Below are 72089 nucleotides of genomic sequence, written 5' to 3'. Positions count from 1 at the left end.
TCTGAGAAATAATAAAAAGACAAAAAAAGGTTTTAAGCCCACCTAAAACAAAGGTATGTGAGCTATTTTTGTGCTAATAATATGTATTACCTTAATAGTAGCTGACAAAATGAAATTGTCCCATTTGTTTTATTTAGAGTGTGATATTTATCAAAAAAGGTGATAAAGGCAAGGTTATAAAACTTGAATGGGAGTCCATGTTTTATGCTAAGTGTTACTGAGTCTCAAAGAAGTAATGATATCTTTATTTATTGTGATGTCTGGGAGAGGATGAAAGATTTTACAATTATTTTGACCATCATACTTAATTGAAATGAGAATGTGTAAATTTTCTGTAAGAGTAAAACAGATGGAGGTACTATAATATAGTTGCAATTTTGCCTGTGTTAATTCCTCTTTATAAGCCTGAATCTCCACTTCATTACCTAACAATAATGAATTCATGCCACACAAGGTTCAGCTAAGGGAAACAATAAAGAAATAAATGCACAAACTAAAGCTGGGATGAAATTATCATCTGAATAAAAAAATTTACGTGATTCACCATGTCAGTAAAGGTACAGGAATAATTGGTTATATGGATCACTGCTCTTGCTGTGATGTATCAGAAATCACTGGATCAATCTCATACACACACATCCCTGGTGCAAGCGTGACTAGGAGAACAATTGCTTTCCTGCAAAAAAACAACAACCCTAAGAACATTTGTCTCCATCCACTGGCAGTTTCATAAATAATGTCATGTCTTCAAAACATGTGGATTAAAATCTTTCATTTTAGACCGTGTTCAGCTATCTCTGTTGCTGTATCATATCTGCAATTCTGGTAACACTAGCAATGGTGCCTATAGTTATGGTGGATATTAACAAATGAATATATTGTAAATACAAAAAGAGAGTGAGAAACATTTTAAGTCAGTAGGACTGACATTGGAGATGACTGTCTTGTAATTTAATTGACGGCAGTAACTTCCTGTTTTAGGCAACAGGCTACACGCTGAAGTTGGGAGGATAAATCCGGGCTTGGTCTTCTTAACTTAGATGGTAAATGCAAAAGCTGTAAATATGAACTGACATCCCAAACCTGCTGGAATGCATCTGAGTTTGCATGTGGGAATATGCTGCTTTAGCTCCTAAACAGAACTGGAGCTGAGAGTGACACTTCAAGTGTTGTTCATCATCAGTGGACAATATAGACAAATATTCCTGCTCTTACCAGAACCATTAGCTTTTACCTTACAGGGCACACATAAAACCTTGGGGCTGATGGAGGCCTCTTTGGTCTTCTAAAGTTACAAGATTTGCATTGGTAATGCTTAACTGTAATTTGCTCTTACAAATCTCAGGTCTGTTAGAAACTGGAGTTGAAAAGACGGTTCCACGTGCCTGCAAATAGAAAAAAGAAATAGCTCAGAACAAGCAGAAGGGGTTAGTTTTCACTAAAATTCATGGCAAAGGTGCTGATTCCATTTCACAACTCTCCCATGACCTGGAAGAAGCAGGTTTTGCTTATAAGTAATATGAGAAAGGAGGCTGAGTGCTTTTTTGCAACAGCCATTTAGTCAAAGCATCAGAAGGTAGTAAAAACATTAATACTCATGATTTTTTGAAAGACCAGTGACTTGACTCATTAGCAAGTTATGTGGCACCTGTGTGAGTTTGTTTTAGGCTTTACTTACTAGAAGTGTAGAATAGCATTACAGATATTAGCTGTGACTGTGATTTACACCTCCATTACGCTCCTCTCCTGTCCCAATGGAAACCCCATTCTAGTGAGTGTGTAATGTAAAAATATCAATCAGCTAAACACAATTTAATTTTAACAGTTTTCCCTCCAGACTCTGTAAATATCTATATATTCACATGGTCATGGAAGGATTGTTTAAGATGTAAACTACACATTGATAGGCTATTTAAACGGATTTTAGAAAATTGATGTAATAAGCTTGTGATAAGGGCTACAGAGAAGCCTAAAGGATTTTTGGGTCTTTGCACTTTGTTTTATTTTTTGCAAAAGACTGTAATGCCAACATTGTATCCCATCTCATGATAGTGAAGACTGGCACTAAAAGCCACTGCAGTATGTAAAACCTGGAAATTAGTTCAACAAGTGATTCTTGTTTTGTTTTTAACAAGCTCATGATAAACAAGGGAGCAATGACAGAGGATCATGAGATAGAAGGTGGGAGCTAAAATGAATGAACAGTCAAGTCTATTAAAACTTTATGTAGTATGTTTCTTTTTTGCTGCTGTTAGTTGTGTTCCAGTTCAGAAATAAAGGGGATTTCTTGCTCTCTCCTTTCAAAGCTAGAGCGGAACATATAGATTGTTACATTGCCCTGTGTTTAATGGTTACACAGAAAATCCAAGACTTGATTTTTATATCATTAATTTTAATGTAGAAAGTGTCTTTATCTCTCTAACAGTAAAGTCACATCTTTTTTGCTCCATTCACTTGGGTCTGGGTCAGTTGTTTCGTATGAAGATCAGGATGCATTTTAAATTCATTGCTATCATGCACAGATACCTGAGGTACTACAGTAGTCCCATGATCATCCAGGATGTGCACACCAGCATGTGGCACACCAGAGGAGTGGCTGCCTTTTAGTTCCACAGTCTTATCTTTTTTACTGTTTTACATTCAGCTCTTGTACACACTTTCTGCAGAAGCCCTACATAATTTAGTGTAGGGCAGCAAACACCAGGCTAGTCCTACCTAAGGTAAAAGGCTGGTTGGTGTGTGCTGTTTTTCTGCTGCCGGGAAGAGGCTAGGGAGGCACAGAGGGTGAGACAGAAGCATGATTATGTCGTAGGGAAGCAAACACCAGGCTAGTCCTACCTAAGGTAAAAGGCTGGTTGGTGTGTGCTGTTTTTCTGCTGCCGGGAAGAGGCTAGGGAGGCACAGAGGGTGAGACAGAAGCATGATTATGTCTTGCCATTTGATTTTTTCTCATCGTGCATAGGTTCTTTCCTTATGAGCCCTGCAGAATGGCATTACTGTTAGATGGTAAGTGAACAGACCTCTCTAAAAATGTAACACCTTAACAAATTGTTTAGCAATGACTGCATGCAGCCATCGGGCAAAAACACTGACAAGGGTGACAGAATTTCAATACAGAATGTGAAAGTATTAAAATAATCTGAAGATTGACTGGAAAAGAAAAGCCTGATTAAATTTTCTTGATAGCTTCTGAGGCAGAAAAGAAACCAGATGTCTCTGTGTCTATATTTGTTACTGGAACCACTGTTCGTTCTTTCTGGCTACTGTAATAGAGGGGGAATATTGTCTTCTCTTGGGAGCTGAGCGGCTCAGCCTGAAAGATATTGTCACTGTTCTGCTATTGAGTCTGAATTTCTGTTTGTAAGAGAGAATGGGAAAAGTGTTCTCAACCTTTGCCCAAAACTAAAAATAAACCTGCTAACTATTTCCCCTCTCTTTGCAGGGATTAGAAGCACTGAAATACCATAAAAGAGGCAGTTTTTAACATTCTGAAGTTCAGGCCGAATGGTATTAAGGGAGATCAAGGGGTGTCTAAACCTGCTTCCTAGAAGAAAAAGAAGTGGAAGCATCCATGTTATCTCTTTTTTTTTTCTTTTTTTTTAATTAGACCAAGATTTTTAAGGTTCACTCTATGCTAATTCCCATTAGAAAAAACCAAGAAACCAACAAAATAGTTTAACAGCCATCTCAGAGTTTCTCTGCTAATATCTGATTTTTTTTCCTTTAATTTTTATGGTTTCACCAAACCTTTGACACTAGCCAAAACAGGATGAATAACAGATGGATGGCAGATAAAATCTTATGTTTCAGCTTTAAAAAACTTATATTGAAGGTGATGGTGAAGGAAATGTGAAAACCGGTAAAATATCTGGATAACTGCTAAAGTATCTGCTGAATGGAGACAGAATTTTCTTTGGGGAAAAAGAAAAGGAAGAAGTATTATTTTCTATTTAATAGAATTTAAATTGGATACATTGTATTATACATTCTGTTATATTTAGGCATGTATAGTGTGGATGACTAATTTGAGGCTGATGCTCTCCTTTTGCCACATATGAGATGTCTACTTTATGCATAATTTTTACTAGTCTTATAGTATAAGGCTTTACTAGTTTTAAGTGTAAGACTGTTACTAGACTCCAAGTGCAAATGTGGTCTGTACAAGATAAAAAAGATCTTGTTGTGACTAGCTGAGACATAGGAGAAACCCCACTGTAAAGATGAGATCTATCTATCTTGTGACACCTACTTGCCATGGACCTGTTGCAAACAAACTTTACATCTTTCAGGACTCTGTAAGCAGCTGAAACAGGAGACATTTTATTATCACTACAGTGGAGACTAAAACCACCTCTATGTTAGCATTTTTCTCCTTATAACTGTGCCAGTTAGGGGTTATGATGTTTAGTGACATTTTTGTACTGACAAAACCAACAATATAAGCAACTATATCCACAACTTCAAATTTTATGTATGTAGTCAGCATAAAATGCGTAGTCAAATGTTACTTTTGCTGGTGGAAGATGTATCTCTGCTAGATGGAATTTTCAACTCATTGACAGGCCCCTTATAATGGAAACAAGAGTTAAGAGAGGAAGATGATAGTGCTTTCTTTGAACTGTAGTTTGTCATGATTGTTTTGCCCTGGAGATGACCACCTTAAAATATTCTGTCTAATGTTGTTTGATTTGTCTTTGCTGAAGGAAAACAGAACAAAACAAGGGATATCAACACGTCTGAAAAGTAGTGTGAATGAAACACATGGGGAAGAATATCCTTCTTGAAAAGTTTTGCAGAAAAGCATTCAATTTATGTAACTGCTTCTTAGAAGAGTAGAGAAAAACTGTAATAGCCCTATGCTTCTGGAAAAAAAAATCAGAAAACTTTCCAATTTTCTTTCCTAACTCTGATCTAGTCTCACGTTTTCAAATGTTGCTGTAATTTAATTGTGGTAGGAGTGAATTTATAAGTTGGCAAGATTTTCACAATTTTAAAATGTAGAAATTCATCATATCCTGAATAAAGTGAACGGAGTCATCCTAATATTTTCACCTATTTTTTGGTATTACCATAAGAAGATGCTAAATGTCCTGGGACTGTTCTCTAACACTGAGGCCAGTTGCACAGAGCAGTTGCATGTCCACACCTTTAAACTCTCTTACTTTACAAAACAAAAGGCTTCACAAAAAGTGCCAATCAGATGTGGTCTCCACCACCAGATTTGTGCCTTTGGCCGTGTATACAGCACCTGCTGACTTGAGCCAACCCCATGTCAGTCAATATGTTTAAGCAGCATAACCATTTGGGTCTTGGTATCCAGCATGGAACTCATTACTTTTTACCTAACACTTTTCCAATATATAAATATGTATTACTACCATGAGAAGTGATGTTTCTGGACTTTGAGGTCTTGCAATTTAACTCTTTCATACCTGTATGGACAGTAACACTGTAACAGCTATGGACAGCCATTTTCCTAAATGGACAATATACATGTCATCTTCCTTGTTGTCACACGCATGCAGAATTTCAGGGTATTTTTTCTTCAAAACACTGGTTATGAGAGAAGCCAAGGATATCAACCCCAGTGTATAGTCTGAAATCTCACAGAAGTGTGACATGGGAAGAAAGTTAACTAAACAAAAGTGTAAAAGCACTTTCAGGTGAATAGTATATGATCTATGCTCTTGCAGCGGGGTTGGACTAGATGATCTTTCGAGGTCCCTTCCAACCCCTAAGATTCTATGATTCTATGATTCTATGATCTGCCTTCCAGCACTTTGCCAGTACACTTTTTGGGCACAATGCCATGGAGTTTTTAGCAGTTGAAATAATCAGAATTTTCAGTTTAATGTCTCACAAACAAACTGCACCAAATAACCTTCATGCATATGAAACCATAATTATATTTTCATATCAACATAAATGGAGGAATTCAACATCACGTCTTCTTGTCTTTCTTCTTGCAACATCCTCGCATTTCCTCTGGAAATCTGAATTCTTTTTTCTCTGTATAATTTTTTAATTCTGGTTGATGTTATTAGAGGATTATTTTGTTTTGGCAATATATTCTGTTGAATAAAGAGTCCAGTACTTCTGAAATAGTTTGTGTATAAGCTCCTTCTACTTTAATGACAGTGTTGGATTGCAGGTCATATGGGTTTGTTTAGGTGGAAACACCTTATGGCAGTGGATTAAAAACAGCTTCTGAAAATCGGAGATAGTTCTCAACTTCTCTGTGGATAGCTGGCATTTGAGCACTGAAAAAACATGTAGGGGCAGAAGAACAGGAAAGATATTGGCATATAAACTGTAGAGTCTCATCAAGGCACAGAGAAATGGAAGTAGTAATGAACAAGCAAGTTTCATACCAGAAAATGAGGAAGAAGAGGAGAGGATGAGCTGCTTAACATGATCCTCCAAGGTCAAAATGGAAGACCTGAGATGGAAGGAACTGATTGTTCAAATGACAAGCCATAATTTTGAGGTGGAAGATCACCAACAACCTTGGAGAATGTGCAAGAGTGCTGGGAAAGGAGAAGGCTGAGAAGCCAAAGTCAGGGATAGTACGAATATACACATTTCTTATACTACTAAACAGGGATTGACAAAGCTTCAGACTACACTGTGTGTGTCACGCCTGTCAAATGTGCATGAAAATACTAAACTGCAGACAGGACAATTAATTTCTTCACTTGTGTTTGAGAGAGTAGGTACAAGCTTTTTGGGGATACGGGAATGGAAATGAATAGTGCTATATTCAACTCCTACACACACCAAAGCCCAAGGTAGTGCTTAAAATCTTCCCTTCCCTGAGAAATCAAGGGCAGGTGTGAGTCTGCAATTGACTCCCCTCACAGCAGGATCTATCAGGGAGAGGTCAATGACATGTGTAACTACCTGCTGGCCACTTATTCCTCCATCCAACAAGGCTCTGCTTTTCCTATAAACTCACAGCTCGGAGGGGTACAGTTGATTGGCTTTCCTTCTGTTCTGTTCCTCTTCTTTGAGCTACAGCAGTCTCCCCCATCCTTTTCATAGGTCTTTTCCTGACTTCACTGATAAGGAATTTCTCTCTGTCCAATTAGTAAGGCTAGTGTAACAGGCTGCAACTTGATAATTAACAGAATTAAAAGAGCCTGAGTGACCTTGGTTCACAAAACTCCATGGGCAATTTATAAAACTTTAAAGATTTCAAGAAAATGTATTAATATTCTCTTTTCATCTCTTGTTAATCAGAAACAAGGCTATTGTTCTTATATAACTTCAAGACCTCTTTAAAATAAAGAAAAAGTGAATTTATCTTTTTTAAACTGTCCTTTTGATAATTATACATTTATAGGATAACAATGAGTTTTTCAAGTTTCCAGATGAGGGATTGGCTTTATTGTATTTTATTTTAAAACATATTATTTGTTTTGAGGGAACAGGAGGTATTATGTCTTGCCTTTTAGCCAAAAATCTATAAGTGGCTCCATTCTTATGGTAAATCCGGTGTGATGGAAACCACAAAAAGCAGGAAATCCCATGCTCCATTTTATCTTGCCTGCTTTCACAGATTTCCTTTAAAAGGAGCAAGAGAGAGATGTGGTACCTGGAGTAAAAGAAATCTTGTGGTACAGCACATATTTGACTCTTTCTTTTAGGTCATTTAAATATTGAGGTATTTGTGCCTTTAGCAAAGAACAAGGGTCTGATTATACAAGGTGCCAACATGTAATGGGGGAGGTGTAACTTTAGACTGGAAATTCCTCTGGCCTTGTTGTAACCACCTTAAAGAGTGAGGTGCAGTTAAGTTATTTAAGCTTCAGTGACAGTCTGAAGCAAGAGATAGGCAAAGCTATCCAGAGCTATCTCACCTGAGGGCTTATAGCAGAAAGAGATCTCTGGGAAAGACTCTCTAGACTTGTCCTTCTCTCTGCCTGGCTGCTTCTTTCATTTTATTATAAATCTAGCTCAGATGATTAGCTTAAACTAGATGCTTAATTTTTATTTAGTTGTCTAAGGTTAGGGAAGATAAAATCCACTAGAAAACTAGGCTGGTATACCACTGTGTTTGCAAACAAGTTTAAAGAGATATTTTGATTAATGGAGTGTTGGTAAATTGTCTTATAGCACTGAGTTTGAGTTTTTGTAACTATTTTTTTTTTTTTAAATAAGCATAATGTAATAAGTAATCTCCTGTTATTAGACATGTTAAGTCAACTGGTATCAAAGAAGGAAGGAAAATACTCATTACTGAAGACACATCCTTGGCTTTTAGATGCCTTGAATTTCTAGTAGTATTGGATTATTTAGTCTCTGCTTCTGTGTCCATTTGTTTCCATGTACCATGTTTGCTCTATTTGCTGGGCTAATTTATTTTTCTTTCCTCTGTGTATGTGTCCGTCCTCTGGGTGTGTGAATTTTCATATGTGTATGTTCACGGAATGAAGTCTGCTCAAAAAAACATGTCTAGCTGTTTTGGACTGAAAATGGGTATCTGTAAACTTAAAAATTTTTCTTTCTAAAAACAGCCAAAAGACCAGTCTCTGGGTGTTCACTCAGGAACTGTCCATTTTGTGAAAGTGTTTGCCTTTCAGCTGCAGAAGAACGGAAACCACTTCCAGATAAAGCCCTTTACTCTTAACATGTCCTCTTAATTCCTTACAAAGGCCCCTGAAAATAGATAAGGTGCTAAAATGTGATTTCAAAAATAAGCATTAAAATATTCCTGTCTCTAATCATAGATTAATACTAGACAATAATCTAATAATTAGCTTATTATTAGAACTAGGAAAAATAATCTAACATCTAATAGATTCCTTCCTAACATCTTCCTAACATCTAAAAGGTCCCTTCCAACCCCTAAGATTCTGTGATTCTGTAATAATAATCTAATACGTAATCTGTAATAATAATCTAATAATAAGAGGCCAAAAGATTTTTCAAAAAACTTTTCTCTAAATATTTCAATAAAAAACCCCATCATCATTGGAATGGTGAGTTTCACTGCCCAGAAATAAGAAGCATTTTCAGTCACGTGTCTCACCTCTGGAGTTTTGTTTTCTACGTGTCTGATGTGCTTTTTCACATTTGCTGCCAAGACATATTGCAAAGCCTGAGCAGAGGGGTTTTGTTCTGGTGTGCAGGCACAATGTGCATCTCAGATTTTAGCACCAGGCATTACTCTGCTACTAGACAAAAATAACAGCTGATTTCTTACAAACAATGAAGTATCAACATTTTACTGGTAGGCACTGTTTAAGGCTCCACTTAAAGCATAATGGCAGACATAAAAGTGTGCCCTTAAAATCACTGCTGTTCCTAAATCTTCCCCACGGCTTTCAAATTTCCTTCCCTGTAGGTTAGCACTTTTTCCTTTACTGTTGCACACTCTCTGTGCAGTTTTAGCTGGTTTTGAAAGAAACCTTCCAATTTCCAATATGTCTATTATTGGCACTCAATTATTAAGCCCCCTCACAACTGAGCATCTTGAGAAGGTATTAGCTAGGAGTTAACTCTTTATGTACACATTAGCTATCTATGCTACAGTCCCCAGAGATTTTCTTCATGCATCTTGGTATTCCATAATGCTAATTAGTGCCAGTGGAAGATACTTAAATGCCAAGGTATTTTGAATTGATCTACAGCTATTTCACTAATGAACTTGTACCATAAGCAGAATAAAGCTAGAACTCCAGCAGAACTGTATGCATTTGGATTTCTCACAAATGCTTCTGTTGAATTGGCAAAAGGCTATACTTACTCATAAAATACATGAACAAATTTCAGCTGGCCAATCAACATCTGTTACAGAGATAAATGTGAGCCAAATTTCTTGTTCTAACACTCAGTGTCTGGCCCAGAAAGGATGATTATTTAAACTTTTCATGGCTGGGTCCCAAATACAGTCTTAGAGCCAGCTAACCCAGCTACCAGAAAGGCAGGCCATGTTCCATGTCCTGCTGGAAGGATACTTGTTAAAGGGTTGGTTTCCTTTTAGTTCTGTATTTCAATTCTTTGACATTTTTTTAAAAACCTGAATTCTCATTTGCAGTATGGTAGCACTTTGAAGAGTCAATAAATGGAACTGTGACTGTTATAAATTCTGGTAACTGAATATGCAAGTAGTCAGAGTCTTTGCTGACATTTGGGTGTAGGTCTTCAAGAAACTATGCATATGAAAAGTTTGATAATAAAAAATTCTGACAAAAAGCAGAGTTTGAATTAATAAAAAAATTTAAGATGCTGATTTCAACATTCATATTCAAAACATTAACATTTCAGAAGGAAATCTCAAAGCTGATAAAATGTCTTTTTTGGTCCTTATGTGACAATTAAAAAACTTTCCAATTTCATGACAAAGGCCTATATAGAAATCTTGGCATTTTCTGAGGATACAGATTTAATGTTCTGAGCCTCTCCTCTATAAACTTTTTCATTTCCTGAGCCTCTCATATTGGAACAATAGGCTAGATGCTGAGCTGCTTTTTCCTGAACAAACCAAGAAAGGAAAACATTTCCTTTGGGAGACACAACACTGCCTGCAGTATTCTGTCCTGCAGACTGCATTAAATTTTCTTTGAAGGTTATCAGTTATATTCTGCTGAATATCAAGAGATGTCACTGTTGAGAAGTAAAAGACTTGCCCTTTGCTGAGTGAGCTGCCCTTATGACGTTTAATTTTAGTCTTTTTTCTCACAGCTGTAGAAAATGGTCTCCAACCCAACTGCCTATTAAAGCTGGAACAACTTCCCTTACTGCTGGAAGCATCCATAGAACACAATAGGCAAATTATCCTTGTTACAGTGGTCAAGGGGTAAGAAATATCTGAAATATTACTTTATTATAACTTCAACATTAATGTCATTTTGAAAAGGGTCAATGTGTAGCTTGTACACAGAAGTAGGGACAGAGATATTCTTATTGAGCCAAATATATACATTTGACCTTCTGAGAACTCTGAAATTGTCTGTGTTGGGAAAAGAAGAGTTTGAAGGAGGATGCAATGGAAGTGGGGATTGAAATCCAACCTTAGGGGTTCTAGAAGCCCTGGCTAGGCTGATCCTGAAAATCCTGAAATTTTGGTGTAACTTTGCCACCACTGACCTTTACGGATTTCTTCTCTATCCTTGGAATCTTAGCTAAAGCTACCCAGGCATAATTTATTTTAGAAGTCACTTCTCATTTTTAAGGATGAGGAAACTTCTCCCATACTTATCTTTGTACCAACCCTTAGGTCCCACAAGATCTGTTGGGGTATTTTGCTTTTTTTTTTGTTGAGTTTTTTTTTTTTTTGTGAGGTTTTTTTTTTTTGTGTGGTTTGGTTTTGGTTGTTTTTTTGTTGTTGTTTTTGTTTTGTTTTGTTTTTCTCTTGTTGTAATCTTAAATTTTCTACACAGAAGCAGCTAATGGGAGAAAGTAGAATTTGACTACCCAAATGTATTCTTTCCTCATTTCCTGACTTGAGAGAAATCTCTGCTCTTAGGTTTCCCGTAGGAGAAACTCACCAGGACAGGATCACTGGGATCTCAGAGCAAAAACAATTTTCAAATACTGATGAATAGTCAGCATTACAGTCCTGAATCAGTTTGAATAGATGTTTCTTTGAATACTCTCATCTTGGTGCAAATTCCAATGTAGCTGCTGAACACTTGCTTTTACTTTTCTTTGTTTACTTTGGGCTTAATGTTTTTTCAAGTTTCCATGTTACAGATAACATCTCTTTTATCTGCAAGGGTGTAAATATAAAGTTTCTTATTGTTAAATTCAAATCCATGTTCCTTTTTGAAGTGTTTCATTGAAGAATTTTTAGCCTGAGGTTATTCTATACCAAGCTGCACATGTAGGAGCTTAAGCAGGATAGAATCATTATTATTAATTTATTAAAATCAACCTCTGACTGTTCCATCCTTATTCCCTTTAGACTGACATGGAAACAAAATTAAGTATGTTTATGTGAAAGTATATTGAACTATTGATGTAAGAAAATTTTATCTTGATGGAGTATCTTCAAAAGAAAGAAAATCTTCCTCATGGGAAAAAAAAGTAAAAGTTTTTTGCCTTTTAATATCATTATGAAGAAGGACAGAGGTCAATTTTTTTTTCTGATGTGTATGTGCTTATGGAGCCACAAGTCTCCCACTAAAATTGAAGCTTAGAGTAGAAAGTCTGTGATAAAAGTACAGAGTTTGCTTTCAAAGGTTTGTCATCTTTTTGACATGGTACTTTGTGTCCAACTGCAGAGCTAAATAAGCCTAGAAATACTCAAAAGACATTGAGCCATAGTTGAAGGCATACATCTCTCCCTGTGAGGAAAAGCTTTGTCCTATTGATCTAGCAAGGTCTGGTGAAACTATAAGACAAATACTCTTAGAGCTAAAGGGTAACTCTGTGGGAGGAAGCATTTTGACCCCTCTGTGGCTTTGTGGCCCCTGGTATGGCAGGGGATTTCATGGCACACTGACCCTGGAACCTGGAAAGATGCTGGCAGAGGGAGCAGGGGAGCAAACAGCCAGTGTTTCAAGGCACTGCTGCCCAGTTTTATGAAGTGGGGATAAAGTCAGACTATTTCCATGAAAATGTTTCAGTTCTGGTTTAGTTCTAACAAATCTCTGGACTTTTTGTAAATGTAAGAGGCAAACGGCAGGGGATTTTCAGGACGTTTTCTCCCCTCCATGCCAATTACATATTAAAAATTTCTCTCTCTCTTCACTGGTGAGAAATGCATTATGAACTCAACCCCAGCAGTGTGAGGGACCTCCCTGGACACCCCTATACCAGTTTTATGCTAGAACTTTACAGTGAGTTAATTGGGTAACACAGGACTTGTACAAGCTCTCCATCTGTGTGGATTTGGTTCCTCAGTGGTCTTCAGGGAGATAAAACTTTCAGACAACTTCCATGGCAATTTGTTTTTGAGTATGTATGTGGATTTGGCCAGCCTGCTTCTCAACGTGGGCAGCCTCAACTCTGCCCTGCAAGCCCAGGGAAGCTGATGGCTTTAACCAACTCCTCTGAGCTGACTCTTTGAGGTTGGGGCCAGCTGGAGTTTCCCTGCAGCCAAGGAAGAGAAGTTTCTCAGAGTTTGTCTAGGTTTTCTTGAGAAGCAGAGACCTTCTCACACTGCAATAATTGTTAAGTTCAGTAGGGGGAGAAAAAGCTTGGGTACAAGCTTATTAGAAACACTAATTAGATCCCAGGACCATTTCCTATCTCCTTACATGTATCTCTGGTTAGCCTTGAGTTTTTGTGTCATCCAGAACCCCTGGAAACTTAAAGGGCCACATCACTGAAGATTTTCTGTCTCTGGTCCATTTTTTTTCAATATAATAGGCTTGATGCACTGATCCTGCTTCTCCTAGTGGAGTCTGCATTAATAATAAATCAAACATCATTAACATATGTTCAAGAATTTCTGGGAGTATATAAGTTTCATTTTACATGAAATGACAGCTCCTGTGAAATCAGTACTGTAAAAGAGACTGTTGTACCATGCAGGAGTTCTGAAGGGGAGACTCTGAAAAATAAACAGTCTTATAAGTCAAGGTGTTCATAAGTACATATTAAATATGGAATTCCTGAACACAGGCATCATACTGAAAAGGTCTTAGTTAAAACCAGACTAAACTAGCAGGTATAGATGTAGGCATCTATTTTGAGGATCCCATTTCTAAAAAGTCTTTTCATGTGCCTTCTTAATATTATGACAAAAAAGGCCTTAGGAGACCTTGCATGTGAAAACAGGTGAAGCAGAAATTAAAACAACTGGCTGCATTTCAGTGTATGGATTAATGTCTGTATTTCATTGTGTTCTGGTCTTCAGCTCTTCTATGTGAATTTGAAAACTGAAGAGTGTAAAGGGGAAAAAAAAATAAAGAAACGGTTATTGGGAATAAATGATCCACAAGGAAAGGCCTGAAGACTTCAATCATTTTAACTCTAAAAAGATGTCAGAGAGGCAATGTGCTTACTATGTTTATTGGTGACTTTTAGAGAAAAATGAAAAAAAAAAATAAAATCCAAGGAAAAGACCAAAACCTGAGATTAAAAGTGTGTACTATAGGAAAAGACCTAATCAATATATGACAGCTGAAGCCAAATACACAAAGAAAACAGATACTTAAAAATATTCATAATGTTGATATTGATTAAATGCTGCAACATGTTGCTGAAGGAAATATTAGATTCTCTGTGGGCACATGTCAAGGATGGATGTCTTCCCAGAAACTGTGTTTCAGTCAAGCATAACTCAGGCAAAAGCAAGGGTAGCTGGGTGAAATTTAATGACCTATGATCTATGAGACATCCAGTTGTTTTTTAGCTTTTATATAAAAACAAATCTATAATAAATGGTGAAGTACAGATTTCAGAGACATTCCATTGATTTCAATAGGCCTTCATGAATGAGGTCTATCAAATAAACTTTATATTCTAATAACAGAACTTTGCTTTATGGTTATCTATGGTGCTATGAAAAAATGTCAAAGATATTTATAAGTCCTTAGGAAAGACTGTATCCTATAGTTAATTAAAATAGGATGTGAGACAGGCCCTGAATTTACAACTGTCTTAAGGAAGACTCCTGCTCTCTCAAAAGTGTGCCACCGTAGAATAATAGAATCATAGAATGGTATGGGTTGGAAGGGACCTTAAAAGTCTTCTAGATCCAGCCCCCTGCATGGTCAGGGACACCTCTCACTAGATCAGTTTTCTCAGAGCCCCATCTAACATGGCCTTGAATACTCCCAGTGAGGGGGCTGCCACAACTTCCCTCGGAAACCTGTTCCAGTGTCTCACCACCCTCACAGTGAAGAATTTCCATCTAATGTCTACTCTAAATCTCATCTTTTCTAGTTTTAACCCATTACTCCTCATCCTCTCACTACAAGCCCTTGTAAAAAGTCCCTCCCCAGCTTTCCTATAGGCCCCCTTCAGATACTGGATGGCGTCTATGAGGTTCCCCTGAATGCTTCTCCCAGCTGAACAGCCCCAACTCTCTCAGCCTGTCCCCACAGCAGAGGTGTTCCAGACCTCTGATCATCTTTGTGGCCCTTCTCTGGACTGTTTCTACGAACTCCATGTCCTTCTTATGTTGAGGGCTCCAGAACTGGACACAGTACTCCAGATGGAGTCTCACAAGAGTGAAATGAAGGGGAAGAATCATCTCCCTTGACCTTCTTTTGATGCAGCCTAGGACATGGTGGGCTTTCTGGGCAGCAAACACACATTGCCAGCTAATCTTGAGCTTCTTGTCCACCATCAACCTCTAAAAGGTTTGTAGATGTAAACTAGGGATATGGGGGATATATTTATCATAAGTCTTGAGATCTAGTGCCTTTTCCTGACTCCATGAGCCATAAGCCGAGAACTTCATACTACTGAAAGCAAAATACGCACACTGAGTAACTTGGAAAGCCAAGGAATTCAGCAGCTCCACTACAGCTTGAAAGCAGGGGATTCAGTGGTTCCCAGGGGACTCTCATTGCTCCTCTGCAGGAGAAGCAGGATGGCTCTGGATGCACAGCCACATTCAAAGTGACCCAGAGATGCTGAAGGTGCAGGGTACTGGCACCTTTTCTTCTGCTTCCTGGTACAGGATTGATTTGTTCTCTGCTTACAAATACCATGAAGGTCAGAGACCAGCATTTGATGAGCTCTGTTCTAATTGGTCCCTAATTGTCTCAGATAATCAAAAGAACAAAGAATACAAGGAATTATTTCGGAAAGTATAAATGTACTTTTAAATACTGAAAGTTAATCTGGGATGCAGAGGTATCATAGGAAGTATCAAGACACTAGAAACTTGGCTGTTGTGTTTACAATAGGTTGTAATTGGGGGATATACCTTAGATATCCTTACAAGTTATTCTCTTTCATCAAAATAACATACAAACGTCAGTCAAGCACATAAGTAAGAAAGCTCTTTATCTAAGACTGAAGGAGAAATGACTGCTTGAACATATAACAGACATATAAAAGAAAACTTCCCTGAGTGAAGAAAAAATGGACTTTTCTCATTTCTGAGAATATCTACTGTATATATCCCTTCACTGTGATTCCTTTTTAAAAGTTCTGTAGAAAGTTTCAATGTGCTTTTTAATCTTATTTTTTTCCAGTCCAGTAATTTTTTTTCATTTGTTTTTCTTCTAATTAAGAGAGAGATTCTTCTCCCTTCTGCTATGTCTTTGAAAGAACTAAGAAAAGGCCTGTTTATTTCTGTTGTTCTAATCCCTTTTTCATATGGTTGTGCACAATGCCTAAAATGATGAGAGTATCTGCATATGGTCTCTGAATATATTTACTTTGACAAGCTCTTAAGAGGCAAAACATGGAAATTACCATATTCTACTTTTCTGCCTGTGATGTGGTTCCAATTCTAACCTTCGTCTGCATCCAGCATCAGGTCTTCATTTCTAATGGTAAAACTTCAATCAGTTCTATTTATCTATCTTTTAATGAACAAAAAGTTCTGCTCTTGCTTCTCTAGGGCTCACGTTTATAGGAAGGGTACAATCACACCACTGTAGTCTGGAAAGGGTCCCAAGGATGCCTTGTGGGAAGAGCTGAGAAGCTCTTCCTGTCTGTCTGTATTACTTTAGACACAGAACTATGAATTAAATGCAGTTTTAGCTGAAAGTGAGTTGCCCTGCGTTTAGTTCAGTGGGAAGAAAGAAGACAAGAAAATGGATTGTTTCAAAGGATATTCTTGGAGGAAAAAAAAAAAATCCAAGCATGAAAGCAAAAGTCTCTGGTGGGTTGTATCTTTTTGTACCGTGGACAGAAGCTTACTCATGTTCAGTTGCTTTGACAGAATTTATCAAGCTGTAACATGTAAATCTGTCAGTCACCACAATCCTCAAATGCCAAGAGGATCTACTTAATGTGCTCCCAAATGACTTAAAGAACTAGTGTGGAAAACTAGCTAGAGTAACCTTCAAGATTATTCCCTCCTTGAAGTCCAGCTACATGTTTTGAAATGTGTAATGTAAAAACTTCATAAGAAAACTGTCCAGTTTGAGGGAGAAATATCACTGAATAGGTTGAACTCTGAGCCACACAATGTGGCTCTGTACTCCACTCCTGCTTTTCAAGTCCATTTCAGTCATCCAGTATAAGTAGGCAAATAAGGGGCCATAGGGTTACCTTTTTTTGTCTTCTCCTTTCTTCAGACATTGTTTGTCTGAGCTCTTTCATGGATGACAGAGGTTTTTGGTTGCCTCCACAGGGTATGATATTGCTGTCTCAAAACAGATTTTCTATCTGTCAACTCTTACCTTCTGCCAGAGATTCCATCCATGTCATAGAAACAATAAAGAATGGCAGGAACACCCAAGTTTCAGCTACTTTAAATCTCAGTGGCTAGGACAATGGTATGTCCTCTATGATCCACTTTGCCATAACAGAAACAGCTAAGTTCTCTGCCTACCTAACTTTCTCTTCTGTGGGAGGAAGAATTCAATTAAACTTCTACAGATGAATTGTAGATGTGCTTGATTCTTACAAAGGATGTTATATGAGCAAGGTGGAAGAATACAACCAAATGCATGCATCCTCATCTATGTCACATTGTTAGGACAGGGAATAGGGTCAGGTCTTCAAAGAGTCACATCCATGAAGGCAGGTAAGTTTCTGTGCTTGTGAGAGCTCATGTGTCTAAATAATACTTTTCTCTATCTTGTTTTTCTTGCCTATGAAGTGTTTTATCATAAAATTCTATTTTCTGTAAGTATAATCCTGATGTGATTCCGGTGAAATAAATGGACACATACTATTCTTACTGAGATCAAATTCTGAATTCTGAAACTCTCTTGTTCTTTGACACCCAGTGACTCTGACTGATTGCACAAAGTGGATGATTCCCCTTTCCCATGACATCCTTTCTAAGGCTGCATTTCATCCCTGTGAATGAAACATTGAACAGGAAACAGGAATGCATCCAGAAAAAGCAACACTGAAGTAGCACATCTGCAGCCAAATGTTTTGTGTCCTTAACACTTCCTTATCGTGTGCAAACACATCAAGAAAACACTTTAAAAATACACCCAGTTGAGTAGAAATAGCAACAGTTGATATTAACACAGAATATTGCCTAGGAGTTCTTGGAGTCATTTATCAAGAATGAGAATATTGTCCTTCTGCTATAGAGAACAACCCAAACTGTTGAAAGAACAAATGATCTGTCCTGGAGCACATGTAAGGCAATACTGAGACAAAAATGCTATTAAAAAATGTTTGCTGGGATATGCTGATGCTCTCTGCTCCCTCTTCTCAATTGTCAAAGAACTTTGTGGCTTATTTTGTGGGAAAAGAAAATATAGAATGTAACTTCACTTGAGATAATTGCAAAAATGTGTTTACCTTTTTTGAAAGCCTAAATTTGGCATTGACACAGGAGGAAACTGCTTAGAAAACACATACTTGGAGTCTGACCCCTCAAATTACTACAAGACCTGTTTCTTCCTCTGTTGATGGGATGAACCAGATGTAAAGAAGGTTGTGAATACACAGAAGAGAATCAGAAGTAGAGAAGAGTAAAATTCAACAGAATTGTGTTGACCTAGAAGAACAGTCGCTGGGATATGGGACAGTATTTATAGAGTAAGTAGCTGTAAAGAATAACAAATATTCTCTGGATTCCAGGCTTGTCTGAACTGGAACCATAAATTGGTAGAGGGATCATCAGACTGTTTTAAGCAGAATCACTTACACTTTGTGTATCACGTTTTTATTGTGAAAGTGCTTCCATTCAGAAATATTTTCATTTTATATGATAGTTTTGAAAAAACCCAACATCACTTGTGGAAGCTAATACATGATGAACAGTTAGAGTACCTACAGTGTCCTTTTTTCTTCTTTGCTTGAAAAATGTTATCCCTGGGTATCTGCCTTAGTGTCACCCATTCCTGTGCTACAAGCAGTGTGTGCTTCATAGATCCCTGTGGCTCTTCAGTGCAGTCAAATGTAAAAAAGGAACAGATACTGCTCACAAAGAGTTGTTGAATTTCAAGGTGTATCACCAGCAGCACAGCCATTGCATTTTCTTTTCTTTTTGCAAATTGGGCATAAAGTGCTAAGTTCCTTTATGTTGTGGGGTGGTAAAATGTCACCTTTGAAAAGTAAAATGTATGAGTGGTTTTGCTATAGAAAATGGTAAGAAAAAGAAAGAAACAAAAAAACCCCATGCCTACAGAAGTAATTTTTTTACCTGCTCTATGTTTTCTGGGGAAAAAAATCCTCTGAGCTGAAAACTTGTAGGCTGTTTCAGCATCAGGTGAATTGGTTCAGCTGCTCAGAAGGTACAGGAGCTCCAGAATGGATGTGTAGTGTCAACGTTGGTAGATCCCTGACTTCAGCAGTGCACAGACACATTTCTAAAGGAAGAAAAAAGATATTTGAAAGATTTTTGGGGAAGTAGGTTTTGCTCTTTTGAAAGTGAAGTAAAAGTGGAGCCTTTATTTCATTCCAGCTTGCCCTGATGGCTCACATGTAAGTAGGTAATTGATTAACTCTACCTGGTTGCTAATTTAACAGTTGGAGAAATGGCTTTGAAAGAGAAGTTGGTTCAAAAAGGTACAAGGAAAACATAATAGGTCAGTTGTAAAGTATCAGCGAAAAGCTGGGTAGTTAAGACACAGTCTTCTTGTATGTGTCTCATTATGAGCAGGTGTTTTGTGACCTACAAGCACAGTTGTACTCATTACAGTGATTACAAAATACAGAAATACTAAGCCATTAGTACAGCAGACAGTAACATTAACTTCTATTAAATATAAATATTTTAAATTAGCAATATTTGGTATTATTGTGGCTTTTGTGACAATGTGGATGTGATTTATAGTGTCACAGGATCCACACGTCAGATCCAATTAAGTGGCAGTTAGTCTATAGTCTCAAAAACAGTGAAATAGCCAATAGTATCAAATAATTCTAGAGGTTTCCTCAATCTTGAACTATTTTTTTTTAGTCATTAACTATTTGTTGCTTACTGTTGTTTGATACTTCTTGTGACTTGATCCTGAGCACTTAATGCTTGCCTTATGGTAGACAGATTTGCTCTGCTAGGTAGGATCTGGGGTGTTGCTTTTGCTTGTGCAGTAGTGTGGTCTCCAACTTTCCTTAGCAGACATAGTTTAAATTCTTGAATTTCCTTTACCTGCCAGAACTTTTAGGAGATCTAATAAGGAACAAAAGATTGTTGGGGGATTTGGGATGGTTCACTTGCTGCATACGTGTCTGTTCAGTCTTGATTATTTTTCTTTAGCTAAATGAGGCTTTAATAAATTGTTAACTTTAACAGTGGCATTTCTTTGAGCAGAAGGTTGGAATATAAATTCCACAGAGATCTGAACCAATCCAGCTTTTTCTGTGATTCTGCTTTACTTGTACAAGTAGCGTTTTTTGAGAGCTTACATGTCAGTAGCGTATTTTTTGTAAAGGAAATTTTATTATGTTGGGCCTTTTCTCTAGTCTTGTCTGGTTTGAACTCATAGCCTAGTGAATGAAGATGGTAGGTGTATTTTTTCTGGGCTTTTAGTGAGGCTTTTGATACAGTCCCTCACAGTATCCTTCTGGACAAGTTGTCCAGTTGTGGGAAGAGTGGGTTCATGGTGCACTGGGTGAAAAACCGAAGGGCAAGGCTCAGAGTGTTGTAGTGAATGGGTGTCCATCTGGCTGGTGACCAGTCACCAGGGGTGTGATGCCCTGAGCCTGTAATTGTTTAAAAGGCATTTGAATAATGCCCCTAACAACAAGCTTTAACTTTTGATCAGCTGTGTATTGGTCTGGCAGTGGGACTAGCTGATCATTTTAGGTCTCTTCCAACGGAAATATTCTGTTCTAGTCTATTCTAATCTAGTCTAGTCTGTCCAAACTTTCTTCTTATCTGTAATGTATATCACAAAGTCTTTTCTCTTAGTGGAAGGAGACAGTAGTAGGCCATAGGCTGCTTGGTGAATATGAGAGAAATGAATGTATGTGTAAACCTTCTGGTTTCAGGAATATTTTCTGTACAGGAGTTTGTGGAGCCACTTGTAGACAAAAACCTCAGACCTTCTAACCCCATTCTAATTTTTACAATCTGTTGTTTTAAGCAAGATTGAGGGAAATTTAAATACAATTTTTACTAGGTTTCCTCAGTTTTGAATCTCTCTTGTTTCAATGGCTTAAACTGAAGATTATGTACTTCTCTAGATTCATATCAAATATCTGTAAGGGTTGCAAAACAGATATCATGCATTTTAAGCAAGCTTAGCTATGAAACATATGTGAAAATGTCTTCATGCATGAATTACAATATTATTAAGAGGAGTCTTGTTACAGTCATATAATACAGAGTGCTACTTTGGCTACTAGTCAGGAATTCCTGGAGAATGCAGTTACAGCTTTCTCCCAGTGCTTCTAGTTATCAGCAAAAAACAGCTGGGGAGTTATTTTCTTGAGCCTTTTTTTCTGAGCTGAGAAAGGTTTTATATGATGTTTAACTAGAAAGAAGATCAGATGATTTTAAATGAACCAGACTTGTGATGCCTTTCATTGCTCCTTCAAAACTCCTCTGTATTGCTCTGCTGATTCTGAAACTAAATGTCTTGGCACTTTAGTTTCGGTGATGACTGCCACATAGCTTGCTGTGGTCATAGTCACTGTTATGCTCAGATACCTAGGCTGAGACTGTTAAGGATTGTTTAAAAAATGTTCCAGTAGGTGTTGCAACACCTGGTTGACTTTCTGTCAAAGACTCAGCATTGCCAGCATAAGTATCTTGTGTTAGAATATGCTTACATGTAGTCCCATACAGCTGAAGAGACACAAGAAAGAGGAGGCTGTATCAATACAGCCTCAAAATTTAAAACAAACACAAATAATTACAAGCTATTGTGCCAGTGTATTGTCTTTTACCATCCATGAATGCTTTAACCATTATGCTACAAAGTTCATCTTTGAATCATCATCATTTGGCCAGATCCTCGCTGACAACATATCCATGGTGTAATGTGCTGATACCCTTTTCTTGGTAAAATACTTTTAATTTTAAAACCAACAACAACAACACCCTAGAAGTTACTAGAACTTTTAGTATAAATGATTTTTTAATGAGACTTGTGTTTTTTAAAGGTAAGTAAAGATCTCTTAAAGATCTCAGCCTTGTACCTGAAGTGCAGTTCAGATTTGAAATGTTATTTCAGGAGAGACATTCATCTAGGGAATTTGGCTTAGCACCTTGGCTAAGATACTAAAAAGTGCACTTGCCTGAATGTTGAAGATGGACACAGAGAAAAAATGCTCTAGGAAAACTCTGTCTACTCAGGCTCTTGCAAAACCACAGGCAGTGGCAGTGAAGGTTTTGCTGGGAAGTTAGCTTACATGATGGAAGTCCTATCCCTGTGCATATTGAGATGTACTGCTGCTTAACTAAGCAGTACATTTGGGTTCACATCTCTGGATAGTGCATCTTAGAATAGGAGAGTTTTGGTTCTCCCTTTGCAGTTATCTGCTGGGCAGTCTGAACACAGGCTGACAGGATTCAGTTCTGCCTAAAACTCGTAGGCTGGTGGTGATGCTGTTGACTGGCTTTTCTGGGGCATCTATGCAGCTGGAGCATTCACCTAGGAAGCAGGAGATCCAATATTACTGTTGACCTCAGCTTGAGATGACTCTCTCAAAAAGGAGCCTTGGCTTCCTGGTCAGTCTGTTGTCACAGGCTCAGCACAGCCATGACTATATTTCATTAAAATGTCTGAGCCATAGTTCATGAAACTCAGAAGTGAAAACAGATGATCACGAGGCTGGGGAAAAAAGGCTAGGTCTCATTGATCTGAGAAATGAAAAGATGGTACAAGTTATGATATATTCTCTGATATTAGCTATTTGTGATTACACTTCCATCTGCAGCCATAGAGGAGCTTTGACCTCCCTACTCTCTCAGGGTCTGGTCACACTCACAATCATTCTAACTGCCACAACCCCCAAATTTGTTTGGAAAGCATGAACTTTTCTGATGCTGCTGCTCTCTGGCAGCTGCTTGTCTTTACTGGCAGTAGCTGTAGTTCTGGGAGTTAATGTGCGTTTACCTCCATTTGACATCTCTGTCATGCTTTCTATAGCTCTGCTCCTACTGGTACTTTGTACTCCAGAGAATTTACCTGCTACCTTCACATGCATCTAGTTACCATTTCACTTCTATATATAAACTCCAATACTGTGTTTTCAACCCCTCCAAACAGTTAAACTTAGCAAAAAAAAAAAAAAAAGCAGTGGGAAATTTAAGCTTTTATTATATCAATAAAACAATAAAAGGAATGTAAGGATCACCATACTGAATTACACTCAGGCAATATCTCATTTGGGAAAAATACAAGAGTTTTCAGAGAAAAGCACCAGAAGTGTTGTGGATAAGTATGGAATAACCCATGAATACAGAAGCTTTTATTGTAAGATCAGGACATACAACATCCCTTTATCTAAAATATAACCTCATTTTATTCATGTCCCACATAGACCTCTCTCTCACAGCTGGGTAATTATTTTTACCATTTCCCTTCTCTCCCCATCCTTTTTTGGGGGGAAGTTGAGGGGGGAACATTTTGCAGATTGAGTCAAATTCCTCACCAGAATCAATCAATGATGAGAGGGACAGCTTTAGCTCCCCCCTTAAAAAGACAAGCCAAAAAGCATATCCCAGATTATCCTGAATACGATTTTAGAAGTGTAGAGTGAGAAGTGTGAATAAAATCAACTGCACCATTACCAAAGGAAAATAGCTAATTAAAATTATGCAATAGAATAAAATAAAATAAAAAAAGTACATAGGAAGTATATATAGGAAAATATATTTGGCAGTAGGGTAGATATTGTCCCACTGTTTGTGACTGATATAAGAAGAATCCTGGCAAATGTCTCCTCATTCCAGCTACTGGACTAAACACAGTCACAGCTTTTAATCACTGGTAGCTCAGATGGATTCAAATTAAGGGAATAACAGTGAAAAGGTCTGGATTTGTTATCAATATTTTGTCCATTCTCACAAAGAATTAATGTGCAATATGAAATGCACTTTTTCATTAAATCTTTTGGCTTTATATATATTTTATTTCTATGGTTTTTTTTTCTTCTTTAAAGCAGCATAGAGATCTCTCATCTCTTATCTCAAGGAAGCAGAAAACAACTTCAAAAATGCAGACCATACCCTGGCATCTCATCAGTGTTTCACAGTTTCATTGAAATCCTCATTAAGAGAGCAAATGCCATTTTAAGTTGATCTTTGTGATATTGTGCCATTACTGTAAGAAATCTAGAGAGTGAAGCGCCTCTTCTAGTTGGTGAAAGCATCTTCAAAGCTCTGAGTTATGAAGGAAAAACCAACACCTCATTATTCTTGAAATCCTTTCTCAAGTCACCTTCCCATCAAGTGCTGAAGTCTCCACCATGTAGTAGCTTAACAGGAGAGATGCAAATGCTGCAGCTGACCAGCCATTGCATTTCTTTATTTGCTATTCCCTTCCTCCCTGCTTTGTTCATCTTGTTTTATTGCAATATATTTGCTTTCTAGGGAGTATGCTTCTTTTTTCGACATCAGCTTTTATTAACAGAACTGTGCAGGTTCAGAAAACAGGGTCCTGATACTGTTTCTCTAAACTGCACAGGAATTCCTTGAGGGTGTCCTAAGTAATGACTTGGCTAGTTCCTGCTTAGCTAATGAATTCTTTCCAGATTACAGCCCAGCACATCTATCTTGTTGTTTCCTTATTAGTTTAGGGCTGTGCATGAGAAGTCATCAAGCATACTAAGAGGGCTGCAGGGGATGGCAGGTTCCAAGTTGTTCTGCTGGAGATCTAGTTTCAAAGTGCATGGAGAGTCTGAATGCCTCTCTCTCTGACACTCACAATACTGGAGCGGGGAGGGAGCTTCTTGTACCCTTGATGTGCACATTAGACCGGAATCTGCCTCCTCTTTGTTGTAAGCCGCACTTGGAGATGCTTGGAGAGACCACACTGATACATTCAGTGTTTTAACTACTAGTGCCCATTTGTTCTCTTACAAATTATTTCCCCTTTCCTTCAAAGGCATTGTAATAAGGTAGGCAGAACATTAGAATGCAGTTAGAGTGAAGGATGATGTTAAACCCTTTCTTTCAACAGAAGCATTTCCATTGGCTCTAATTATTAGTTCAAACACTAATGCACAGGGGTGTGTGGAGGGGACTGATGAAAAGCAAAGCTATTTACAGATTTCACTTTAATATGCCATAGATTTCCATGGATTTTACTACTCTCTATAGATTTTTTTTTTCCACTTTGAAAACTTCCACAGGCTTCACTTCAAATATATTTATGGTGGCCCCTCTGCTGACCTCAAGCAGGTTTATCTGGTGATGCATATTATATAATGTGATTACAGAAGGTAAAACCAGGCTAATAAGGTGCAGTGTGTGGAGTTCCTTAGTGGCTTTGATGTGTATCTTTCAATTTTCAGTCTTGCCTGTAAAAAGCAATAAAACCCCTTCAATTCCAGCAGTGCTTGTACTCCCTGCTTCACATTGCTGTGTTATTCTAGGCTGACATGCACTGGTACCTGTCATGTTTCTCACAGGCATGTCCCTTTGGTCTTTTCAAAGTTATGAATACTTGAGACACTCCTACAAATTACTGTGCTGATTAAAAATCCTTGATCATATCATCTCCTAGCTTTTAAATGTGCTGTCAAACAACAGAATCAGAAATGTGGGGCTACTGCAGTTATTTCATATTAATGCTTCAAGTTCAAACAAAGTGTCAAGATGACTAAGTACAAGGGATTTTCAGAATGCTTTAATGTTGCCTCATTTCAAATCACTTCATAAGCAGCTTGGTAATGAGCTCAATAAATTCTACTGGAAAAAAAAAATATGCTCACTACCAAACAAAAAAAGTAGGTTGCTATTTTATAATTAGCCTTCTGGGCTTGTGGGAAGGAGTCTTATTTCCTGTTTGAAATCCACTTTGTTAGTGCTATGATGTGGAGGTGGCTAAATGAGTATGAAATATTGTAATTAAGCACATCACAAGCTGTTTATCTTATCAGCAATGTTTTTCTTTAAAGGCTGGCTTGTTGACCACTGGTGTATTATCACAATTTTGCTCTGCTCTGCCAACTTAATAGACAGAGGTTTACCAAACACTACAGAGGTGAAGGATGACAGAAGAATAGCAAACAAACAAAACTGAAGCCTAGCAGCTCTTTTTGTGTTTGCTTGTTGGTTTTGTTGTTTTTTTTTACGGAGCAGGTATATTTCTATTTTCTCCAAAATGTTTATTCTCCAGATGGAGTTTCTGAAACCTCCTCAAGATCTGGTGAAAGAGTGGTCCATGGAGGCTTTGGCTCTGTGAGGTGGGTCTTTGCATGCCCTGCTGAATAGCCAGGCTTTGTTCATGACAGAGGCAGAAAACCAGTCTGACCACTGGGCTTCCCCTTGCTTTCTACTGTTATTCTAAAGGCTTCTTTTATGATAGTCTTCCGACCTCCTACATCTCTTACATGAACTCAGTGAGGTAGGGTAGATGTAGCTCATAACACACTTCTCTATAGCCTTCTATATATCCTTTACAAGGATCTCTTGTAAAGTTTGCCAGGGTGGCACATCCTGCCACTGAAATTGAGTGAAGTGGTTAAGATTTCTTGTGTGATCTGCATGGACTTTACATAGCTCAGTACTTCTAAGTATGGGCACCAGTTTACCTGTGCATAGGTCCCCAAACAAGAGGTCTTCCTGGGATTTTGCTGTTTTTCTTCAAAGTTGTCCTGATTCCATAGATACCTTGTTTATAATGGGCAATAAAATACAGTGCTGAGCACCTCAAGCTTTTGTTGAATAGCCCTTCACCAGGTTATGAGGCTCTTTGAGTGCCTCTGCATGTCTCTGCCAGGTTGGGCCAATTTGTACTTCTGAAAGACAGCTTCATACCTCTGCCCATTGCTGAGCTGAGCCAATTACTCAGATTTTTCTTACTTAGGGTTGGATCTTTGGCAATGATGTCCTGAACTGTAGGGACATCCTTCTCCATGTGATTGTTCATTTTGTCTAATAGGTTTGAGAGGCATGGCTTCTTGCTACAGGAGCTGTGCTCTCAGTTCCCAATTATGTCACATTTATCCTTATGTCTACTAGTTTTACTCTTCACATTAATTGCAACAAATTTGCTAACTGAAGAATTCAGACATATTATGAATATTCCCACATTCACTCTAACAGTATTTTTTATTCCTTTGATAGGAAGTCAGTTTTAATTTTAAATTTCAAGTGCAGTTACAATTCACCAATACAGTATTCTTTTAGAACTGGAGTTAATACTGGGTCTGGAAAATTTATTACTGTTTATTTTACTACTTACTTCTAAAACTTACCCTATTGATGCTTTAATTTAATATAGTATCCCCCAAAAATGTAGGTAGGTTACTGCTCCATTATGAAGTTGAGTATTTATTATTTCTGTTACAACTTTATCTTCCTTAAGGAGTTCTTTTCTACCTTAATCACATCTGTCAAGTTACTGACAGGATTTCTGTTTTAAATATGTTGAAAGAAAATATTTATTATTAGTTTTATGCCTCTACCATGAGTTTCCCATTATTTTTCTTTACTATTGTGTGATGACTTTACATTTAACTTACCAAATTTTACGCTTTTTTTTTTTTCTATTTTTCTCATTTAGACATTTTTAAAGGTCACTTTTTAATTCTACTGAGTCCTTGGCTCATATTTTTATGTCATTTTTAATTGCTCTTTTAAAAATATTTTTTTTAATAAGCAGTAAACACTAAGCATCAAACCCAGCAGCTCTAAACAGTTCCTGCTCACATAAAGTATTTAACATTTTTACTTCCTTTTAAATTTCCTTAATATGTTTAGTTGTTTTTATAAACTCACCTTGTCTAAAGAAAGCTATTACTTAACTGTGTCAGTTCCTTTGCTTCTCATTCTCTACAAAGAGTAAATAACATGTACTATTTAAGCACAATCCTTGATTTACATCTTCACATAGGTTCTGCACAGTGCTCAGGTTAAACTGTCTCCCTCTCTAATGATTCAGACTCCTTTAGTGACCCAGGCTTTAACACTGCTTATTCAATAAATTAATTTCAGGGATTAGATTTGATGTTAGGGTTTTTTAATCATGAACCTAACTTCTATTTTTTTTTTAGCTCATATGATATAGTTGGTAAATGAATAATACTTTACTGGGTTTTTTTAATGGACTTTTTCCCCTGGAATATTCATAAGAGCTGTTATAGAATGGACCATTGTTCCTTCCAAAGCAGCCTCATGCTGCTGGTAATCGTACATTAAGGGATGCATTATGGGATAGTAAAATTTACCACACTGCACTCTGCTGACCTCATAGTGATGTTTATTGTGGGAAAAAGCCTGTCCTGATGGCAGGTGATCCGCTCACATGCCCTTAGGCATGACATCTAGATGCATTGTTGTATCAGCTTTTTATAACAACAAATGCTGTATCTGAAATGTGAAATGCTGTATCTGGATGTGAAATTATTCAACCCTTTTAAGACTTCAGCCATAGGATTTGGTAATGACTTTCTGTGTCAGTAAATTTCAGCAGTTCATTCTGAAATATGTGAAATAGTTTTTCTTTTATTATTTTTATTATTTATTATATTTTATATTAATTTTACTTTATATTAAATTTTTATATTTATTTTTATTTTATTTTTTATTTATTTACTGGACATTATTTTAATTGATTGTCAGAGCTTTTTATTATGCTGCAGAGTTAAAAAAAAAAAGAAAAAAGAAAAAAGTGAGGATGAGCTGCACTGGTAATTCTCTTGCACATTCTGGGTAGCTCTCTCTCTCTGATAATCCTTAACAAAGGCACCTTGACTTTCTGGAGTGCACCGCCAGCCTCTAATTGCCCTGACCAGCCTGTAACCAACATTTCTGTAATCTTCCTTTACTCTCTGTGTCATTTACAAAACTGTCTTCATGTCCATTCTGAAGCATGCTGTGGGTATCTATAAGAACCTGCAGACTGATGTGATGCAGCCTGTTGACAATGCAGTATACCCTGGCACTGCTGGCAAGGTGCAGAAGGAGATCATGTTCCTAGCACTGAGCACAATGAAAATCAAGGTCGTCAATGGCATGGGTGCTGGTATTTTTTTGGGATTGCAGGAGCCACCCTGGACTCCCTCTCCACCTTCCAGTAGGTGTGGGTCAGCCATCTGGAGAACAACAAATATGGACCAGAGCATGACTACAGAGAAAAGTGATTATACTTTGATCAGGACAATTAGAACCTCTTGGTGCACAAATGAACTTGACAGATTTTTACCATCTCTATTAACAGATCTCTGTATCTATCCCTACATCCATATCCATATCCCCATAAAGCAGAATTCAGGTGCCTAAACAGAGGTACCTCTTGCTGTTGGTGATCCTTGTGACATCTGCATGGGTGGGAGGCTTGTGAGACAGGAAACTTGTGTCCTTGAAACCAGGTATGACACACTAGGTTCTCTAACATGACTCTTGGGATTTATGCATAAGTAACTGAATCACACCAGAAAGTCAACTGACTGCCTGATTCTTGGTGATCACTCTTTAGGCATCTACAGTTCAGGCATCTAAAACTGGATTTTCTTTATCATGAGACAGTCTTCATTCCCGTTATATTCATCAGAGACAAACAAGCATGTCTAGAAGCCAGTTTTTGTCTTTAATGTATTAACTCAATTGCTCTTGTTCATTACCTGTTCTTCATTCAATATAGGAGTCAAGAGGAGCTAGTTTAGTCTTAGACAACTAATCTTTTGGACATCTCTAGAAAGATAAAGTAACATAAAAACAGGTTTCTAATGTAATTTCAAATGAGCTAATGTATCTGTAACCTTTGTGGAGCTGGTAAAAATTACCTACATAGTACCCTTGATCTTTTGGAGTAGCATCTGGAAGCTGGTATGCCATGATATTTGAAATGGCACTAGGTGGCTTTTTAGGCAACCAAATCTCACTCTGGGGAGAGGTTCAGCTCCAGATAAAGGCACCACAGTTAGGTCTTTATACACAGGGGCCTGCATGCAGTCATAGATAACTGAACTGTATAGTCAGTAGAGAGCTAGCAAATCAGTTTGGTCACTGAAATGCAGAGTGCAATTCACCTCACTCTGAAGTAGACACCTCAACTGAAGTTTGGTAGCCTATTAAAGTCTCTAATAACATTTTAGTGTATCAGATCTGGCTCTCACATGACTTTTATTAAATTCAAAGGGAGAAGATGTAAATTCACACCCTGAGCTAATACAGTGAGCCATGGCAGCCAGTTCTCCTTTGCTAGAAGAATTTTCAAATTTGAAGGTGCAGCCACAACTTGGATTTAATTCTTTTGTGTGGTCTGGATGATGCACAGAAACTAAATCTCAGGAGAAGTTCTCTGTGTTTTGTTATTAATAAATTATCAAAACATGGGTGTACCATGTGTAACTACTATTACTTAGTTACTTCATTGAAATCCCCCAAAATATGTGCTTCCATTAGTCAGGTAGTTGCTGTGATGTTATAGACTAGTATCCAGATTGAGTATATAGTTTTTTGTTTTGTTTTTGTTTTTGTTGTGTTTTGTTGTTTTTTTTTTCTGGGGCACATATATATTCAGAATCCCTGTGAGTATGAAATGTTTTAGGTTATAAATATGAATTATCTTATGCCTGTGTAGTTTTGGATTCATCCCGCATTCGTATTTTCTCATTTGATTGCTTGTATTGGTAACAGTTTATATACCTCAATACTTATACACTAGCATCTTATCTTTTCCTATTTTAAGGAAGAGTAACAGAGAAAATAAGTTTGGTTTTACCTATGATGGGGCTTTTCCCAGGTTTGCCCTTGTGAAACCATGCAAAGCAGGACCTTTATCTGTTGCATGCATCCATTTTAATTTTCTTCGTAGTTTGCAAAGTCTTTTAAAACTGATTCAAGAACTTCAGGAAACTATGGTCTACCTGTAGAGGAAGTCAAAGTCCACTCCTAATTGAATTATGAGGTCCATGAGGGCTTAAATTACAACTAGTGACATTTAGGACAGGTACAAGCAGCAAGGGTAGTTAAGTGTAGAAATATATTACCTAAGGCAGCTTGTGGAATTTCTATCATGCAAGGCTTTAAAGAAAGGTTAGACAAATGTTTGTGGGGAGTACTTAAGCTATAGTTTACTCTCTTTTTGACAAGAAGAGGGATTAAATAGCTATTCAGTATCTTTTCCCGTCTTATTTTCTTTCAGCCTGTATGAAAGAAATTGCTTATTTGCCTTCCCTAAGTGGAGGTTGCCAATTAATTTAGAAATAAGAAATAAAATATAGAGATTTTTACACTAAGAAGATCAGTAGAAGGTGGAACAATCTTTATCTGAGTGTGATTACACAAAGAGTATATAAACCATGGTCTATGTTACTTTTGAATTTAGGCTTGGGATGCTGGTTTTAAAATTTTAGCACTGACCACAAGGGAGCAGAAGATTCTGTAGTCAATAATAGCATTTTTTATGAGAACAAGCACACTTTAAACATGTCCAACAACAGTATACTTTTCTATGAACAGCCAAAACTCTTCTCGAAATCCATTATACCATGTAAGTTGGTTTCTGCTGTTCTCACTATCATAGTTAAGAAAAATATGAATGTACTCTATGACACAAATATGATGCACACAAAATGACTTATTGTAAATATGAGCAAAGCCAGCTGGATATATGCTGTAAAATCTTGTTCTGGTTCTTTCAAACAGTTAACTTTTACTAAATCAATCATTTGCAGATAGCTAAATTTCATTTTGTGTACCTGTTAGCAAAGATTCTCCTTTGCAGGAAAGAGGCAATCTGTGAGTTTGCTCCACTATACACAGCTGAGGTAGGGTTATGCTACCTAAGCATCTGCCCTCTGATAATCCCTGCTATCAAAGTGAATCAGAAAGTTCAAGTCCCATTTTAGACAATAATGTTTGTACTGAGAAAATGAAATTCCAAAGGAATAAGGTTTTCTTGAGAAAACTCTGGCTCTAACATTAGAAGTTTTATTCTGTGTGTCAAGGGTGAGAATATATAGAGGAAAAAAGATTCTGAACTGTTTATTGTCACTTAATTCACTCTGGCTCTAAACTATTACATAACTAATAGCATATGCATTTATACATGCATTGACATCATTCAGCTATAGTGGTCAACACAAACCAGGGTTAGATTATTCTGTTCTGCAGATGGTAAAGCTATAGATATTGCTCTGATATATCCAAGCAGAATGATCTTTCTTAAAGATATCCTCAATGTTATCACTGCATCAATAAAAATGGCAAAAGTAGTATCTGAGTGGATTAGTAATAGCTACTGAGTTGTTATTGCCAAGTATGAACTCAGAAAGAAAATGTGAATCTAATATAAAATGCACATTAAAAGCCATACCAGCAATAGTCTACCATTTTAAAAAACAGGTTCCCTTACTCCTTCACTTACTCTTTTAAAGTCTTTCCCTTGCCAATCACTATTACCTCAGTTTTATTTAGATTGAACTTCAGCTAATTTACACCATCCATGTAATTTTATCACATCTGTCAAGCACTGTAAAGCACAGAAATTTATATACATGAGTTTAATGAAAAGCAGATGAAAACTTTATTATATTTTAAATATCATTAATATTTCCCCCCACCCCCTTCTGTTTTAGGAGACCTATCAGTCTGCCTGCATATCTGCCTTTCACACGTCTATCTGCCAATTCTCTGAGAAGGTGCTTCTATGAGCGTGGAAGCTGTTTAACAGAGCAAGTGACAGACTGGCAATCTGCAAAACTGTACATACCTGTGTACACAGAGCTGGGGAACAACTGCACATTAACACTAGGAGTAGGAGCCAAAGAGAGAGGAGAATCCTTCAGTGGCTTCTGTAAGGCTCACGGTAACTGCATAGCTAATTGTGTCAGTTGCTGTTGGCAGATGTAAACATTTCAACCAGGACTCTCCACTTTTTTCAAAGAATGACACTACGAACTGCAGGTTATGGTTCCCTTCTCATTGCTAAGGCACCTTGCTATGCCTGCTGTACAAGAAGAGTAGAAATTCTTAGGTACAGTGGAAGTATTATCTCTTAATTATCTACTTTGTGACTTCGCTTCCAAAACATAGAAAAGCTTTTTCCTTGTTCTTTACAGAAGCTTGATATTCTATAAGTGTAGGAGTGACTGTGCAAAACTCTAAATTTTGTCTCTACATAAGTTCAACTGAGTGGAAAGATGTTTTAGTTTCTCTCCACGTGATCAATTACTTATTTTCTGGTATCTTCATGAATTAATCTCCTCCTCTGACCTAGATTATTTTTTGCTCCCAAGTGCATTGATATTGTGAGGACAAAGGTTTTTCTTAGCACAGTTCCCTAACACAGTGGTGAATTTCTGGAACCCAATGTAATTTTTTGCAGTGAAGGATGAACAGCAGAGAGATGGTGGATTTGAACATATTTACCCTGAGAAGTTTCATTTTATCTTAGCTCACCACAACAAGCTCCTCTGAAGTGAGAATATAGCAAAATAGATGACAGAACAAAACCAAGGAGCAGTCACCTAATTCTTTTGGAGAGAGCTCTCAATCTTCCTGTCAGCCTAATCTTCTGAGAAGAATTCTTTCCCCTAGAATAATTATAATCAATAATCTTATATGCTAATGATATAATTTCTGCACCATTGTTTACCTGTCTGCCTTTGGGATTGGAACCATATCGCGCTTAGACTGCTGAATTTTTATAAAATGTCATTATTTGACAGTTTAGCCATCTGCCCTCATCCAGATGCTACCACTCTCCTAGGCTGGCCTGCCACTGGATGAATGCAAAAAGCACATCAGTCTCTGGAACCCCTTTGCTGGGAGGCAGTGTAGGCTAGTGTTTGCTAGCTCAGCCTTTTCTTCCAAAGTGTTGTGCATATTCATTGTCCTTCTGAATATTCTGTTTAAAATGCTACTGGGAACTTCTTTTTTTTAATAATTCATGTGAGACTTAGAAATTTTTGAGCCAATAATTCCAATTTTTCTGTAGAAATCCTGCTGTCCCATCTCCCTCACATGAATGCTAGCCTTTGGATTCTGTCCCAAAATGTGAGAAAATATCAGTGGTTATTGTATTGTATTGATCAAGAGAAGATCTAGAGAAGATGAGTCCCTTTGCATTTCTTCTTTCTTAAACATCCTCCATTTTTATCTAGTCTTTAGAACATCAGCAGTTCCTTCAGGACATTTTTCACTTAAGTGGGTTGCTAGGTCATGTCTTTGAAACTTCTTGATTTGCACCTTTCTTTTTTCCATGTATTTATGGTTCTGCATAATTTATTTTCCAGAAAATAAAAATCCATACACATGCATTTTATTTTTAAGAAATACAAAACTTAAAAATAAAAAGCTCACCTACATATTGATCAACCTTTTTAAAGATAGAAGAATCCTTTTGAGATGGGTGAAACATGCAGCTTTGAGATGTTTCAGAAGGCTTTCATCAGAGAAAAACATACCTGTACAGGGGATAAAGGATAGAGTAATTTAGTTATTTCCTCCTGTCAGACTCAAAATTTCTTAATACACAGCAGCAGTCTGCAGGCTATGTGGAGGGTCACAGAGACTATGAATAGGAATTATATTTAGAATTGAGGCATGTATGTCAATAAGCATTTGCCTTAGAGATGTGGCTTGCAGGCAAAAGGGTACAACTAATGGTCTTAGGAAAAAAAATATCCTACTACTTTAATCATGAACATAAAGGAGGGAATAAATCTCATTTTCGTGTACTGTGCTTAAGTGGTGTTATTATTCTCCAGTGGGGGAGAGGCTTGGATCTTTGAAGGGATTGATAGGATCATCTCTATGCCTAGGAACTTTAGTAGTTTTCAGCACTGTAGTGCTTGAGTGCTCCCCAAATATTCAGAAGTAATGAACAGGCTGAGAGAGTTGGGGCTGTTCAGTCTGGAGAAGAGAAGCTCCAGAGAGACCATATAGTGCCTTCCAGTATCTGAAGGGGCTACAGGAAAGCTGGGAGGGGTTTTTCATCAGAGAAGATAGTGATAGGACAAGGGGTAATGGTTTTAAAATGAGAGAGGGGAGATTTAGGGTAGATGTCAGGAAGAAATTCATTACCATGAGGGTAGTAAGGCACTGGAACAGGTTGCCCAGAGATGTTATGGATGCCCCCTCCCTGGAGGTGTTCAAGACCAGGTTGGATGAGGCTTGTGCGGCCTGGTCTGGTGTGAGGTGTCCCTGCTCATAGGAGGGGGATTGGAACCTGAAGATCTTTAAGGTCCCTTCCAGTCTTAACCATTCTATGATTCTATGTTTTTTCTGCTATCTTAAGATTTTAAAAGAGATATCTTAGGTATTATAAAAGTATGTATGTGCCACTAATCCGTGCAAAAACTAGTGTATCTTTTCCTCCAGAAATCAGTGGATTTTTTTGTTTCTTCCTATGGAAAAGCAAAACAAAACAATACAAAAACAACAACAAAACAAACCCCAACAACTGCAGAAGAACCACCAATAGATATAGAGAAAAAATGAGGAACTCTGGCTGAGGAAAGAGAAGGACTGAAGTCATTTTTCCAGCAGCAAAATTAGTTGAGATATACAGGGGGTGAGAGTTCACATGGTCAATTGTATTCAGTCAGTGGACATTCTGGTTCTTATCCTAGCGATAGAAGAAAATAATAAAAATATGGTATCTACATTAGACAGAGGAAGTTATCACTAGAGAGAGAGGTGCCCTGAATATGTCCTTTAACCAAATAAATAAAAATAGATATATTTTTTCTGACTCTCTGGTAAAGCATTGCACTAACATTATGGTGTACTAAAAAGATAAGTTTTAGTCTTGGATGCTGGTAAGTTGCCCACAAGGAAACAAGAGTTGAACTTACAGTGTTCTGTTTCTGCAATTTTTTTCCTTAGAAAACTAAAATATACAGAAAATTAATAACCTTCTACCATTCTGTTCTTTATTAATATTTAATAATATTAATTGCTTTTGCATTCACTAATATATATTCAAAAATTATACGCTCAAAAGCACACAAAAAAAAAGGTTTCTGGTATATAGAATGAGCATAAACTGAAACAGAATGAGCCCTTTGTCCTTTTCTTATATCTTCATGTCTCCTCATACTTCTTTTTGGCACCTCATACCTTTCCTATTTGCATAAACATCATAGTGACTGTGTTGCAGGTAGTATAATGTACACTCCTGGGTTAAAGGCTGTCTCTCAAGCTGTGGGTCTGAAGGGAAAAGAAGGCCAAAAGTGAAAATTTAAAAATGAATCATCCTTCTTAAACTTGTATCACTTACCATATATTTGATACTAACGCTAAAACTGACCCAAATGTCCTTTTACTGAGTTCAGGGTTGCTATACATGCATGTGAATTTATATGTGCTGGCTTAACTTTAGGTTTGAGTGAGCTAGAAGAAACAAAAACTATAACTTGATAGGGGTAAAAAAGGAAACAGCTACTGCCACAGGCTCGAGGACAAAGACTTAACGTAGATACACCATGCACACTATTAGTGCTGCAGGTTGCCATTAAATTAGAACCTGAAAACTTAAATCAGCAAGGGTGAGGCTTTGTCTTAGGCACCTTCTCATTGGCTGGCAGACCCAGTAAATAGATGGCACCTAAAGTTTCTGTGAGCTCTCTGTTGCCCCTGTATCTACCTGACCATGGAAAGCAGTTATACATGGCTTCTGTCCTCCTGTCCTTCTGTCCTGTTTAAATTCCATTAGTTAGTCTTCAACATAAAGAAATGAAGAGCCAAAGGCACGTCCTGACTTCAGTTACCTATTCTGCAGTGAGTTATTTGTTTGTCCATAGTGGCTTTTGGGTTGAAAAACTCCTTTTTCCGTGTAGGACTTTTTCACCTTTTTACCTCTGTAGATGAAGGACTTGTTTTAAAGAACTGACTGCATGACTAACATAGCAGGTGGCAGAGATGCAACAGAAAGACAGACATTGGAGCAGCAGAAGCTGAAGATACTGCTGAGCTGCATTGTATGTGACACTACTGATGTCTTTGCTTTGTTGTAGATTGAATATAAGGCTTCATGAGTCTCATTGCATAAATGGGTTGTGAGATGATTGTGAGAAAAAATGCATCTGGGAGGGGGCACGGAGGAGGAGAAAAAAGAAATGTAGCTGTCTAGCTGTGCAAAAATAACTGTGGTGTGTGAATAAAGCATATTTGTTGAAAGGTCCTGTTAAAAAATATTCCCTGCAGTACATTTTCGTGATGCTAACTAGCAAAAGCAGCATGTTAATTATGAGTACCCACACTAGGACAGAGTTAAAGTTTCATTATCCCATTTTTTTTGAGTGACAATCCTGCCTTGTGACAAAGCATCCCCTTCTAGCTTTAAAAATTTCCCCAAACTTTAGGTCACAAAACCTCCTGTTGTGTTCTCATATTTTCTGTCCCTACCTTTCATCACCCACCATCCTGTCCTTCACTGCTTCCTACTCATAGTGTCAGCAGTGCTATCAGCAGACTTCCCACAGTCATCTGTGTTTTTTTGATTCTTGCTCAGTTTTTTCTTTATTTACTCCATTACATTTCCTTGATCTGGTGGACTTTTTTAAGGTCTGAGACCTCTTTGTCTACCTCATTATCTCTTGGACCATTTTCATACCTTGTACTAAAGTGGTATCAACTTTTATTAGGACTTGGTTTTCTCTGCCCTTAAGTTGCCTTCAGTTTCCAGCTATGGGCATAAGATTTACAATTGATTCTAGACTGTCCCTTGGAGCTGCAGATTTTTGAGGCCACAGCTTTGCATTTTCTCAGCTGAAGTATCCCCATTTCTAAGGCTTCAGTCTGTTTCTATTGAACGAGACATTAGATGGGGGATCTGGAGTGAATAGATATTGGATTAATATCACAAACTGACAGTTTCTAACACGTCAGGGAAAACATACCCATAGCAGTCCAAACTCACTTTTAAATCTGATTGATAATAAGGCAGTGGCTCCATTTAATGAAGAATTCTATGTGTGATGAGGGCATAGTTCTACAAATAGCACTAAGGAGATACAGAGCTCAATGGATTGAGTCAGCTATATTTTTCCTTGTGTACAGTGGGGAATATGTGCCCTTCTATAGCAACCTGGTTTTATTGAAGAGTAGACAGAAGTTTTATTAACTTTTTCTTTAATTTATAAAGAGTTTTTCTCCAAGAAAAAGAAACCTTCCTCTTGCTTGTGGAATTTCAAATAAATTAGTAGGATTACACAGATAAAATTGGATGTAATAAATCAAAATGTGATGTTGAAAATACAGAGCAACACTCCATCCTAAATGACTGATCTAGGTAGAGAAAATGGTATTATTTACTTTTTTTAAAAAAAAAAAATAAACGTTTCTTTAAATTATTTCTGAATTTTCCACATTTTCAGTTCTGACAGGGCCTAATCCACCAACTGTCAGTTTCTTTCCTTTGAATCCCTTGCCACAGGCCCTGCTGGGGGTCCATCATACAGCTAACAACAGCTACAGCCTCTGAGTAGTTCAGGGCCTTCTAGGCAAATTTCTTTTTTCTCCTGGTAAGTTCCCTTCATGCACTATGAATGTGAAACTAATCCAGCAGCTCTGTTTTTTTTCAGGGAGAGGCGTTTCTCCTAGTTCTTTTCTATTCAATTGATTCCTCCTTTTGCTACATGAATGTTGAAAAATACAAAACCTGTTGAACTGAAAACCCAGGAGCTGCTGGATTGGACTACTGCATGTGATATGAATCTCCTGTAGCTCCTGTGCTATACAAACGTCAGATTTTTCAGGCTAGTTTCTAAAGTGACTCTATATGATGTCATTTAACAGAATGTTAATCTTGCAAATGCCACTTTTTCAGCCAAAGATGTGTTTGAAAATTGATATTTTTAGTCTCTGGTATTTGCAGATTTCCTTAATCAGCATAATTCTCTACTGTTCCAGGGAAAGGTGGTATTGCACAATAATGAAAGTTCTATCCAGGTTGGCTGTGCCTTGGTAAATGAAACTGATCTTCTTTGAGACATGAAAATTGCCCTCTGTCTCAGCTAGAGATGGGATAAACTGTTCCAACTTGCAACAAAACCACCCCTTTCCTCCTTGCCATTTGTAAGGTGGACTTTTTCCCTCTGTCCCTACATTTGGGCAAATGAATCACCAGTGGGAAAAATAGCGTGTTATCTTTTAGTGTCTTTTGCAACTGATCACTATGGCTAACTACATTTGTCTGTCTTTAGCTGGGAAGGAGAGTAAGACCTTAGCATATTCTGGTATTTAGCAGTCTGTCTACTGTTCTGTACATTTTTAACAATTGCTGCTTCCCCTTATTTTCAGAATAAACTCCTTTTAACCACATCTTGCTTGAACATATTGTAGCAGGCCCTAGGTGCCACTTTTAAGCTCTAAGGGCTACTTTAAGGAGATTTATAACATGAAATGATGTTCCAAGTCACTGCAGAAATGTACTAGTGAGCTAAGGAGTTGTGAAACATGCCTAGTTGGAATGGTGACTTGGTCTGAAAACATTTTGTTCTGTGTTTTAGGTCAGGGCTGTACTGTTTAGGTTCTGTTTAGGTCAGGGCTGTATGACAAGTGAGAGGGGAAAAAAAAAAAAAAAAAAAAAAAAAAAGGTCTTTTTGCCGTTCTTGAACCACTTAGGGAAAAAATGTAGGCTGTGTCTTTCAAAAGTTGCAAAGTGAAGTGGGTGCAAGTAGCAAATTAGGCACAGACCTCCATTTATTCTAGTTTATTCCAGGTGCAAGTTGGTACAGATGAACATTCCCTCTTGAATAGCAGGAGAAAATCCTCCAACGTAAATGAATAAGCAAATCTAGCGAGCCAAGCAACTACAGCAGCAGTAGTAATAACACCAGTAGTAGTAGTAGCAGCAGCAATATTATCATCCACCTACTATTAGTACATCATCTAATTTATACCATAAGGCTTGTTTTTCTACTATCTCACACATGCTTAGCTAACCAATTGGAATCTTGTTCATGTGGTGTCCACGCAAAGATTACAGAAGGACTTTACCTATTCATTGGTCAATTAAGTCTAAACAAGTATCCAACAATTGTTATGAGAAGTCCATTACTTCATCAGAGAGTCTTTTCATCTTATGCTCCTTCTATCAGCAATGGAATTATTTGCAGAGACAGAAGCCATGCCTTATCTTGGTTGAGCAGCTTCTTCAAGGCCTCTGGTAGCCTATTCATAAAAACTACAGAGAGATTCACACAGAAGAATTTCACAACTAATTAACAACAGGTTTAAGTGACAGATTTACAGCATGCAGCTGGCCTCTTCTACTATTTAGCCCCTTGAGGACTCTCCACAGGTGCATCTGACCATACCTCACAGACCTGGAATTTGTAGTTTAGTTGTCTGCTGCTGCTTCTGTCACTGTTCCCTTCTTAACTGTTTTTTCTGTTACTTGTATGATATTAGTGAACACTGTGTTCTTATGTTACTGTATTAGAGTTCTGTCTTCTTTCACTTGTGAGAGGATCTTTCATTTACTGAGGTAATTTTCAATGTGTGCCATGTGACCACGTGCTGTGGAAAGGTGTGCCATGGCCTTTTGGCAGTGCTTCTTTCTCAGAACACTGAATTTTGCTGTTAGAGCCTTTGTTGTTGTTTATTTTGTTGTTTTCTCCTTATGCCACATTCCAGTTCCTTGCTAAATCACTAAGTAAGGAAATGGTCCCTGTAAAAGGCAAAAATGACTGCATATTTTTAAGAGTTCAAGAAGGACCTGTTGGATACAGATGCGTGGTATTCAAAAGCATGAAAGCAGAATCAAATTTTAAAGTTAATGTATCAAGTCTTCTGTGAAAACACCCATTCATCAGTTCTCTCAGCAGAGAAATCAAATTACTGATTTTTCAGTATATTGATATCAAAAAAAGACATGCAACTTTTATTAGGCAGATTCACACTTTTTACAGGTCTTATTATTTGAATATACCTCCTAAACTTTCCAAAATGCCATGTGAAACACTTTTAGAAATGCAGACATTTATTAATTGATATTTTATAGTGTAACTTGTGCAAATAAAAGCTTGGTCCACCACAGAAATAACTGGTATTTCTGAAGTAAACTGAACACTTCTGAGCAGGGATATGCACATTACTTTGTGCCCATGATTCTCAAAATAGCCACACCCATGCACATATTTTTATATTCAAAGGTGCAGTGAATATTTGCATGGATACTTGAAAAATATATAAATACCACCACACAATAACAGGATCCAAATTTCAGAAAATGAATATTATTTAGTACTTTAGCAGAATGTCCTCAGATAATGAAGTCCTCATATTTATTGTTTAAAGATGTAGCTGTTTTTGTGTGGCCTTTTTTTTTTTTAAAGAAATATTCAGAAAAATCAAACAGTTAAAATGCATTAGGAATTATTTACTTGTCTACCTGTCAGTTTCATTTTGTGGTTGTTGCTTGTTTAGTTTTCTTTCTAAAAGCCCTGTGCTATCTCCAGTACTTTTAGTCTAATAACATTTCCCTACAGGATAATTTATGTTAAGAGTTTCAAAAAGCAACTAAACGTTGAGAAAAGATCATTAAAAGCTGTGACTTTGTGCTTCAATGCCTGTGTTTGCAATGAAAAATACGATGAGATTTTAACATTTATGGAGCTACAAAACACCCCTAGCAGCAAATTAAATCAAGCCTGTGCCTATAGTTTAAGAACAATTGCAGATACTCTGACCTCTGCCAAATGGAAGTGAGACAAAATGCAGAAGCACTGGTATACACTAAAAAATGGCTTGATTGCTGGACAGACTTCACCAGTATAACAAAAAAAAATCTAGTGTCCAAGCAACCAGTGGGATATTATGTGGGGCAGAAAGGAATTAATAACAGTTATTCGTGCCCTCACTCAAAATGAAAGCCCAGGCTGGGCATGATTCAGCAAAGTACTGAGCACTTAGCTACAAATCCATCAGGAGAACAATCAGGGTTTTTTTTTGAAGGACAATGTCAAGGTAAGATTTTCCTATGGCAATACACCTGCCTGCCACAGTGTAGTCACAAGCACAGTGCATAAACCTACTGTTTCCTTGAATAAGTCCAATATCATGCGAGAAGCGTATTACTATTTCAGAGTGGTTTAAGTGACAAAAGGAAGAGAAACTTAACAAATTAAAAAGCTTAATTTGCTGGTGTGTGGGTTCCTATTCAAACCATAGTGGTCTATAAGGCCTAGGGAGACATAAATGCCTAATGCTGTTTTTCACAACTTTCTGTGCACTGAAAAGGCAGCTGCTGGAGAGAATTGCCTTGGCCAGCACAGTCTGTGAAACCTACTGAGATTAAGGCATACCTCCCGGATAGCATTAGACCACCAGCCCTTTGCCTCTTCTTCATAAGGGCAGGCCAAATTGCATGACTTCCCCTAGACACCATTCTCTTCAGGCACCTCTCATTCTTGTCCCAAAAATGCTCACATGTGAGATGTATAGAGTTTTGGACATGTCCAGTGACAAACATACTTATGGGCATAAATAAACTCATGGATGTGGAAGCCCTTTGGTACACTTGGTACAGCTCAGTTCAGGCAGTGGTTCTGAGCAATCCACTGGTGCCTGTGTGGTAGACATATGTGCCTTAAATCCTTTTTAGACACCTGTACCTGCAGGTTGGAATTAATGTCACCCAACTTGAGTATTTACATGGTTAATTGTGTAAGCTTAAACTTAAAATCCTGAGGTCCATCTTTTGGTCAATACACAGGTGTATGTAAAGGGCACATACTCTCTGTATAGGAGATAGGTAGGACAAGGTACTCTCTAGAGATTAATTATTGACCTAAATGACTGGCTGAAGTTCTGAAGATGAACTTCCAGTCCTGGGAAGACAGATAAGAGATAGTGTGTCTCTATTTTATATGAATTTTGTCATATTAAATTCATCAGTTTAAGCAAAGTGCAGCAGAACATCTAGATGTATGGGAGGAGAAGCAATGGGTTTTTTTCAAAGGGTTATCTCTGTAGGGGATGCAAATCTATGTGCATTGATCAACAGCCACAGTCTCAAAGACCTCAAAGCTGTAATATCCCTTCTGATACAAGGTCACAGAGATGAGATCTTTAATGCACTTTAAAGATTGCCTGAAGTCCAGAGGCATTTTTGATTTTCCACTGTTAGGAATCTGACGTGGGCACTACGCTAATTGCTCTGATCCTCTGTGAAAAGTAACACTCACGTATCCATGTCAATGTTTCTGGATCATTAGCTGACATTGACCCTTCTAGGCTTAGGTTATCACTAAAATTAGAGACCTTTAAGAGTAGCTCAGTGGTTTGTGGTTTGTGGGTTTTTTTTGTTTGGTTTGGTTTGGTTTGTGTGTTTTTGTTGCTCTTGAGGACACTGGGAAATTTACTCAAATGCTGGGAGGTTCCTGTGATCTTTGCCCCATTTTTCTCTTCAAATGGGAGATCTGTCTGCAGTCTATGATTGGTGTATGCCTTTCTGCTTCTCTCACTTTGGGACTTTACTAATAGTTACACATTTACTTGGGACTGTTCCAGGTTTGATTACTATCAAATAAATCACTTTTTCAGATTCTGGAATCCCAGGGTGTCCCTCAGTTCTCTAAATACCAAGAATTGCATGTTTACTTTGTAGGCATCTTAACTCCAGTCTTTTTACCCTTTATTTGGTTCATGTAGAAGATTCTATTCTAAGATGTTTTTTAGCCTGTCTGGCAATATACAATGTCAGGTAACATTGCCATAAGAACAAGTGGAAGCTGCTGTGGCATGTATGTGTGTCCCAAAGCACAAGGTGAACTGGCACTTTCAAAGTCTAGAGTCTCAGCTGAACGTTGAGGATGCTCCAGGAGGTGGATAAGAGAAGCAAATGAGAAATTTCACCTCATGTTGCCTGAAGACAATGGCCCATACAGCAGCCAGTACAATCAGTGCTGGGAGGAAGGGATAAATTATGGAAGTCTCATCAGATATTAAAAAATATTGATGAGAAATTGCCTTAATATGAGTTGCATATGTAAAAATGTTTAAGTGTACATTAATTTTCAGGTATTTTTTCCACTGGATAAAAACAGAAAAATGGAGGGCTCATTTTTTTGCACTACTAACCTGGGAAAAATCAAAGTGGTACTCTGGGAAAACTAAACACAGAAGATAATATTGCTAGCAGATCTTCCATTCACTTCTATTACTTGAATCCAACATTTAGGCAGTTATTTAATCTACAGATCCTCTGTCATCATGATGACTGAGAACCCTTTTACATCACTTACATGTGGCCAAGAGGTTGGAACATTTGCTTTCATATATGGAATGAACCACACACAATTTTGTCTCTGTATGAGTAGATTACTACAGAGAGCTCTTCTTTGTGGCAAGTTGTTATACCAGTTTTCTGCAGCAATTTTCTCTAATGCTTTTGTAGAGTAAGAGGGACAGTAGAGAAGTGTACAACTCACTATTTGTCCATCAAGCAGCCACAGGGTCTGATAGAGGTGGTACCAAAGGATTATTTGCAAAGTATCTGGTAAGGGAATTGTGACTAAGGATGTGTAGACACAGAAATACCTGATACCTACCAGAGCTGCTGAAAATATACTTGTTATTGTCAGTTTGCATGATGGTTTAACTCCCCATGAAGGTCTGAGTGATATATTTGCTACCCCAGTGAATAAAATGACAAATACTATCAGGGCTAGTAATAATGAATTTGCCCTTAGGACAGTAATCTTTCATGCTAGCTCATATGCGAATGCTTAAGGGAAACTAAAACATGTTTCACCTATTGTGAATCTGGCAACAAATGACTAAGAAAAATTAATCACAAGCATTTCTTTTTGGCATGTTTCTCTTTCTCTCTAGAAGCCATTTAATAGGTCATGTCATCAGGAATAAGACCAATTTTATGCAATAGATAAGTTTTCTAAATAAGAATTCATCCAAACAAAGATAAAATAGTTTATCTAGGTATACACATTATTTTCAGAGGACACTTTTGTGGTTTTTACATACATATATATGTGGGATTACATGTGTCTGTGTGTTTGCCTAACATGCTTTCATATTTGAATATTGGTATATTCAATATATTAGTTTAATATAAATTACTTTGCATATATGTTTTAATAACTCCAAAAATTGATTAATTTTTGCAACTCCCTGAAAGGTAGCTATTATAAGAATGGTGTGTGGATTGAAATACCTAAAAGTTATCTGTTGGTGGTCCTGAGGTAGCAGACATCAATTCCTCTCCACTGGAGTCCCAGCCAGATTCTATCAGCTGAAGTTCTAATGTGAGGAACTTAAAATTAAGACAATTCTCCATGCCTTGAAAAATGGAATATCATAATGGAGCTGGAGTACATTATTTGTGAAGTCATTGTGTCAATCACTATTAAATGGAATAGGTTACCCTCCAGAGGCTGTACAAGTAGCCAGTGTCTATGAGGAGCATTGATGGTCTCAGATAAGTTCGGAAAGGAGAATTGACTGAACAGCAGTTACACCAAAAGAAGAAGAAATATGGAAGCATGTAGCTGGAAAACAGAAAAACAACTATTGCTTTTTTCTGTGATACTTAAAGATGTAATGAAAGCTTGACAAGACTTCCAAAGAATAAAACAAATCTGAAAATTCTGTTGGTTATGAAATTGCTGATCTGTTTGGGTAGGTCAGATTAATTGCACTGAATATTTTTGCAATCTGGACTTCTATTTGAGTGTAGCGTCTTGACTCCAGCTCATCCCTGATGAACACAGAACCTTAGAAATCATAATGAAATAGAATATTTTGTGTCTCTTGATATTAAACAAGGAAATAAATAAATAAATGCATAAAGTAATGTGGGGCAGTGTTTGGGGGAACCTAACACATCTCAGTATCTTCTTAGAATTATTTGCCAAAGTTCATTTATTTAACAGTCTTCGTGGTGCTCATTTCCTGCCCTGATTCTTCTTTATTTCCATTTTCTCTTTTCTCTTTCTGATCCCTTCATTTTATTTCTCTTCTCCACTGCTCATTCATGCAGCCAGATTTTTCTCCCACATACCCTCATTTGCTCAAGAGCCTGTTTTGCTTACAAAGCTCTTATTCTACTGCACACCATTCCTGAAACAAACTCAGTCCTTCCCTACTAGATGGTCTTGGTCCTGAGAGGGAGAAATAATTTATACAATGTATGCTCACCAGCTGATGTTAAAAGAGAATGAGAATTCATCCATCCCCAAAAGAGAGAGAAAGGAGAAAGAGGCCAAGAAAGAAATTTCATTTTCCTAACAAGTAATCATTAAGAAATCATTTTAAGACTCTGACAATAATTTCCCAGTGGCTGGTTGTGTGGAAAAAAAACAATCAAGAAGTCCTGTTTCATAGAGACTACAAAGTATTTCTGTATGACATTGTGAATCAAACACTTGAGGTGCAAGGAGGGTACAAATTAAAGCTCACTCAGCCATTTTACTGTCTATCTCAATCAAAAAGGTCTAGAGATTCTTGAAGAAAATTACTGTTTTACTTTTTTATTTCCAATGAATGTAGTCCACAGGTGAAAGATAGTCTTGATATTTCACCAAAGTGCACATATAAACACTTCTGTTTAATATTTCACAAACTTGGGATCACCTGTTCCTTGGAGTCTATAGAGCATGAACAGGCAGTCTGACTGCCCAATGTTGCCTAATGTCAGTCACCTTCTCACTCCCCACTGACTGGTCACAGAATGCAGGCTCCTAACTTCCTAAGCTTCTAATTGTCAGAAATTTAAAATGTGAATGTTCACTTCTACTTCCTTTACTCTCCGTCTTATTTTGCTACCATCATGATACAAACTTTAATTAATCAGAAGCACAATCTTTGAGTGATTGCATATGGCATTTCATATGCAAAATAAATTGCTTTGTCAATTGAAACATATACTACCAAGCACTTCTATTTAAGTTTTGTATTACACAGGACAGAATGTACAGAATTGCATGTGAAAAGTACTTTCCCTATAACAAGGTATGTATTACTGCAGCAAGCAGAAAACACATATACTTTCCAATAAACCATTTTGGCCATCTTATATATTACATAAATGTTAGAGTCACTGATTGCTCATTCTGTTCCTTTATCTTGCATTATTTTAGAAGAATGGAACTGGTAAGGTGACAGGCTTAAGGCACTGCAGTGCTGCAAAATGGCATCTGCAGGACACGGTCCAATGCTTTGAAACTATCTTGGGTTAGACTATTGCCTATCAGCAGAGTACCAAATACCACACTGACTCAGTGAGAAGTGCAATGCCTGCTCTTAAATCTTGCTTTGTTGGAAACAATAGAAATTATTATAAAGCCTATTCTCTCAAGTCCTAGTAGAATATTAGAAATTCTTATTGCAGGGAACTCCAGCTTCATAGAAGCTCCAGCTCTGATGCATTATGTTTCTGAGTTCCTATGATTGCTTTTGTGAAACTGTTAAATATGAAATAACAAAATACCGTGCAGCCCTATTTGTAATAAATAACACTGGTGAAGCAGTCGTGAGCAGCTGCTGTTTTATAAAAGTTCTTTTTGGTGTATTTACATTTTTAATTTTTTTTTCTGTTTTTGCCTGTTGAACTGTATGTAACCACCAGAGTGGAAAATAACTCTCTGAAAGCTTAGATTCAGAAAAACAATCTGTAAGGCTTCTAGAAAATATACGAACTTGCAAAGCTTTACAAAAAAAATGTTCTAGACTCCTGAAAGATGATGAAATTCCTAGGTTAGTTTTGCAGATGCTAAACTTTCAGAGAGAACTTTTTATTATTATTTTTTTTTTAATTTAGATGCTCAGCCTGTTGTCTGAGTATGTAGCATACCAAAATTATACACACATATCACTGTTCCTGACTTAGAATTGAATCTGTTTCTTCAGTTAAGTCAGTGTGCTTGCAGCAACAATCTTCCTTCACACATTTCCTGCATGAAAAATGGTTTGTTCTGATCTGCTATTCTTTGGTTTCCATTTATATCTGTCATTCTATAATCTAAGTAAGAAAACTCTCTGGTAGAATTCTTTGTGGTTGGTATTTAAAGATTTTATACTTGTCAGTTTTAATCTTTTCCATCTCTTCTGTTTCATGGAATGAGAAGGTAGCTAATTCTTTTATTCTCATTTCTTTCCTTCTAATCAAAGTGTTTAAACTGAAGCTTTTCCTGGTAAAGGTTACAACTAATATCACTCACGGATGCCTGTCTTTGCTGTCAATAACTTTGACACAGAACCTTGGCTGGATAGGAAAATGGGTAAGTTTATTTATGAAGCAAAGAACAGTATTTCTCAAAGCTTTAAAGAAAAAAACAAAAAGCCAAACTTTTCTGAAGCTAGTTAATTAAACCTGTGCATGTACAGAAAACTTGGTCACTGCCTCCAAAAACATCTGTTGTATATATTGCATAAATTGTAGATCAATAACCTTTACTGTTAAATGTAAACAACAGTTTTACATAGTACCCTATGCTGGAAACTTCTAGGAAGCCATTTATCCCAGCTGTCTTAACATAGTCAGATTAATTCCCACCTGAAATTACCTCTATCTCTTCTGTGGACTAGTGAGGAAGAAAGAAAGACTAATTCAGTCACTTAGGTTTTCAGCTGTATAAACTAGGTGGAAAAAACTCCTATTTCGTATGTTTCACAGTCAGAGGAGGAAGAAGAAAGAATCATCCTGAGGAATTTAGTTTATTTAATATTCTGTTGAAGATGTAATTTTGCCTGTGATCCATGATTACCACAGGCTTTTTCCATGAGCAAGAAATGAACTGAGAAAGGTTATTCAACGGGAATAATGCACTTATACAGAGGGCACTGTGTACTAATATAAAGAGGTGTTATTCTACATGTACAAACATCTTTCATTTATCCAAGGCATTGATAAAGAGATTTGAAGGTAAGCAAAAATAACACACCCACATTAAATCCTTTTTCATATTTCCACAGCAATGCAAAAGCTCTTAGTGTAAATGAGAAGAAAGCTCCAAAGAGCTTTTCACCTGATTATTGTGAGGTGATTCATATTGCATTGCTACTACTATCAGTCAGAAGGAACTGTGAGAACTCAATAGTTTTGTAATGACATAAGTACTGAGCAGTGGGCACCTGAAAACTGAGGTGAGGTCTTAGAAGACAGCCTGAAATAACAAAGGATTCCAATGATGATATGGCTTCAGCAGCCCTAATTTCTGCCTGCCAGTACTCCCGAACACCTCTGTACCTGTTAATTTGTCATGATGTGGGGACACAGGCTGTGTTTGATTTATCTCTCCAGGCTTCCTAGAATTTGTACATTTCACAAATTTGAAAACAGAACTCTACCTCCACCAATGTGTTTAGGAGAGTTGGAGTTCTTGGAAGTCTCACATATTAATCCTTTAATCTTTTAAAAATTAAAAAAGCAAGGAAATTTCATTATCACATACCTTTAACAGTGGAGAGGTAAGAGTAGTCTACAGTATGAAACCTTGAAACATGTGAAATTACATGTATACCTGCACACCTTATCCAAACAGGACGTAACTTCTTGCCTGAAATTCAGGAGCTGGGCAGATTTTCTGAGCTTGGTTTAAAGGAAAAAGTTAGTCTCGCAGAGAACATGAGTTGGTCCTGTCCAGCAATTATGGGATGTGAGTGTGTGTGTTTCTGTCTTCTTCTATAGATGGTTGTACACTTTTTATAAATAACCAATCAGCAAAGACCATATAGGACCTCATTTTCCCTTGTCCTATATGGTACGCTAGCGGAGGCCTATATAAACAGTCTTTTTCACTGATCCAAAGAAAACTTAATTTTTTAACAGAAGAGTTTTTGCTGTTGAACTTGTCAGTAATTCACCAAAGACAGGGCACTTCATTGGTGTGTGATCCACTTTTGTCACCCAAGGAAGAGCAGCCCTTACTTGGACTAAAGCAAGCAGAGTAGGAATATAAATCCGAGCTCTCTGTGCCCCAGATCAGTTCTGTAATTTTCTCCTCTTTCAAGTGAGAATGTTTCCTTGACCTAAGGATCATATCAGACAGTACTGAAATGCAGAGATTACTTTCTTGATCAAACCTGAGTTTGATCAGGTCACTACTTATACACATAATTCCCTCCTCTTTTTCATGCCTTTCATTCCTGACTCTCTTTTCAACCTCATTTAATTATTTTCCAAAAAGCCATTCCACAGTGGTTATGTGGAGGGACCCCGTTGTCTATAAGTCACCTCACCAAGTGATAAACCGTTATGCTCTGCACTCTAATGTGTGAAGTATCTCAAAAGATAGACTCAGAAATTGCCAAATGTTGTAGGTCATGTTTACAGTATAGTGGAAAACTCATAGAATATAATAATTACCCTAATGTTCTTTTCTTGTTATAGCAATAAAAAGTAATTATGTTAAATTAAATGTCCTGCTAGGATATTCAGGACCCATTAAATATTATTTTCAAATAGCAAAATACAAGATTTTATGTTACAGAAAACAAACACCTTTTAGTAATTTTGTTTTGCAAGAAAGAGTTCTGGTCTACTTCAGTCTCTATACCCAATTAATGATCTGATCTGCATCTACTGATGTGACAGGGCTTTGATTTGAGGCCGGCAGTTCAAGACCATTCCATAAAAGCTATATTCTGCTCTGATTGTTAAGCAGAAGAAGAACAAATCTTTCCTTTTTTCTTCCTCACTGAAGAGTTCTCCAAAGCAAGACTCATTACTCTTGGGTTGGCTGCCATGATACTCATTCCTTGGCAATACTGCTGGCTCTTAAGAGCAAACAAAGAGATGTATTACCTATTTCTCCCACCTCAAGCCATTGATAACCCAAATGCTAACCAGGGAGCGTATAGATCCAACCTCTTACTAGTCAGGTGGTGTTCTGGTGGGAGCATGTGTAGTGTGATTACTCATTGCTTTATTTTATTAGAGTTTGGTTTTGTTGTGTATTAAAGCATCTGAATTGAACTTTTGAACTCTTTGCTATGAGTACACTAGAGGTATTTATCTGTGTATAAAGAACACATGGAAAGGTTTCTTTAGCATGTTTTGCAAAATAGGCACAGAAGAAAATGGGAATTAGTTCTAAGGTTCTGCAGGATTCTTCTCAAACCCAGAATTGAACTGCCCCTATGCAGAGATGGAATAGAGTAAACAGGCTTTCTGGGATTGTTTTTCAGAACATGCAGTAAACATAAGGCATAATGACATGAAATCTGGTATATAAAATAACAAGTTCAAGTCAGTGATTAACTGCTCAGACACTTTATTTCTTTAAATAAATTTGCAGATGCTGAATTGTATGGCAAAATATGGCCCACATAAAGTGATTTCCACAAATAAACTGAATATAATCAATGATATTCCAAGGGCTAACAGATTCATTGACTTTGGCTAGGCTTTAAAAACAAGCTGTGAATAGGTGCTGGTTTTTTTTTGTTTTTTTTTCCAGTAGGATTGAAACATTGAGTTTTTTATTATTCCTACTCCAATTAGATGAGGTTTGCTCTATTCAAATTTCAGTGGGATTCTTTTGGAATTATATATGACATCCAAATTAATACCAGAAGAGTTCAGCACGATTAATGTCATTACAACAAATGTTAAAGGGATTAATAAGGATTTCCTACTTGTTGTGAAGTGTAGATGTCCTAGGGGCTTTGCTATTGAAGAACACTAGGGTGGCCTCATCTTGTCAGATCTTTTGGATTAAATAAAAACATCTGTAAACTGCTACAAGATTTACATTCCTCCTTTCTTTTATAAATGACATTGCTAACTGTACTGCACTTTTGGGGCTCATTTAATTTAGCAGTTGCTTCAGAAAGCACTTAATAAAAAACATTTATTGAATTAATTGTGATATTTCCAATACACTATGCATTTATAAGCTCGTCACCACCTGTAAACTCTTCTCCCAGTTGCCTTGTAGAGGCAAAACTAGAACATTTTATGCATCATTAAAGTGAAAATTCTAGTAGTCTTAATGCTCTGGTCTTGTCACATAGCACTCTGCAGGCATGTCAAGACTGAAATTTGCTGCCATTTGATTTGTGCTTTCCTTCCAGTTGCCTCTTATAAATGGGGACCAAATATCCAAGACCCAAATCTCTCACACTTAATATTGCCTGGTTTTGACATTGCAGCTATTTGAGATAAAGGCTACTGAATTACAAAACTTATTGAAAGAAACTGCATCTGGCTAAGCTTTTCAAGAAGTTATAACCCATATTTTGGCAAGTGTTCAAAATTACAGCCTCATGGTATAAGCAACTGCTCAGGAAATACCGAAAGCAGAGAGAAAAAAATGCCCTTAAGAGGTTGATGAACTTTCTGAGAGAAAATATATAATTCCTTTTTGAAGTTAGTAATATACTGTGCATGTGTGTAGATGAGGAAAAGGAACATTAAGCTACACTTTTAAATCATTCTATACTTTGAAATAATTCCTACGTGATTTGGAGGACTTTTCTTTGGAAAAGCTTAGTCTTATTCTGGCACTTTCCTCTGTACAGTTGTAAGTGCAACATGGTTCCAAGGATTCTTTTAGCAGGTAAAAATGATTCCCAAATCTTCTTCTCCAGTGTATAGTCATGCAGAAATGAGTACCAGGTTCTTCAGTTTCACTGAGTCTCATCATACCTGCCTTTCATTTATGATACAATCTGGTTTGCTGTTTGAAATCCCTCTGATACATGAACACATAAATACCTCCAGAGGAGAATAAGTGACACTGATGTTGGAGATCAGTGAAATGAATAACTCTTGGAACATTCTTCTCTCTTGTTGTTGATGACAGAGGGAATCTAGAGGACTTTCTTAGTCTACAGACTTAGAGGTGATATTCAGCTACCTAAAAATATTTAACTACTGACACCAGAAGTGCCCCATGATGCAAGGCATACACGACTGGAGATCACAGAGTCACAGATTCACAGGTAGGGGTTTGAAAGGACGTCTGGAGATCATCTAGGCAAACCCAAACCCTAAACTATGTTCAAATAGAGCAGGTTGCACAGAATTGCATCCAGAAAGGTTTTGAGCATCTGCAAAGAAGGAGATTCCACTATAGGCTGCCTATTCTAGTGCTCTGTCACCCTCACAGTAAAGTGGCTTACTCACAGGGATGCACTGATCTTGAGCTTGGAGAGAGTGGTGCCTGTATATTATCTGGCTTTCTTGGAGCTTCCTACCTTCTAGAGCCCTAATCCATGGCATTCCTCCAAGTAGGTCTTTGAAGAGGCCAAAATTAGCTCTTCTGAAGTCTAGGTCTGTAATCCTACTTATTGCACTGCTTATTTCATGCAGGATCCTGAACTCCACCATCTCATGGTCACAGCAGCCAAGGCTGCCCCTGACTTTCACATCCTCAACCAGCTCTTTTGTTTTTTGATGGTACAAGGTCCAGGACCATGGATCAGGTGGGATATCCTGGGATTTTCAGCTATCCATCCATTTGCAACTGAATCTCATCCTTAAACTTTAGATGCCTACATTGTGATGGCATGAATACTATCCTGTAGCAATAATTTGTATGCAAAAGTTATCACTATCAGAACTCTTTTAAACAGTTCTCTCATTTAAGCCTTTGTTTATATCCTGCTTCAGGCACTGATACAATGAAAGAACTCATTCTGCTCAAGGATGTTTCCCCAGCCCTGTTTTTATTAATCAGTAACCTTGTAAAGGACCTTGACCAATATTATTCTATTAAAAAATGAATGTTCTATATTAATATAATGATCTTATGAGAGAAAGTTTTTAAATCCCAAGGGGAAAACTTGAACATCCAACCATATAAAAACAATATGGGTCAAAATACATTATTTTCAACTCTTGTGCACTACCAGGAAAAAGGGCTTGATTAACATTCCTGAATGAAGCTTTTCTGGGTTTCATGTCTGTATTTCTGTTGGCCTTGGCTTGGAAATTCCAAGATCTGCCTCAAGTTTTATGTTTCTAACTTAAAGTAATAGTAAAAGACTCTGGCATCTCTTACTGTATAGAAATAGCAGCCTGTTGCAGTATCCTATCGATCCTAATGTGATATTAGTTTGTATAGCAGCTCCACACAGGACAGATGTAAATGGTAAATCTAGTGGCCTGAACTGTTCATTCCTCCTAGGAAACTACATTTGAGATGACACAATAAATCCCTTCACAGCCTTGGGAGCCAAGAAACGAGAATTATGACATATGAAGAACAAATACGGCCTTTACAGCATGGTAAATGCACCATAAATTATATGGCTTTTAGTATGAAGTTGTATAAGGCTATAAACAGTATTTTATCCTAGAGGTGTGAATGATGTCTGACGTTTTGTTACCTCACTATTTGTGTGTAAATAAAATAACTTGCAAGTAAAATCAGATTTTTAAGCCTTGTTGCTAGATTCTGTACAGCACAGAAGCTTTTGCACAGGGTTCAGTTTCAAAACAAGGAAACATACAGAAAGCAACCCATCTTATTCATGGACTGATCAGTGCAAGGATTGATTCAGTTTATGAGTTACAATAAAAGCTAGAATTCTATAGCAAATCATGTTTGGGTAAGACAAGGAGCAAAATTCATAGGAGGAAGGAGGATAAACTTCTATCTGTGAAACACAGGAGGTAAGTTCTGGGGAACCAGATGAAAGATTTCAGAACCAACCCACAAAAACACAAGGTACTGGATCAATTCAGTTTTCAGGGGATAATGGGAAGTACTGGTTGATTTAGTATCCTCTACGGGGGCAATACAACATTTAGAGCTAGTAGCTAGTTCATTCATCAAATGACTGAATTATTTGGGCTTGAATAGTAGTCAATGCCTCTGCCTATGGACACTGTGGAAGAAGTGAAGAACATGCTCAGGCAGGAATGTGGTCAATGGCACATGAGGTTACAAAGTGTGATTCAGATGACACAAAAAAAGTCATTCAAACCTGGCTGTGTGGACTTGCAATAAATATCAGTTTGTTTTAATGTTTGGAGTCAGCATACTGAGACAATACAACACTTGGTTTCTGTTCTATGAGCACTATTCCATCATCAACAAACAGAAATGTCACATTAGATCTTTGTGTGGAGCTTTATTTTCCAGAATAGGAAATGCATTACTTCAACTACCATGCATGCAACTAATTTATCAATTGTCCAGGTGCTGAACTCATTGTATTACAGTGATAAGGACCTGCACAATTAACTTTTACTTGGTAAATTAATAGGAATTCAATTGATGAAGGTAATATTTTATGAATTGTTTCATCATATTGCAGCAGCAGTACTACCTTTCTTCCTTTATATTCTAAATTTGCTTCACTGTTCAAATCCATGAGCTATGAATCTTGGAAGGAAAAAACCAAGCTGCCTGGCACAAGAGAGGGATCTGCCAGGTGTTGCTACCAGCGGTAAGAGTAGTGTGCAGAACAGGACTGTGCAGAACAGGATTCTGTTACTGGCATAATACTGATTAGCATAACATCCATACCTGTGGATGCACATGTAGATCCTGGAGACAAACTGGGAACTGAAATATGGCAGACGGTACCTTTCATGGTTGCTGTGAAAAAAAAGAAAACCTTGGTGATGTGAAGTTGTAGACAAATCAACAACATGGGCTAAAAATGTGCTTTTCTAAATAAAGGATCCATTTAATTTTAGTGGATGAGCATCTTTCCAGCACAAATACAGTCACTAGAAGATACTTTAACAGTGAGTTGGTACTTTTCATCTCCTGAAATGGGTGCTAGGTGTTTCTATAAAAGTTCATTTTGTGACTCAGTCCCAAAACAAAGAAGCACCACACCATCTGCACAAATATTAATCCTATTCATTGTTCAGTGATTTTGAGCAGTGAATACATTCACATCAGTGGTGCAAGTTTTGTTTATGGAGGCATTGTGAACCACTTATTGAGCTATTAGCACTTGCTCCAAGTTCAGATTAGTTAAAAAAGATTAATACTGCTCTGGGAGACTTTAGTATTCTAAAACACTGTTAAGAGCAAAACAAATGGGGAGGAAGAATAGCAGAGGAGAAGATGGTGAATGGCCATAACACTCAGGTTGGAGAGAGGAGCAGGAAAGGAACTGAAGCAGAAAATTAAATGGTCTGATACTGACTTTGAATAATAGCTATGGGTCATTCTGAATCTTACTGTACTGGAAATGCACACATATTAACACTCCCCAGCTGTGATCATTTTTGTTAAGGTGCAAGGCATTTTCTCTGTCTCTTTCTCTCCATTTTCTTATATGAATATACATCCATGGGTTATCAAGGAAGATATAACCACTTAAAAGACTATTCCATAATAACACCCCTTTTAAAATCTGTTGGAAAATTTGGGTATTTCCTCCTCCTTTCATTAACTCCTTCTAAAATGCTGCTCCTCCTGTGAGTCCTTCACTCATCAGAATCTAATTATTATTGCCCTCCATCCAGGTTTGGCTGCCAGGTCCTAGATATCAGAGGTGGCCTCATGGGAAATCAGACTTGCTGAGATATTTATTAACACTGCCAGTTACCTCTCTTGTGGGAGGCACTTTTTTCTGCTTTCATTAACGCTTTTTCTCTTTTCCTGCTGACCACTCTTTCAAACCCACAATCATTGTATTCCCACCTTGAGCTGAGACAGCAAAACACACAAGCCATGGATTTTGAATTGTAAAAATTATAGCTGGAAGAGATCAATTAATTTATCCTACCAGCAGTGCAAGATTATATCCCACACTATAGTTTTCTACAGTTTTGTTCAGCCTAATTCTAAAAGCTTCAATGGACTGCACTTCTCCACTTCCTCTAGAAGTCTTTTCAACAGTTTAATATAGCTTACTATCAATAGGATGATTTATTGTTTTCTTTTTCATCTACATATTCCCCTCCATAGTGCATTTTCATGAACCCCAAGTTACATTAGTTTGAAAATACTTGAAATAAAATATTCTTCCTTGATTGTGTCTCAACTGTGTATGGGATTTGTTGTTCAGCGTAGAAAATAGACATTACAGAATCACAGGATAGTCATGGTGGTAAAGGACCTCTGACATCACTGAGTCCAACCATCATTGCTACGGAACACACAAAACTTTCAGCTTTTTTCTATTTTTCAAACCTGTACCTGTTGAAAAGATACTACAAAATTATCCTTCTAAGGGACTTCCTACTTACACAACTCTTAGCAAAGAAAATGCAACTGTCCTTGAGTCTAGACAATCACATATAAACCCCCCACAAAAAAATCCAAACCAACCAACTAAAAAAATAAAAGTAGACTTTTTCTGGCTAAAATTACCTTTCCTAGACAAAATAAGCTCACTATATTCAGCAGTTTCTTTCTTCTTTACCCTTTTCCTCACTATTTGTTGTTAGCATCTGATCTTTTCTATCCCTGATCTGTCCTTGACAAAGTCACCACTTGTGTTTCATTGGCCAACCTGTAATTCTTTTTCACTGTATTCCTTTCCTGCTATCCACTCTCACTGGCAGTGATTTCCAGCCTAGAGTATCATTCGCATTCACTGAGACATTCTAACATTTGAGGTGTTTTGTTACAGCTGTGCTACTGCTAGTGATTACACCTTCTCCCTTCCCATATTTCACTACAATGCAAATCACAAAACGAAAACAAAGCCAAATCAAAAACAAAAAACCCTGAAACCAAACCAAAAAAAAGCAGCCCCACAAAACCTGCAACACACAACCTACAATCTCAGCCACTAGAGCATGCCTTGAAGTTCTTCATCTACCTGTTTCTTGAATACATCCAAGGATGGCAACTCTATTTGTTAATATGAACAGATAGAATATTAAAAACTTTAATAAAAACATTTAGTTCTCCTTTGTTTAAGCAGGTTTTAGTTTAATCTTTCCTAAGCAATTGTTTATGCCTAGTTCCATATTTGTTACTGGATGCAGTTCAGAAACATAATCATAGGCATGATCATGTATGAATTATGAGGGCATTAACACAACAGAAAGAACGAGCAGAAGAACTTGAGAAGAGGTTGTTAAGGGTAACATTTAGGCAAGTAGAAGATATTCAGAAAAATCCTTTGAATTTAAGAAAATATTTGAATTAATTGAAATAAGAAAATGCTACATTCTTGCAAAATATTCAAGAAATACACAGTTTCTGCTGCAAAAATATAATCACTACTATTTTGCATATTGTTATGTTTACAACAAAAAAGGAAAGGTTTTTGATACCTGTTTCTAAGTCAAAACCTCTTGTGAGGGTATATCAAAAGCAAAAGAAGGACTCAACTTGGTAAATCAAGCACACCATTCATAGCTTTCATATTCTTCTGAAGTGTTTGACTGAAACATGCTGAAGAGTTACATTAAATCAATACTCATAAAAAATCCAATAACTTTGATTTTTATCTCAAAACACTAAACCAGTTGAACCAAGACAAAAAATTAAAGGGACACATTGTCTCCTATTTTCATATTTTTAGGTAACATTTGCCTTAAGAATGCGTCTCTTCAGGGAAAGAAATGGTTTTAATCACAAACACTTTCAGCTATGTCTAAACCAGATATTTGCCTATCCACAGGAATCAGCAAGTCCTTTGTACTGAATTTAATGTCATACTAACACTGTTATGGTTTACATTACTTAAATATTATTCTCAGAAATGTTATCTTTTAATTTTAATTTTTTATTCCAAAGGGACAGATAAGGAGCTGGGAAGAAAGCAAATGAGAATGGCTTCAGAGACCAGCATGCTTCGTCATTTGTCACTGCCAAAATCCATCAGTAATATGGTATAATGAGAGGCAACTGCTGAAAGTCTAAGAATTTTACTGGAATACTTAAGTGAGATTTGGAGCAATGCCCCTGAAGAAAACCACTGCTTACTTTGTAAGTTGCTGTGAAGTAAGGAAGTGCAGACAGGGAGGCATAATTGATCTTTTTTTGCCCCCAGAGTCTTCTTCCCCTAACCTGCCTGACTTTTAGAATTTCCAACTTGCCTGATAAAGTTATAAGATTGTGAACATTTCAGTGGGCTGAGGAGTAGAACAGTAGGACTTTCTTCCCACTCTCCTCCCTGACCTGTGGCTGGCACAGAAACTTTCTTTCTCATTCTCTCCTGCTCCTTCTCAGAACAAATTCAGGTTCTCACAGGCTGTGAGAAATCAGAAAGGGATGGTGGAGGGGAAAGAAGAGAAGAGAAGAGAAGAGAAGAGAAGAGAAGAGAAGAGAAGAGAAGAGAAGAGAAGAGAAGAGAAGAGAAGAGAAGAGAAGAGAAGAGAAGAGAAGAGAAGAGAAGAGAAGAGAAGAGAAAGGGTCAGAGAACGGGTTAAACATCAGCAGTTTTTCAAAGGCAGAAATGATAGTTAACCATACAAACCACCCTCCTCTTCCTTTTAACAGCTCAGTCATAAAGGCAAAACCTAATAGAGTCTCTGGACTAATTCAGTTTCTGTAATTTGACATGGCTCATCAGCTTGTGTCTGTGATCCTGGGTGTGACGATCCTAGAGGTGTTGAACACCTTCAGGTCACATAAAGTATGGGAAATTGTTGTTGTTGTTATTATTATTACTACTATTACTATTAGTATCACTATTATGCATTATTATATTCATTCCAGCATAACATATTATTTATAGAAAACTTTAATTATTTGATTTGTCTTTTTGTCCTTTTGACACTTTAAAATGTTAAGATACAGGTAGCAAACAAGCTTGCAGTTTATTCCAACTGATCTGCCTCTCCTTAACAATTTTGTGCTACCATGTATGCCACCAATGTGAACATAACAATTAGGTTCCATAACAAGCAGAAGGGCCAACTGCTTCCTCTCTTCTTTGATAAGCTAATGCATTTAATGCTGACTGGATAGAGGGGTGACATTTTCAGAGACTTTCACAGACTTTTAAGTGATCTTCTTTCACCAGCACAATAAAACATTATGCAAATGAACAAATAACTTCAGTGCTGCTTGACAATTTGCATTATGAAATTAATGAAAAAACATAATATCTTTTTCTACTAGCAGAGGAGGATCAATCAAGGTAAAAATGCTTTAAAAGAGTAGGCAAAGTAAGCATACAAAAGGTATCTACATCTTTGCTCAAGAGTGAGGATGCTTGGTAGCCAGCCAAACAATTCAGTTTTAGTGTCAGTATTTTTCAGCTTGTATAAAGCAATTTGATGAAGGTATTAAACTTCATTTATTCAGTTGTAATCAGAAATTCATTGACTGCTGGCCCTTTTGAAGAGTTGTTACAGACCAATTAGAAAATAATCCTTGTGTCCCACAAACGGCTGAGCTGGTGTAATCAGAACTGGAAGTCTGCATCATATTGACTCTCTGCCCAGCTGAGTGAGAAAACAGCCCCAGTGGTTCAGATCTGGGAGACTGTTGCCACATGTTTGGTCACAGAGCCCAGAGGATTTTATTCCTCATCTGCAAATATTTTGTTTATGCAATCTCAATCCTTTAAATAAATAATAGACACCCAACTGGGAAATGTCAGATGTCCTACTCCAAGTGAAATTAGGTTGCCTTCCAGTTCCCTTCAATGGGACCATTACTGGCATGTTGCAGCTCTTTAGAATGTTCTCCTTGGGCCTGATCTAAAGCCTGTGGAACCAACTAATGGAAGTTTTTCTGCTGATTTAGATGACTGCTGGACCGGACTCTCATTTTCGTTGCTACAGTGTTTTTCTCTGTAAAATACATGTTGAAGGTTAAATTTTCTTTCCTTCTTTCCCTTTCTTTTTACTTTTGTCTCTTTTGCATCCTTTCCTCCTATCTCGAGCTGATGCCAGTGGATCCTGGCTGTCAGGATGCTTCTGTGACTTCCCCCCCTCAAGTGTGGAGGGCTTTGTGAATGACCCCGGGGGCTCACACGGGGCCTTTGCCTCTCACAGAGAAACAGCCACTGCGGGACTGTGTTTTAGACTATTTTAGAATACACCTCCTCATCATGCTCACAAATTGTTAGTAAGACCAATGTTTAGTTTACGAATCAACCAGTTTATTAAGGGTTAATACAAGCTGAGGGACTAGGGTTCAGGAGAGGTAGACTAGGTATATATCAGGAAAATCAAGGTACTATGGTGAGGAGGGGTATTCTAAAATAGTCTAAAAAACGGTCCCTCAGCGGCCGTTCCTCTGTGAGAGGCAAAGGCTCCATGTGAGCCCTCAGGTTCCTTCACAAAGCCCTCCACACTGGGGGGGAGACACAGAAGCATCCTGACAGCTGGGATCCACTGACATCAGCTCCTGATATCCCCCTTCTAACTTCCCTGACCTGCCCTGCCCTGCCCTCCTCTCACCTTTTCCCTTCTTCCTCTCTTCCCCCTCCTCACCCTCTGTTTTTAAGACCATAGACAGTGTCTTTCAGTTATTAACTTAATCAAGCTTTTATCATTTTTCCAGCAAAAGCTCAGAAGGAATCTGTTCTCACAAGGTATTAACACAGCTCAACACCAGCAGGATGAAATGAACACTACTGAGCTGAAATTAACTCAGTAACTCCTGTGTCAATAGATATTTATTCTTCCAGAGCTTTTGTTTAACTCTCATGCTGGAACATTTTGTATTGATTGCATAGCCTTCTGAACATCTAAATTAAATGTTTCTATGGTCTTTGATATAACTGATGTCTTCTTTTACCTTGGCTCATTATTTTTTTAGTATGTTCATTAATCAACATTTATTATTTATATATGCTGTGTGAAGCTGCTGTTTACAGTTCCCTTTAACAGAACATCCTCTCATTTTGAGACTTTTTATTTCTCAGACTTTATCTACCAGGCTTTAACTAATTAGAGTCATGGAAACTGTTGTTCATTTTCATGTCTAATATCTCATTTCTTATTAGGTATTTACAGTATTTTCTGCATTTCAGCAAAGATTACCATTCTAAATCACTATGTTTGCAATCCTGTTAACATTGTATTTTTAAAAGGAGAACTTCTTTATTTTTTTTCCTTGACAAAGAATTGTCCATTGCTAAACCATTTGTGTCTCTAGAGATACTCTATAGAAGACTGGCAGATTTGTATTATTAGAAGATATTTCTGTTTTTTGAAGGAAGCATAAGTGAGCTGTCATTGATATGAATAATTTATATGTTCATAATATTAAGCTCCCTGTTGAATGGATGTTGCCAAAGCTGAAGAAAGGATGGCGCCAAAGGAAATGGACAATTCTTTGTGGAGGAGCTTGAAATGAGAGGCAGATGTTCAAGATGCAAGGCAGATAGCTATGGCTGGTAAGGATGGAAAGCACTGAGGGTTATCAGTATCAAATTGCAAAATCAATATCCCCTTACACCAGCTTCATGGGAATGACACCAAGTGGTTCTTGATTTCTTAGCATCGTTTAAATATCACTCAGTTGAAATGTCATGGGACGCACATGATAGACAGAGACTGTACTGAACAGAGTCAGAGCTTGTGTTTGGTTACCTTGGTGACAGCAATAGAGCTATCCTTCTGTAAGTGAAGAGAGTGGAAAAGACAAAAAGAAGTGGGAGGGCTGAAGAAATGAAAGGTTGGATAGGGCTATTCAAGGCCATCTATGTGCATAGACAAAATACATGTTTGTTTAGGGAATTAGACAGCTGGAGACTGCAAAGCAGTCCTTGTTACTTTGTTTGCTTTGCCAGATTCATATGGCAACTACTGGAGGTGATGTGAAGTGCTAAGGACTTGAGGGAAGACCTTGTAGTCTGTCACTGCTATACACTTACAGCCATATATACACACACTGTCTTGTTCAATATCCTAGAAACAACACTTAGTAATCCTGTATTTCTGAGGATTTTCCTGGCTCTGTGTCCCAGTTCTGCCACTGGCAGAAGGCTCAATCAGCATTTCTGAGGCGTTGAAAATAATAAAACTGAGTTTTAACAAGACTTTGAGAAATCTTTAGTGACTTCTGATGCAGTGTGTTTCTTTTAGGAGATTAAAAACAGAATAGAGGAATCAATTTAAATGGGAAATCAGGAGGAAAACTAGGATGAATTCAACAAAGGAGCTGGGACAGAGAATAAGCAAGTAGGTGAAGAAGATCAATGGGAAACTGAGAAAGGTTTGTCAAGAAGCCTGTAATGCTAATCAAGGCACATAAGCCAATCTTTTTATGATGGTTTGCTAATTATTTTTTGTAAGTACCTATCTAACTCCTGACATCCGTTTTGCAGGAATGATGAGCACTCTGTACAAGAATGATATCAACAGAGACTATGTGCAGAGCTTATAAAGTGTGAAGCAATCATAACTACTTGAATAAATAATTTCCTCAGTGACTTAAACTGGCCACTTCAAACCTATGGATACTGTGGACTTTAATCTCTCCAAGCTTTAGCATCTCAACTGTAAATGGAAGAAATATTTCAAAAAGGTGCTGTGAAAATGAATGCATGATAGACGTGAGTTATACAGAAAAACTCATTTGGAAATTAATAATTCTGTCTTCTGAGCAGTGTTATAATTGTGTGCAATAAAAAAGGCCTAGAGCTGCACAGTGAAGAGTAAGGAGAAAACAAAAATTGTTGCTCATTAAATGAGCACTGTCTCTTCTGTGAACTGAATGAAGAAGGGGTCCTCTGGGAAAAATAAATTATGTGACTATGTAATTAAAAAATATATCATTCTATGTTCAGATGAGGGAGCTAGATTAAGGCAACTGGAATTCTGAAATATTCTGATTTTGAGTACTTTCTATGCAGATTGTTTTGCAGGCCTTGGAAGCTAAATCTTCAGCCTGGTTTACATGATCATACATTCTCCACAGGAACTTGTACTCTCACCAATTTCAAACTTGGTAAAATTTCAAGGACACTAAAGGAAGCATTCAGTTTGAGGCTAGGTATGTAAATAAAGGTGTCTTAAGATAGTAGGTATCGACAGTGTAGTTGTCTAAATTCCTCATACAGTCAGCAGAGACATATTCTCAATTTAACTGCCTGCACAAAGGTCCATTGCTATTTGATATAAACCTACATATCCTGCATCCCTTCCTGCTGCCACTGCAGAAGGGTCTCTTATAGGTCGTAGTTTCAATTTGCCTAAACCACATGGCAACCAACTGCATCTCAAATAGTGGTGGACACCTGAGCACAGAGTCATGCTCCAAGGCAATGCCATTGACAAAGTCTAAAGAGAGGGTCAGTCTCTCCTGATGTAAAGTTATCAGCTGAATCATTCTCTAGGCTCAGGTGAATTAATTGAGAACATCTCCATTGACTAAAAGCAGAGATGAGAGATAAAATGTTCCCTTAGATACCTAAATGTGTATCTCTAAATTTAGATGTCCCTTAATGAAACTGAATCCTGTGTTAAGTACCTGAAAAAATGTTATGTCCTTTTAATATACCTCTCTGTGGGAAAGGCAGAGTGAGCTCAACCATTGTTCACTGTACTTCAGCAAATCCCTTGCCAGTCAGTGTGCATATGCTGGCTGAACATTCGGGGTACATGCAGATATTGATTAGTTGTGGTGAGTGTTCTCTGTTGTCTATATAGAAGACAAAAATATGGGTAGTTCCCGTGGGAGGAAATGAGAAAAAGAGTTCAAAACAGAATTTATTCTCTGGTAATGTGAGAAGGATCTGAAGGTAATGCAATCAGGGTGTTATGCAGGATGTGGTGATGCAATAAGGAACAGGTGACATGTGATCAGTAGGAAAAATAGTTTCACTGATTCCTTCAGTCAAAGACAATGCCTTTTATAGTACATATGAGTTTGTATAGTTGTTAAGTAATTTCTTTTCAATAAAGAAGGATGTGAATTCTTTAATTTCAAATGTCATTTTCTGTTTTGGAGGACTACTGCCAATTGCTCCCTTCGAGTCAGGTGATGGGCAGGTTGGAATACACTACACATATTACCCCTATGAAGTCATGAGCTCATGCTGAAATCAACCTCTTTTGCCTCCTTTTACTTTTTAACATTAAGACCATATAGCTTAGTTGGAATCCAAGAGGCTTTGGAGAGATCTTGTAAAAGCTTCCAACAAGTTGAATATCCCAAATAAATAACATGCAAGTTATTACAATTCTATGAAAACTGTCAAATTTTGTCTAAGCAAAATGACTTGCAGCACTCTGATAGAGTGCTTTGGTGTCTCTGTACTTGTCCATTGTCTATAAGCAGCCTCAGTTTCTTAAATGGTTATTATCTGGCTGAAGTTACTATGCTGTGGAGTCCTCAAAATATCAGGATAACAAACTAAAACAAAATCCACACAGTTGAAATGCCCTGAATGCTGTTCATAAGGCATCTATGAGAAGTTAGGACTATTATAAATATACAGATTTTGGCATTTTATAGGGTGTCTCCTGAAAGCAATAGACTTTCTTCCCTACCAAAGGTAGAAAGAAATTCCTTTTTCTGATATGCACTTCTCCCACTCTGTTCCTTACAACCCCAGGAAATCTTATAGATTTGTTTTAGTGTCTCTCAGTTCCCATCCTATTCTTCCTTTATGTTTGCTTTCAACTGTCCACCTCCCTTCTTTTCAGTGATCCTCATGGTGGGAAGGACAATGAGAATTCTGTGAAGTTTGGCTGCTCACCAGACAGTGTGTTTATGCCACCCAATTCCCATCTGCCTCTCTCTTATACTTTATCTGACAGTTTCTCATCATGTCATACCTTACTTCTCCCACACACTTCACAAAGTTATTTTTTTATGCATGTTATTGCTTGTCACTTGTGACATTTTGTACTCCTGTTGTCCCATTTTCCTTCCTGACCCACCACTGCCTGAGACCTCCATGTGTGTCTGGTCTATCCTTTGATGGTAGAAACTGCTGTGTAAATGGAGTGGTATTTCAGATGATGCAGCAATGGTGGTGGAGTATAGCTAGAGTCAACCTTCAATGTAAAAAAACCAATTGGACCCCCATTTTGTCACCTTAATCCACTTCTGTCATCCTAAACCAGGGCTTCAGCTCATCCAGCTACTGAGCCTGGTGCAGAATTAAAACTGTGCTGCCATGGATAATTCCCTGTGAGAGGAAATTTAGGCACTTGATTCTGTTTTTTCAGTCAATTGGTCCCTTTCCAGCTTACATGACATACCTGTTTGGATTGTCAATGAATGTCTAGCAGCAGCAGCAGCAGTCATCTTGTGTAGCACATGCTGCTGTGGGCTGTGCATGAAATGTATGCCTTTAGTTTTTGTATATAAAGCCTCACTATCATGGCTGTAGGCATTTTATAAACCTCAGAATGAACAACAAAAACATTCACAGCCCAAACCCCCACATCCCATTATAGATATGCTACAATCAGCCAGGACTCATGGTATTTATCAACTGCTGAAGGATAATGCAGTTTTTCACTTTTTAATGAATTATGTTCACTACTACTCATTTCCAGAACAAATAAATACAGCCAAGGACATCCTGTATCAGGAGGGAGTTATGCTGAAAATTCTTCTAAGTTTAATGATATTGAGCTAGATCCTTATGGTTTGTTTATGTTGTACCATGGTACAGAGGCTGGCACAAGAAGACTTGATTTGAAGCATAGGTGAGGCACCTTATTCTTACACCCACCATAAAAGACACAGTCAAAAAAATTAAGTGCAAAGGGCTCCAGCTCCTTGGAGAGAATGAGGAGAGATGTAGACTACAGCACGACCCTCTGGGTGATGGTCAGTCAAAGAAGACCATATCTAGTCTGAACTGTCGGTGTGAGGAGATTTGTGTTGCAATTCATAGAAAAATGTTAATTTTGTGGTATCTACATGCTTTTAATTAAGATAGAACTTGAGAAAGCCTACTCAAGTCTATCTTTCAAGTATAAATTTGGAAATGGGAGCCAGCTCTCACTGGAGATGGCACTTCCATATTGCTGCTGTTTTCTGGAGTTTGGAAGAAATGCCAAGACAGCCCCAGGCATTGAAAAAAAACCTCAAACCAGAAAATAATAGAATCATAGAATAGTTTGAAGGTGAAGGAACCTTAAAGATCATCTAGTTCCAATCTCCCTGCCATTGGCCTGGACACCTCCAACTTGACTACATTGCTCAAAGGCTCATCCAACCTGGCCTTGAACACTTCCAGGGATAAAGCATCCACAATTTCTCTTGGCAACCTGTTCTAGTGTCTCACCACACTCACACTCACACTAAAGAATTGCTTCCTAATATCCATTCTAAATCTACCATCTCAGTTTGAAACTGTTCCCCCCTCATGCTATCACCACATGACCTTGCAAAAGCTTCCTCCCCAGATTTCCTGTAGCCCCTTCTGGTACATGAAGGCTGCTATAGGTTGTCCCCAGAACCTTCCCTTCTCCAGGCTGAAGAACCCAAACTCTTTCAGCCTGTCTTCATAGAAGAGGTGCTCCAGCCCTCTGATCATCTTTGTGGCCTTCCTCTCCATGTCTTTTTTTGTTATGGGCTCCAGAGCTGGACACAATATGTATCAAAAACGTCAAAAAAATCCCTTAGAGAAATAGTTGTTGAAAAGATGTTTCTATACAGTGTTTTGGAATTGGTAAAATTAGTAATTATGACAAAATTTCATTTAGCTGGAAATTATATGATAAACTCTCAGAAGAACAGTATTAGCGTTTTTAAATCTAGAACCTTTTCAGATATATCAGCACTGGCATCTATACAGAAGATGTGATGAATAGCTAGTCCAGATTAGTATCTAGGTGTTATTTAATACATCACAGCCAGTTTATTTATATAGCTGTTGGCAACACATCAGAATTTTATAGCAGAAAGTTAGGAATGCTTTTAAATAACTTTTTTTTTTTTAGTGATGCCATTCTCTCTGGGCTTTATTTTTCTGTTATTTTATAAATTTGCACTGTAAGGTGTGGGTTTCTTAATAGTTTCAACTGCTGTTTATAGATATTGACCATGTTCAGACTTTGACTTTTTGGTGTCCTATATACTCTGTCACATATTCTGATATCGCTGTTCTTGCTATTGCTCTTTATGGGCACCTTACATACTGTATGATTCTTTTTGCCAATAAATACTTGTATTTCTTCTGTTTATTTGAATTGTTCTGATTTAGGCATTGATTCAGTAAATTTTTACTTTGTACACATAAGTATAAAGCACTGAAACTGTTGAGAATTCCAGGAATTTACTGAATTGATGTAAAGATCACTGCTTAGTATAAAATCCTATTAAAAAGTAGTTGCTTTGATTTTTTTTTCTGTGTTCTTAATAAAATATATATTAAAAGTAGTAAATGTTTTTCCATTTAATATAGTTTTTCCTTCTAATAAATTCAAAATTTCTTGTGACACTAATTTAAAAATAATCCAAACTATTGAACACACCAGAATTGGAGAATTAATACTAAAAAATGCTATAATTAATGTAAAATGTTTGAGGCAAAATCTTACAAATCAGCATATACCTGGGTTTTTTTACTTGCATGTTTATTTTCAGGCTTTAGTGAAGTTATATATTTTTGGACAAGTGTGAATAAGATAATAATTAAATTTACTTAAGAGTTACACAGGAAGTTGAGTGAAAAGAAATTGTGATTTCCAAATAAAATACTCGGTATGGATCTCTGCATTCTGTGGAATTCATAGCAGCAAAGTCTTTTGGTGGAGCTGGAGACAAATGTTTGCAGATTTTGAATATCTAATTCCCTCATGTATATTTTGATACTTGTGTGATGTCAAATGGTGTATTTTTTATTTTGCTAGATCAAAAGTATTCTAAAGCAATTGAAAATAGATTAATCTTTCATTTTGCTGTAGTTTAAATGTCTCTGGCTTCTTTTAAATATAAGTGTCTTTTTCTTATAAGGGAAAATGAGAAATCACATTTGATGAGGATCTTATAAAACATGCTTCAACCTGAAGCAATTTTTTGCTTTCCAGTTATCAACCCTTTTACCCGGGAGCACGGGTATAACACTATAGTGTTATTTGTATGGATAGCAACACTGTAACAAGGCTCCCATGGCTGCAAATTGTATCCTTTTAAGAGTACTTCAGGATTTGAAAAGTATTTAAGTAATCACAGTTTCAGAGTTATCATCTGATAATGCCTGGGAATTGGTGACCCAAGGGACTAATTCCAAACATTACTAGAAAATGACATTTCTCATGTCAGTGTGGAAGTGTCTTGGTGAATATAAACTGTAATATAAAAGCATTTGCAAGCAATTTGGCCATCTGTTGTTTCCTGTCAATATTGCTTAAGAATATGATCATAGCTTCACAAAAAAACAAGTCAATGTCCCAGAACCTGAGGTAAAAGTCTTTGAGATCCCAAGAGGATATAGTAGCCTTTTAGGTTTTGGGTTTTGTTGGTTTTGGTTTATTTTGTATTTGTTGGGTTTTTTCCCCCCTCCCCTCTTGTAACTGCACATTGTCTTGTGATGGTAATAGAGAAGGACTGGACCTTAAACCTACATATGGAAGTTGCTCTTCTCAACTCCTAACATTCCTTGAACAGAGAATTAGAAATTTGTCCTCTTGTAACCCTCCATTTGCTCTGCTTGCTGCTCAGCTGGAAGAGACATACCCCAGAGGCTGCCCAAGGCAGGGAAAGACAGACTCAAAGGGCAATTAAAGTAGGTCATATATGTTACCAGCATTCTTGTATGTTACTGTCATTCTGCATTTCATTACCTTGTATTAGTCCATTTGCACTTGGTTTTGCAAGGTGGATAGATCCAGCCATGTTTCTCTCTGGATTGGGAAAACCTTAGTCTAAGTGAAAATCAGCTTCAAGATATCACCACACATGGCCTGAAGAGAGAGGGAGTCCTCACTAGGCTCTTCTTTTGCTGTGATCTCTCATTATTGCAAATTATTTTTTGGATGCTGTGAACAGCTGAAAGCAAATTTAGGAAACCTTTTTTTTTTTTTTTTTTTTCCCTTTTTTTTTTTTCCCTTTTTTTTTTTTTTTTTTTTTTCAGACAGTTCACTAGATAAAAGTCTGGTAACATTCTCAGTTGCTGGAAGTCTTCAATTGTTTCCCTTCTCCTTTTTCATGTTGGCTGTAAGTGTTGCCACAACAAAACATCAAACCAAGGAAATTGAATATGCAGAAAGTCTCAAAAACTTTATTAAGAAGATAGTTACATGCAATTCATGCTTTTACATATAATTATTGTTCTTTCTTTTCAGGCTGACTTTGATTAAGAAGCCTGAATTCCTAATTCACTTCATTTCTTGTTTTATTTTTATTTTGAAGCTCTTCCTAACTCAATAGTTAGCATTAAGGTGTATTGATCTTCAGGGTAAAGCTCAGTGTGCTTGGACACTGGCTGTGTTATTGAGTGCCTTGCATAAGAGACCCTAAATATGTGTAAATAGCACACTATGGCTTTTTTTTTTTTTTTGCTTTTTTTTCTCCATGCCATATTTAGAAGCTCATTCATGGCCCATTGGGAAAGGTTAGGACTATAATTAGACCTTTTTCTCCAGACATTTCAGCAATAGGATGCATGAAGGTTAGCAACAGTTTCCTTTTAATTGATCCCTGGTGATTTTACTGTAAAGCTGTTAACTTGTGCACTGGGGACCCACAACTCACAGGCTCCTTGTGCTGACATTTGCAGCAATGATTAGAATGTCATTGCTTTCCAATACTTCATTGTCATTCAGGGAGTGCTCAAAATGCCTTTTACCTCATATTGCAGTGAAACACACATTTGCTGGCACAGGCTTTGGCTTTTCCTTTTGAGCAGCATAGGCCTTTGAAACTGGATTTGTTTTGAACATCCACTTCAGTATTGCTGTGCTTTTCTGCACAGTGCCACTCTCCTGTCTGTCATACTAATGCACAAACAAAGCTAAACCACTCTCTCTGCACATGACAGTGGACCCCAAGGGCAAAATGTCTGTACATATGGAAAATACTGAAAACAAAGAAATTGTAACTACTCCTGTGTGCGTGAGAACTAATGCTCCATCCATGTCAATTCTCTCAAGTCTTTGAACATGAAATAGTCCAGTGTCAACTCCCATCACAACACTTATTAAAGATCAGTACTCAACATTTTAAGAAGTCCTGAGACCAGTGTACTTTGCATGCTGGAGGGCTTGGCAAAAAGGGAAAAGAGAACTATAATCTACCACTGAATCATGTAGCTGTTACTGAAAATTTCTCCTTTCAGCTCCTGTTTTTATTTTTTCCTATCTGGAGCCAGATTAAATAGAAGAACAAATAATTTAAAATGTATTTTTGGGAGGAGCAGACTCCCTGATTTCAATATGAGCAATGAACAGAAAAGCTCATTCAACTGGAATGGCAGAATTCAGGTCTTAGTCATTCTTGTTATTCTCTTTCATTCAAATTCAATTGAAGCTGAACAAAAGTGTGATTTCTGGGTTTTTTTTTTTTGCCGTTTTTGTTTTTTTGGCTTTTTGTTTATTTGGGGATTTTTTTGTTGTGTTTTTAATGATTTGTAATGTTTTAATGATTATTTAATTCAAGACATAAGAGCAACATTGAACTAAAGTGTTTTCTGTGATAGATTTATTGAGGATTTTAAAACAATGCCCAAGTTAAATAGCTTGTACTTTCTTGAAAAGCCTCAGGATTGCTTCACAAATTGAAATGTGAAATATTTCTTTCGAAATATCTCTGAGGAGTACATTGGTTTGATTAAGAAATTGTTTTTACCAGGAATATTTAAGACTTCCATTCCAATGAATTACTATGCACAAATTCTGTAAACTCACTGTAAAAAAGTCTGTGTAGAAATGCACAGTTCAAGGTTATGTTCATTTTTTTGTTTTTATTTTGGTAAATCAGGGGTAAGGGGGACATAATTAATGTTCAATGTCTCTCTGAAAGGGCAAGGAGGGAAATAAACAGCACAATCATAAATAGGGAAGGCAAATGAGACCTCCTACAGTGCCAGTTGAATGGCACATGCAGTACTGAGTGACAGTGCAAGGACAAAACTTGTAAGTGCTTGTACACCAATACTGGAATCCTAAGAATAAGATGGGAAAACTAGAGTACTTGGCATGAAATGACAATACTGATTTAAGTATCTCAGGGACATTACAGAACTTTGTATGAGACCTTGGTGTTAACTTTCCTGGGATGACAGGGTGAGATGTACAGGCACAGTATGTGAAGGATAATATAAATTGCTACAG

The sequence above is a fragment of the Chaetura pelagica genome, unplaced genomic scaffold (assembly GCF_000747805.2).
Source record: "Chaetura pelagica isolate M959 unplaced genomic scaffold, ChaPel_1.0 scaffold174, whole genome shotgun sequence".
In the NCBI taxonomy this organism is placed as follows: domain Eukaryota; kingdom Metazoa; phylum Chordata; class Aves; order Apodiformes; family Apodidae; genus Chaetura; species Chaetura pelagica.
This window is presented reverse-complemented; position numbering follows the sequence as displayed.